The sequence below is a fragment of the Amphiura filiformis genome, chromosome 2 (genome assembly GCF_039555335.1).
Source record: "Amphiura filiformis chromosome 2, Afil_fr2py, whole genome shotgun sequence".
In the NCBI taxonomy this organism is placed as follows: Eukaryota; Metazoa; Echinodermata; class Ophiuroidea; order Amphilepidida; family Amphiuridae; genus Amphiura; species Amphiura filiformis.
The window spans coordinates 73,976,500-74,048,588 of record NC_092629.1 but is presented as its reverse complement, the minus strand read 5'-3'; the positions used below and the strand labels follow the sequence as shown (position 1 = coordinate 74,048,588).

At 35.8% G+C, this 72,089-nt stretch overlaps 4 protein-coding genes across 5 annotated transcripts in view; 3 read left to right on the top strand and 1 right to left on the bottom strand.

Moving 5' to 3' along the window:
• Nucleotides 1–8,917: 8,917 nt before the first annotated feature.
• On the top strand, nucleotides 8,918–9,850 carry LOC140142931 (piggyBac transposable element-derived protein 4-like). The gene has a single exon (XM_072164961.1). The coding sequence runs from the start codon at nucleotides 9,089–9,091 to the stop codon at nucleotides 9,848–9,850; it is 762 nt and encodes a 253-aa protein (XP_072021062.1). The 5' UTR covers nucleotides 8,918–9,088.
• A 9,755-nt stretch (nucleotides 9,851–19,605) lies between these two features.
• On the top strand, nucleotides 19,606–58,035 carry LOC140146600 (neuronal acetylcholine receptor subunit alpha-10-like). 2 transcript variants are annotated; one of them, XM_072168471.1, is made up of 8 exons: nucleotides 19,606–19,719; nucleotides 20,942–21,024; nucleotides 52,634–52,779; nucleotides 53,092–53,136; nucleotides 53,790–53,899; nucleotides 55,180–55,410; nucleotides 55,809–56,125; nucleotides 56,427–58,035. In XM_072168471.1, exons 2-8 carry the CDS (start codon nucleotides 20,949–20,951, stop codon nucleotides 57,035–57,037), a joined length of 1,536 nt encoding a protein of 511 aa, XP_072024572.1. In that variant the 5' UTR covers nucleotides 19,606–19,719; nucleotides 20,942–20,948; the 3' UTR covers nucleotides 57,038–58,035. The 2 variants fall into 2 exon arrangements, with proteins under 2 accessions (XP_072024572.1, XP_072024571.1); XM_072168470.1 differs by lacking the exons at nucleotides 19,606–19,719; nucleotides 20,942–21,024 and adding exons at nucleotides 49,866–50,391; nucleotides 51,125–51,207 and having other exon boundaries at nucleotides 56,427–58,034.
• LOC140146599 (lysozyme 2-like) lies at nucleotides 29,073–38,126 on the bottom strand. The gene is made up of 3 exons (XM_072168469.1): nucleotides 37,973–38,126; nucleotides 37,417–37,560; nucleotides 29,073–32,405 (listed from the first exon to the last, which is right to left on the bottom strand). The coding sequence occupies exons 1-3, from the start codon at nucleotides 38,070–38,072 to the stop codon at nucleotides 32,188–32,190; spliced, it is 462 nt and encodes a 153-aa protein (XP_072024570.1). The 5' UTR covers nucleotides 38,073–38,126; the 3' UTR covers nucleotides 29,073–32,187.
• Nucleotides 58,036–65,034: 6,999 nt separating the features above from the next.
• Nucleotides 65,035–72,089, top strand: part of LOC140136952 (neuronal acetylcholine receptor subunit alpha-9-like) — a 21,608-nt gene continuing 14,553 nt past the window's right edge. Inside the window, exons 1-2 of the mRNA XM_072158612.1 lie at nucleotides 65,035–65,236; nucleotides 71,832–71,989. Coding sequence (XP_072014713.1) covers nucleotides 65,173–65,236; nucleotides 71,832–71,989 — 222 coding nt within the window. The 5' untranslated portion in view covers nucleotides 65,035–65,172. The remainder of the gene's footprint in view (nucleotides 65,237–71,831; nucleotides 71,990–72,089) is intronic.

Here is a 72,089-nt window from a genome sequence, read left to right as displayed (position 1 = left end):
TCTGAATGTAAGATTTTGAACTCCATTATCACACCTGAAGCTCGTGAAAGTCAGCGTTTCATCATGATGCCCAATGACATGATGCGCTCATGTCTACAGTAGAATTCACCACGACCTTTGGAGGACTTAAACCCCATTAAAAGCTATTAAACCAAGATAACACTCATTGAAAACAGCTCAACTGATTAAATCAGATCTTCTCTGGTTGTACACATGTGTCTGTTTTTATCTGTGCGGTATCGCAATGAGCTGGTATTATAGTTTCAGTTGGGTAACCGATTATAAAGGAAACGCAAGGTAACAATGGTATGTGGACCTTTGTTCACGAAATGAGACAAAACTCTGCGTATTGTTAACCAGCATTCTTGAAAATGAGCAACATAATGATTGTTGGCTTAACACGGTTTGGAAATAATTTCTTCATATTTCTCCATATATGGTGTTATCTGACGTTTACATATCCTTCCTAAAACACAAAAGTACGAATACTTCCAAACACCTAAATTAGCTAAAAATTTAGGACATGTTACAAACTATATTTCCTAGAATTTCAGAGAATACTTTAAATGTAGCCTGTACCGTTTTTTGTAGCATCCTTCAGAAGTGAGCGGTCCGTTACCAATATTTTCGGTCAAATCTCCATTCAATTAACACGGGGAGTTAGATAGCCTTGCCCTCACTCATATTTGTGCGACTATTTCTGAACATCTAACCTAGCTGTAAGTTTAGGTCATGATAGAGAAATATATTTGCTAGAAGTTTGGAGAATACTTTAAATATTGGCCGGTTATTTTTCACACAGTGATGTTAACTAGGCAAATGCATATACTTTTAACATACGCTATTTGTAAAGGTCGCGCGTCAATGATGAGAGCACTGTGTATTGTGTATAGGAAAACGGACAGTAACTGCAGTATGAGCGATGCATCCGTGTGATGAAACAATCAGCTACATTGCTATTGCTTTATATATATATACACACATATGTGACAGGACACTACGAATCAGCCGTAAAGTACCTAGACAAAATACAATACTTTTAACCCACCACTTGAACAGGATTTAACCAAAGCAAACAAAGACTAGATTATTATCCTCTTCAACAATAGGATTATTGATTGGTTTAAACGCTATAAAATGAGAAACGTGTCGCACCAATTGAGGTATCTATGAATACGACCTACACGCACATTTTACACTGTAACTCAGAATACAATTTGCCGACTTTACGGCTCACTCGTAGCGTACGGCCACATATTTACAGTATTTTAGTGAAGAAGTAATAAAACGCTCCAGTCATGTTTAATATCATAAACTGACCTCTAAGAACAGGACAAAACTTTCTCGACAAACTTCTGACAAGGACAAATTGTGCAGACAAACTTTGGTGGCAAATAGAAAATTGTTAAGGGATTTGCGCCAGGGGGAGTGGGAGTTTTAAGGGGGATTCCACACTTTTTTTAGGAGTCTTGAGGTGGTAATTTGAATTTCTAACTTGAACCATGAGGGGGACACTTCTATTAATTGTATTATGTTGCAGTATGCTGATGATAGTGCTTTGATATATTCCGACAAAGATCCAGGAAGAATCAGTCATGTTTTTCGTGATAACTTGGAGAGCTGCAATAAATGGCTTATAGAAAATAATCTCTCTCTGCACACAGGCAAAACTGAACTGATTCTCTTTGGATCGAATAGCTCTGATCTAATACATAAGTTTGTTTGGCTTATAATTGGGAAAAATTGTTTGGTCTTTATGACTTTGCACATCAATGAAGTCCCAACTTGCACTCACATCAATTCACATAAGGGCACACCATGTGACCATTCATACATTACGCAACAATGTGCACACCATTTTTTGTATCAGTACACAATGTTATATTATGAGTCTCATTTTCTTCGTCAATTATAAGCCATAAACTATAAAATTAACAGGGCACAGTAATTGGTGCTGCTTTGTAGCAAACTGAACCAAAATGAGGACAGTGTGCACTCTCAAAGTTCTCGATATGTCCCATATATAATAATCTGGGTTATTTGATGTGTATGTAATAGTATTTTGCACAATTATACAGTTTCCAGAGGAGCGGAAAAACACTGAAAAGTGGACACAACATTTCACTATACTTCCATTATCTCATCTGAAAACATTCAAAAATATCAAATGTGCATACAGAGAATGAAGGTACTTTTTAAGCCTCATACTAAAAAGATTTTGACTCACACTTGATGTCCACTTCTTTACTAATGAGTTGCTGGTTTTTTTTATAGGTGTGGTCCACTTCTGCATGATGAGGAAGCGACTGAATGGGAAGTGTTCAGTGATTTACTACCAGCACAAGCAATTCAGTTGCTTGTTGTGGAGACCAATCGCTACGCAAATCAGTATTTCCAGAGCAAAGGAGGGATAGCCAGTCTGTCACCAGGAGCACGGGCAAGGAGATGGAAACCTATAGAAGATGCCGACATTCTCTTGGTCGGGCTGACGTCACAAAGGGGTAATAGCCTTGTAAAACCAGTGTGCGCATGTGCAGCGCATGTGCAGTTCCCCTTTCTCGACCTGGTTACTATGCGCGCGCTTGTGCAAAGGGGACAATATTCCCGGATGTCCGACCGAGTGAATGCGAGCATTCCTGGCCATTGTATTTTACATGGGAACAGTGAAGCTTCCAACTTATGACTTAACGCATGCGTGTTCGTCAATACAGCTCACTATTATATACTTGTGTGCATCATTTTGTGATCATTCGTGAGGAAAAACGTGGATTTATATGACTTTTATTGCACGATATTCATCTGGAATTTGAATCCTATAATAAATTACTTCCCGCTGCACATCATGGCCGACAACAACGCACCATCCACGAGTACACTTGAGCAGTCAATTGCATCGATCGATATGGTCAAGCTATACACAATGCTATCCAAAATGGACATTGACATGAAAACACGCTTTGATGGTTTATCGCGTCAGCTGTGTGATGTTCAGAAGGAAATTAAAACAATAAAACATGATGTGGAGGAACTTGATAGAGGTTTGAAATATGCAGATGAGGAAATAACGGAGCTGAAAGAAGAAATAGTGCCCAAGATTAAAACAGAACTGATGGAGAAGATTGATGCATTGAACAAATGTAGACTTGAAACGGAACTATACAGTAAAAAATCTAATTTACTGTTCTTCAATGTCCCACAGTCAACTGAATCAGAGGATAGTGAGGATGTCTTGAGAGACGTACTGTCCAAAACCAAAATCCCCAGTCAACAAGACATCATATTTTCCAATGTCCACCGACTGCCTACTAGAGCCCATACGAACAACAGCAAACCAATCATTGCCAAGTTCGTTCGGATGCGTGACCGTGAGATGGTTCTTAATGGAATAACTGAAGCCGAAATCAGCTTGCAAGGGAAAAGGGTAATTGCTGTCCCCCACCTTCCAGCACCTATGCAGGAGGAGAGAAAGCGTCTGATGACGATTCGCAAGAAACTTAGAGCAGAAGGTAAAGATGCCAAGATCCGAGTGACCGGGACAAAGGTACTCATATTTGTAAACAATGTTGTTTGGAATGAAACGGAGTAATAACTTTTAGTTCTACTCTACTAGCCATGTAAGTCTACCTGTTTATGAGTAGCATGAAATAAACTTTTTCTCGTGTATAATATACTTTGTGTTTACAAAAACAGTCTTCCCGCTGCTGCCGGATTTGTACCACTCGCTTTTTCAAACTGAACATTTTTGCGATTACGCTGTGAATTAACAATGAAATTTCGCCTTACTCCATGCCTGGATCGGTTGAACTATATATATACTTAGTTGGATAATATCGCGTTTTGAAGTGTTTGAACATTTGCGCTATGAAATTGAAATTGAAAATCTGTATGTATCATGATTTGGACTTTTACAATATCTCTTTCTGATATGTTGCATTCGTTTAGTTTTATTAATAATTTATTAATAATATTTTAAAGTAATAAATAATGTTCTAAATAATTTGTTTATAAATGTTGTTAGTTATATGGTTTGTACTATTGGGCACTGCACGAAGGGTCATTGGTTCGGGTCGTCCTCCGGACGCGCTCCGGTGGACATGCTGATATGCAGGGAGTGTATTCCCAATCACCTGTTTTCCCCGTTGTGATCAATTCCGGGGATCAACTTAATTCTTTTTGTACTACATGTGTCTTCTGGGGCGTGTGTGGGGGATGATTAGGGCTGGTGACCTTCCGTGCATGCACTCTGTATTTGTTTATTATTGTTTGTAGTGTGAACTGTCTGTATCAGATGACCCAATTTTCACGGATGGTTTGGTTTGAATGATGGCTGCATTTTTTTCTTGTTCCTGGTCTCTGTGCTCAGCCTGGTTCTCTTTGTATTCCTCATTATAGCCATTGATGTCATCCTTGAGTGCACCTGTTTTATCAGAGCTACTTGATTGAGGGTTCATCTTTTACTATGTTTTCCATAATGTTGTCTTTCCTTTTGATTTTTTTTCCTCGTTTTTTTTAAATATATTTATTCATATGCATTTTCTTTAATTGTTTAATTACTTATTTACTTGATTTATTTCTTGTCATTTACTTTATCTTGTTTTAAATTTAACTGTCCATGACATTTTCTGAATCATTGTGTTCATTGGCGGGTGATTGAACATGTTTATCTTTCCATTATCTTCGCCATTTGCTTACTTACCTGCTATTTTCACCTTGATTGCTGGAATGTCGTGATCAATTTTCCCCTTTTTGTTTGTGTATTTTCAAGTCATATTTAGTACTAAGTTTCCAATCGTTGTGATCTTTTTTTTTTCTTTTTAAATAAAAATCCCGTATATTATTATTTCTGTATCTATTATTGATTTGTATTTGTTTATGCATTAGCCTTTATTTATGGTATAGGCCTATTTATCAGTTACCTGGTGGTTTTCCGTGCTCGTATGATTCTGTCCTATATGCTTTTTGGCCCCTAATTTGTTTTCATCACCTACTTTAAACGTCAGTGTTTAGTGTAACCTTTTTTTTTTGTGTGTGTGTGTTTTTGTTGTTGTTGTTGTGTGTGTTTGACGTTGGATCTTCATGGCAAATTGTAAAACTTTTTGAAGAACATTGCACATGATCGTATAATGTTAACTTGTAAATACTGTAATAATTTATATCATAAAAAATGTGTTTATGGCAATATTGATGATGATAACTGGATGTGTTTTAGTTGTACTGGTACTTTATTTCCATTCAATCACATCCTTGATGATAATGAATTTAAATTTAATCTTTTTTTTATTTCAATAACTCCATTGAATATAATAAGCTGCTGAGTCTAAAATTGAATCCTTTCTTGTATGATGATATTGTTGATAATGCTATGCCAAAGAATCTGTTTAAACCCAATTGTGTTAACTCCTGTAACTACTACTTTGATAATTTACTTGATATTGATGTATCGTTCAGTGACAATTTTTCAATTTTACATTTAAATTCTCGTAGTTTTAACAAAAACCGTGACAACATTGAAATTTTCTTATCAAATTTGAAACACACTTTTCTGTAATTGCAATGTCAGAAACTTGGTTTAAGGAGGATCAATCTAATTTAATCGATATTACCAATTATAATTTAATTAGTGTACCACGGAAGAACAGGAAAAGTGGTGGTGCTGCTTTGTACATTCATAATTCGCTTTCTTTTAAATTAAGAAAGGATCTTGATCTAATTCAGCATGACTCTTCTGTTAATGTTATTGATCATTCTGAGTCTATCTTCGTTGAAATTATGAATTCAAAGTGTAAGAATATAATTATTGGTAATGTTTATCGTGCTCACAAAACTGACGTTGATTCATTTAATTCTGATTTAAACCGTTGTCTTGATGTTATTGCAAATGAAAACAAGCATTGCTATATTTCAGGTGATTTTAACTTAGACCTTTTACAGCACGAGAATGATTTAAAATTCAGAATTTCCTTACAAATTTCTTTGATCATAATATGTTTCCACTTATAGATCGCCCCACCAGGATAACGTCACATTCTGCCACACTTCTTGATAATATTTTCACTAATGTTTTTGATAAGAAAATTAAGTCTGGTATATGTGTGTCTGACATCACGGATCATTACCCTATTTTTCAATTTACTGATTCTATTTCATTGAAATATAATTTTGTTGGATCCACACATGGTCGTTCATTTACTCAACGGAACATTCATTCATTTACAAATCACCTTCAATTAACTAATTTGAATCATGTTCTTAATGAGGAATCTGTTAGCCAAGCGTATAAGTTATTTATTGATAAACTGTCTGTATTATATAATCGTTGTTTTCCCGTTAAGGCTAAACGTGTGAATTTAAGTTATAAGCGTATTCCTCATAAACCATGGATTACAACTGCTATTTTAACATCCATCAATCGTAAGGATAAGCTGTACCGCAAATTTAAATCTTCTCCAACAGATGCCAATAAGCGTTTACTAGTAAATTATAGAAATACTCTTACCAGTCTGATTCGTAATTCTAAAAAAATGAATTATTGTAATTTGCTCAGTGAACAAAAGCACAATCTCAAACAAACCTGGAAAATCCTTAATGATATTTTAGGAAGGAAGCGTAAGCAACCTCTTCCAGATTGTTTTGATATAAATGGCACACCAACAACTAATCCTGAAATGATTGCAAATGGCTTTAATGATTTCTTCACCAACATTGGTCCTAAATTAGCTAAAAATATTCCTCCTACACATGTTTCTTTTGATCACTTTTTGAATAATATTCCTTCTCCCCAGAATTCACTTTTTCTTACACCAACGGACACGAATGAAGTTATCAAAACATGTGCTTCTCTTAGATCTGGTGCAAGTCCTGGATATGATGAAATTAGACCTGATATTGTAAAACATGTTAAACATCTGATTGCTTCTCCGTTGGTTCACATATTTAATTTGTCTATTTCTAATGGAATTTTTCCAGATGAGCTTAAGCACGCTAAAGTTGTTCCTATTTTTAAAGCTGGCGACTCCCATTTATGTAACAATTATCGCCCAATTTCAATCCTTCCTGTGTTTTCAAAAATATTTGAGCGCATTATTCACAAGAGACTTTATAATTTTCTTACATTTTATTCATTACTTCATCAAAGTCAATTTGGTTTTAGGACAAATTATTCATCCTACATGGCTGTTTTAGAGGCCTACAATATGATAGTTTCTAACCTTGATAAAGGTCACCATACTTTGGGTATATTCCTGGACCTCTCCAAGGCTTTCGATACGATCAATCATGATATTCTCATTGAGAAACTTCACCATTATGGAGTACGTGGAAAGGCTTTGGAGTGGTTCAGGAGCTATCTTACCAACAGAAAACAATTTGTTGTGTTTAATAATTGTAAATCTTCTTTAAGTACAGTTCAATGTGGTGTTCCCCAAGGTTCTGTATTGGGTCCCCTTCTTTTTATTATTTTCCTTAATGATATTGTTTATTTTTCGAAAGATTTGTCCTTTTTTATTTATGCAGATGATAAAAATGCTATTATGTCCAATCCGAACCTTGATGAACTTATTTGTTCTGTTAATAATCAATTAACTAATATTTCTGTATGGTTCAAAGCCAATAAGTTGTCCCTTAATGTTCAAAAACGAATTATATTATGTTTAAAACCGTCATAGCAATCGCACATACCACAATACTCATATATTTATAGATGGCAATGAACTTATTAAAGTAACTCGTACTAAATTTTTGGGTGTTATTCTTGATGAATCTCTGACATGGTATGATCATACCTCTTATGTTACCAATATTGTTTCAAGATATAGTGGAATATTATTTCGTCTAAAGCACATTCTTTCGTGTGATACGTTATTTACCTTGTACAATACATTAGTTCTACCTCATCTACACTACTGTAATATAATTTGGGCAGATCCTAACAATTGTAATTTGAATTCTATCTATGTGAAACAAAAGAGAATGATCAGGTTATGTACCAATTCTAGCTGGCTGGCCCATACATCACCTTTATTTGGACAGTTAAATACTTTGAATATTTTTGATATTCATAAACTTATCAAAGCTTTATTTATGTATAATTTCAGTATTAACAACATGCCTTGTAATTTTGCCAATTATTTTGTTAAAAATATGGCCATCCACACTTATTCAACACGCTCATCCAATTTGTTTCGCCCTACAATATTCAATTATGATTTGGCCAGAAATACCATTAGAAGGCAGGGCCCATTGCTCTGGAATTCTATCCCCGATGATATCAAAATCGCCTTGTCTCCCAATTCATTCAAACGCAGCTATAAAGATTATCTGATTTCTTTATACTCATAAATTTATTGCTTCATAAATGCCCTGTATCATAACATTCTATTTTGTACTGTATAAAGTTAATGCATTTTTTTTTTTCAATTGACTTTTGTTTATATGCTATTGCCATTGCCAACGTCATTGTCTGTCTGCACTAGTCCTGTCAGTCTGCCGTTTTTCACCCCGTCCTTGTCTGTTGTCTGTAGGCGTCTTTTGTTTTTGCACCGAGGGCAATCATGTCTTACGAGCTTTGCTCTTGTGATTGTCCTACCATCCTTTTCTTGAATATTTTGTTATTGTATATAATATGATGGTGAAATAAACTTGAACTTGAACTTGAACTTGATATGTATTGGAATTCGGCTTGGATGATGAACTTAGGAACTACCGAGGTTATGGCCCGTGACAAATTCCTGATGATTTTGTCATTTTGCATTGTGCAGACAATGAGAACATGCCTGCTCGCGGTGCCGCAAATTACGACAGACTCTACAAGATACGTGAAATCATTGACCTTTTTATTGATGCATGGCAGTCTGCGTACCAGATGGAAAGAGAAGTGTCGATAGATGAGACTGTGCTTGGCTTTAAATGAACAATCGGTTTCAAACAATACAACCCTGCTAAACGACACAAATGGGGCTTGACAGTTTGGTCAATTGCAGAAGCAAGAACTGGGTATGTGTCTCAATGGCAGGTTTACACAGGGAAAACAGCAACACCAGATCCAAGAACTCTGCAGAATGATCATCGCGGTCAAATTCACTGGACTGTGATGGACTTATTAGAAGCCGGTGACATCGTAGATAAGGGACACCATGTGTTTATGGACAACCTGTTCTCAAGTCCTACATTGTTTCACGACTTGGCTGACCGCGATACGGGTGCATGTGGTACGCTTAGGAGGAATCGATTTGGAACGCCAGAGGTGATCAAGAGAGCGAATCCGAGAAAGGAAGATCCCCCTGTTTTCCACCGCGATGGAAAATTGTTATTTACCACGTGGAAGGACAGGAGCATGGTAACTGTTGTCAGCAGTGTGCACTCGGATGAAACTTTGGAAAAAAGAACGCGGTGCAGGGCTTCGGACACAGGATGGCAAGAGCGCGACAAACCCAAGATGATAGAGATGTACACCAAATTCATGAGAGGTGTAGACTGGGCAGATCAACAGATGTGGTACAGCCTGCTAAACCACAAAAGCGTCAAGTGGTGGAAGAAGATTCTTTTTGGATTATTGGAAGTCACTTTCACAAATACAATGATAATCTTGAAGAGCCTCAGACCCGGTGCAAGAATCGACAGAAACAAAGTGCGCATGTCAATTGTATCTAACCTTACGAGAGGCTATCGTCGTGGTCTACCTGCTCAGGTTGCACCACAACCTGATGAACGTCTAGTTCCTGGAGTTGGACGCCACATGTTGGATTTTGTTAGTAAGAAATCTGAGATTGGCAATTTGCTTAGGCCAGACTTGTTAACACACATTTTCAGACATGTTGGTATTCCTCGTGAGCAAGTGAGGTATCTCTGGTAGTTATCCCCCACCCGGGGATAATTTTTTATGAGCCCCCTCGATATACAGCTATTGTTAAAAGAATATAAAAGAAATAGGTAATTCATAATTGAAAATCTAGCAAAGTAATAAAAAATATCCCCATAAATATCCTAATATTTTAGTAGAATACATAAATTCGTAATTTAATAGAACACATAAGAAATTGAAAACATATTCTAGAGATTGTATAAACTATCACTTATACTTTATTTTACCATGATGACTGATCATTTTGCAGGTCTATTTTTTGGTAACGTGCGAGACACGTATTTACCCTGGATTTGTTTGCATATGCATTGCAAATGAATTGGTAGTGATAAGTTGCATTATAGTTATAGTTAAAGGAAATCTGTACCATAAACTAATCAATGGCTATATAGTTGCAGTAATAATAAAAACGACAAACAGTAAAAGTCCCAAGCTTATATACGTACAAATAAAGGAGAAATTCTTAATTCCTTACGACGGATGTATTTTTTATTACGCTGTAACGGTACCCCGATATTGAAACCAGCGAAATCCGTGCCACCAGCACTCGCGCTCGTGAACTTTGGTGACACGAAGCGAATACTACCAAAGTTCAGATTCAACATTCGTTCAAAAAAAAAAAAAAACGCGACAATTTTTACCCATAAAACTACAGAAGAACATAAAAATGTATTTTAAGTAATATTTATGATCAACAATGTTTTTTGAGAACGAAACGTAAACAAATCACTAAAAACCAAATTTCGCTGTGGGGTCGCGAATGCCATAGCAACATACGCTCGCCGTGGGTCTGTGTGAAAGGTTACGCTACTGCTTGTGGCAGAAGCAGCTATCATGGCGGCGTCCATGAATCGCAGTAACGAAGGATTAAAAGTGCCTTTTCTTTGTTAGGAATATTCCGAAATTCATATAGACCGTCTGGTATGTATTTAGGGGTATATAACTATATTAGCCATTGATTAGTTTATGGTACAGATTTCCTTTAATAACTACCTGCCTATTGTTAAAAAAATTGAGTTTTCATTATCAATTGGACCAATCAGCAACATTATTAGACTAATTTCACCACGCAAAAATGGGGGTGAATTATTTGCAAAACTCCATTCTGATTGGTGATTAAAACGAAGATATCATGTAATTGACCAATCAGAGGCAATGTTAGATCGGCAGGTAGTGCTCAGGCGGTTAAATCCCTCGTCTACCGTAGGAATTGTATGTAACATGTCCATCGGAGTAGGGGATGGTTTGTTGCACAGCAGATACAAACATCTTGTTGTTGGCAGTCTCCTCTATACCAAAATAAGTACCAGCAGTCTTCATTATGTCATTATGTGAGTACGCCCTCAAAAAATATAGAAATTCTATTTTGCAATCAATATGCAGACCCAAATCGATATTGGCTAAAAACAATCATAAGAATATGCAATTTTCACCAAATGTTCGCAGTCAAAACTCCTTAGAATATTTTGATAAGAGCAACACTAGTTATGCTGAGTTTGCACCCCTTCCATCTTACCATCTTTGGCCGAGGGCCGCCCTTACCCCAGACAAGGTGATAGGTCAATTTTTTTCTAGCTAAAATGAGTACAAAGGATGGTCCCATAACCCAGCTAACAATTTTTTGTTGTTACAACGTTGTCTAAAAGTTACATAAAGGCGTACACACGTAATATATGGACGTTGTAAGTACGTAAATCTGTGAACTCGTATTTGTGTTGTGACAACGTTATTCCCGAACGTTAAGGTGGTTTTGAATACATAATCCTCTATAATCCTCTAGACGTTAAAGTTAAAGTAACTTCATTTCGCAAGGTCTCTAATATGTCATTATGTGAGTACGCCCTCAAAAATATAGAAAATCCATTTTGCAATCAAAATCCAGACCCAAATCGATATTGGCTAAAAACAATCATAAGAATATGCAATTTTCACCAAATGTTCGCAGTCAAAACTCCTTAGAATATTTTGCTAAAATGAGTACAAAGCTAACAATTTTTCGTTGTTACAACGTTGTCTAAAAGTTACACTAAGTCGTACACACGTAATATATGGACGTTGTAAGTACCTAAATCTGTGAACTCGTATTTGTGTTGTGACAACGTTATTCCCCAACGTTAATGTAACGTCATTATGGCGTTGTTTCGACGTCGAGTTGTGAACGTCGAAACAACGTTACTATGACGTTATATCAACGTCCGAAAATCACAACACGAATACGAGTTCACAAATTAACGTTATTACGACGTCCGTAGATTACGTTGTATCGGGGTCAGACCATGACATTTATACGGCGTTGTAATAACGTACTTTATACGTCGAAACAACGTCATAAATTTGTGTACTAACGATGTCTGTAGATGACGTTGTATCTGGGTCAGTTTATGACTTTTAAACCACTTTTTAATCACGTGCTTTATACTTCGAGACAACGTGATCATAACAAAGTACACACATTTCAAAAAAGCTCAATTTCGCGAAAGAAACAATGTCTAGAGTACACAGCCACGTTAACATCCGGCAACAATGTTGCTCAATCCCAAAAAGGATAAATAAAAATTCAAAGTTTAGAACTATTGGAATAGAAGTAGTTACTTTGAGTATCATGCCTAAAGGCGATCGTCAGACGACACGATGGAGACATTTTTGCTGGACAACAATCTCCTTGGAATGGAAGAATTGACATTTCATGGTGTCAACATCTAAACTATTTTTCAGATACGTATTTGTGTAACGTTTTCTGAAAGAATTATTCAAACGTTGTCACCAGGTCTGGTCAAACATTGCATCAACGTCGAAACAACGTCATTACAACGTCATAATGATGTTATATCAACGTCGAAAATAACGTTGTCACTACACGAATACGAGTTCACAGATTTACGTGTTTACAACGTAAATGACAACCGAAGTCCAACGTCAGCGAATGTCGTGAAAACGTAGTGTGTAAGCTGGGAAATATTCCAAGTCGTTTGGTGGTTAATTGTGGCGTTAAAACTTGGAGAAAATTCTGTAAGGGAAGTGCGTTACAACCCCCACTCAAGTTGATCGACGAGGAGTGATCACGCAACGTTTGTTTCCTTACTTCGCCCAGAAATGCTCGACGCGCTCGAAGATCCACCCGGATCTGATATTTTCCCACAAAACGCTTTCATAAACGCTTTACGGTAAAACGAACTTGTTGCATAATATATAAACGGATTGCAGCATGAGTTGAATAAAACCAACAACCGACTTGTCAAAATAATGATACCGTAACTGTATGAACTTAAAATACCATGCCCTGTTACCAACAACGCGAAATAATGAATGCTAATTATTCGATACGGAGCTAGACACAAGAGAAACACTGACCCGTTTACGATAAGCATTCTCGCTACCTGATTTCGAGTACGCGTAGCGAGCTCTGTTTTCTGTTTGTCCGCAAATGTTTGTGTTCGTTTACTCAAAGTGTATATGATACTTCCATACATGGATATGTTCACTGGTGCAGCAATGAAGAAGAGAAGCGCCCCGATCGTTTCGCCAATGACAAATACCTTGAAATCTGGGGAGCCAGGGGAGTTCCCGGAGTTACATTTCCAGATCTGTGTCGGAAAATCACGATATGTTTCGGTATCTGGCCAAATTATACATCTCATGACTATACTAGACCAACTTGGTAACGTTATGATAAATAAAACAACTGCTGTACTCCATGCAAAAGAGATCATTTGAAGCGTGTGCTTTTTACCGGCTATCATGCGGTGTTGAAATGGTCTGCAAATCGCGAAATACCTCTCCGCGGTGACGATAGTAATCAGCATAATAGACGCAGCAGAACCGAGGTAGGAAAGTCCAAACGAGATCCCACAAACAATATAAGAAGTCCATGGAACAGTATTACGCACAGGACTGTGATAGTAAATCGGCAAGTACACGCAAAAGGTCCAAGTTAAGAACCAGAGATCGGCCGCAGTGACGTTTGCCAGGTACGCATTCGTTACAGTGCGCATTGCCGGGACGCGGAGTATAGCAAACAAAAAGCTGAGATTGCCTACAACGCCAACGCAGAAAATGACCGGAAGACCGATGGGAAAAAGAATATCTTCGGTTCGAGACCATAGCATTTCCTGTGCTTCTTCGCTGTATTGAGAAAGGTTCCATGTGTTGTTAATGTTGCAGTCACTGGGTAAATTGTCGTGGTTCATCTTTTTTTTGGATAATGTCGAAAAATGCGAATACAAATAAGATTAGAATGGTATCGAATCGTGTTCTTATAAGGTATTAAAGATAGATAGCTGTACAAATGTACATTAGATTACATAAAGGCAGTATATTGTAATCATCAGTTGTCTACACATAATTTAATTAACTGTTGAAGCTGATGAGCCCACAATTCACAAGTGGTCCCAAGTCTACCCAGCGTTAAATACTTCATGGGTAACACTAATCATTGATTCCGTACGAAATTAATCGGAGCAAACCGCTAAGAGTTAAAAGATGGCTAAGCCGAAACGTTTACGTTTTTGTCTTAATTAGTTGCCTCTTGTTTTTTTCTCTGTTATTCTTCGCTGGTAGGCATGGTAAGTTGACTTTATAATATGGTTTTGCTGGGTCCGAGTTGCACATAAATTTTCCTGCAGAATGCTGACATCCATTTACGTTTGTACAACATACATGATATTATAGTTTAAGACCGATGTTCTAGATGACTTCCCTTTACCTAGAATGTGCAATATAAGCATCAATTAGGAATATATTGACTCTTCTAACGAGTAAAGGAAAAATGCAAGACACACCTAAAATAAATGTGTTTATATAGGCGAAGCAGACTATCGAAAGTACAATAAGTATTCACACAATTTGAAACATGATTTCATTATCTCCTTTGATTATTCACAGCTACCTCAATTTGGTTACTTCATTCAGGCGATGTTGTATTCCATCTTCATAATACAGTAAATTTTTAATGTTGGCTTCCAATTTCTAAACGTAAATTGAATACTAGAACATTCACAGCTACCTCAATTATGTAACTTCACTTTAATGTTGGCTGTCAATTGCAAAACGTAAATTGAATACATTGTTTCATTCAAATGACATTGCAATATGGTGTAGTATCTTTAATACAATCATTAAAATTGGCTGCCAATTGTGAAAGAATGAATTGTGAATTTTATTCAATTATATTTTCTTTATCACAACATCTGAAAGAGAAGCCTTTTGGTCCATTCACATGAATTTAAATTACATTTCTATTGGCAATCAAGTTACCCACCTTTATATAGCAATAGGTTATACCTTATACTTCCCTTACTGCCTTTGACAACGTAGTTTATAATCTTGTATAAATGTTAAAAACAAGTATTAATTACTTAGTGAAGTATTACTTACAGTCTTACCCCATCACGGATTTGAGATTGTGAAAAATACTGGATTAAAAGCTCATCTTATTAGAAAGAGGGTGGGCTACAACCCTGTAATATGTGTCCTCGCCGTGCACTTAAACGTGCAAATAAGCCACCAAATAGCTTATAGTTTATTTTGCTCCAAAAACCCCACCAGGGGTATAATACAAATATGTTATAAGTTTACCAGTTCTTATATCCTTGCTTGCACATTTACGAGAATGATACACAATCAATGTAAATGTAAATGAAAACGTGTAATGAAATACTAAGATGAAGCTAGACTTCTCCGTAGGCCACTTGCCCACTGGGGACAAGATCTCCGCTAACGCTTTTGATGTTTGATACGCGATCGATCCAGTATAATCCACAATTGGTTATATCTTCATATCCGTCGGTACACTCTGGAGTTGAGAGTAGGAGTGTTGCTGGTACATCGCTTTACTGATGAAGTTTTCTGATCGGAAGATGAAACGTGTAAAACGTGAGTAAATAATTGGACTGATAAACTTATCCAAGGAGTAGAATTGCTTCTTAATTGTAGGTTATTGACCTACCTGAAAAAAAGAAGATACGGTCATGCGCATAATTATATAAATATATAATGCCTCTTCATCATGAAACACTTTATAAATAACCAATCTAATACTTTTTTGAAATAAAAAATGAATTGCCCGCAATTTTCAAAAGTGTTAGGAAAACGGTAAATGGTACAACAAAAGTACAAATTCTACTACTACATTTTAGGCCTAAATTCATGACACTACTTTATAGCTGTGTACGTTTGTCCAGTTAAATTTATTATTTTCTGTAAACACCACTTCGTTTGTAGATATAACAAGGATCGGGCTAGTTTAGGAGCTTTTAGGATAATTGATTTTTGAATACCAAATGGTATTAAAGCAATGGTGCGCTCTTTTAAGGGTAATTTCCCCAGGTGGGGGGTCTTCGACAACAAATTACGGGGATTTCCATGAGTTTACATTATAGTGCTCATAATGTACTGCATTTGCCTAAAATGGCGGATTTAAGGAGGTAGGATTTGAGTATGTGGGGACACAATTATTTCGCACGATTGTTTGATGGGATCATTTATGCTTTTTCAAACAAAGCATCATGTACAACCAAATTTTAGGCTTAAGCAGCTAAATGTGATATTATGCTAATGTATACAGATGCTTTTGAGTCATTCTCAACTTTAATTTCCTCTCTTTTACAAAATTATTCACTTTTATAGCATTTTTTATAGCTTTTTCGGATATAAAATGTATATATTAATGACAAAATTGGTGGCGCTATTTAGTTACTGGAAATTACACTTTCAAGCTTTTAATACAAATAACTTCTTTTATTGCATGATAAAATATGTTCATAAAATTTCCTTGTTGCTTGTTTCACCTATTCCAGTTGTTTTAATGTCAGTATTAATCACCTACCCCTTGCAAATAAAGAAATATGATTTAGAATAAATAGCACCATCTATAGTTTACATTTAGTTAGTAATGAAGCTAATTCTATATACATCAAACAACCGTGTTCGGACTTTGTTCTGTTATTATCAAGTTCATTAGGGTTTGAGGTGATATTTCCTAAACTTCGTCTGCAATTGGCATTCGTCAGAACTGAAATGCAATTGCAATGTACTAATCTGCATTTTGATGGGGGGAGGGGAGGATGCCAATCAAGTTACCCACCTTTATATAGCAATAGGTTATACCTTATACTTCCCTTACTGCCTTTGACAACGTAGTTTATAATCTTGTATAAATGTTAAAAACAAGTATTAATTACTTAGTGAAGTATTACTTACAGTCTTACCCCATCACGGATTTGAGATTGTGAAAAATACTGGATTAAAAGCTCATCTTATTAGAAAGAGGGTGTGCTACAACCCTGTAATATGTGTCCTCGCCGTGCACTTAAACGTGCAAATAAGCCACCAAATAGCTTATAGTTTATTTTGCTCCAAAAAACCCACCAGGGGTATAATACAAATATGTTATAAGTTTACCAGTTCTTATATCCTTGCTTGCACATTTACGAGAATGATACACAATCAATGTAAATGTAAATGAAAACGTGTAATGAAATACTAAGATGAAGCTAGACTTCTCCGTAGGCCACTTGCCCACTGGGGACAAGATCTCCGCTAACGCTTTTGATGTTTGATACGCGATCGATCCAGTATAATCCACAATTGGTTATATCTTCATATCCGTCGGTACACTCTGGAGTTGAGAGTAGGAGTGTTGCTGGTACATCGCTTTACTGATGAAGTTTTCTGATCGGAAGATGAAACGTGTAAAACGTGAGTAAATAATTGGACTGATAAACTTATCCAAGGAGTAGAATTGCTTCTTAATTGTAGGTTATTGACCTACCTGAAAAAAAGAAGATACGGTCATGCGCATAATTATATAAATATATAATGCCTCTTCATCATGAAACACTTTATAAATAACTAATCTAATACTTTTTTAAAATAAAAAATGAATTGCCCGCAATTTTCAAAAGTGTTAGGAAAACGGTAAATGGTACAACAAAAGTACACATTCTACTACTACATTTTAGGCCTAAATTCATGACACTACTTTATAGCTGTGTACGTTTGTCCAGTTAAATTTATTATTTTCTGTAAACACCACTTCGTTTGTAGATATAACAAGGATCGGGCTAGTTTAGGAGCTTTTAGGATATAATTGATTTTTGAATACCAAATGGTATTAAAGCAATGGTGCGCTCTTTTAAGGGTAATTTCCCCAGGTGGGGGGGGGTCTTCGACAAAAAAATTACGGGGATTTCCATGAGTTTACATTATAGTGCTCATAATGTACTGCATTTGCCTAAAATGGCGGATTTAAGGAGGTAGGATTTGAGTATGTGGGGACACAATTATTTCGCACGGTTGTTTGATGGGATCATTTATGCTTTTTCAAACAAAGCATCATGTACAACCAAATTTTAGGCTTAAGCAGCTAAATGTGATATTATGCTAATGTATACAGATGCTTTTGAGTCATTCTCAACTTTAATTTCCTCTCTTTTACAAAATTATTCACTTTTATAGCATTTTTTATAGCTTTTTCGGATATAAAATGTATATATTAATGACAAAATTGGTGGCGCTATTTAGTTACTGGAAATTACACTTTCAAGCTTTTAATACAAATAACTCCTTTTATTGCATGATAAAATATGTTCATAAAATTTCCTTGTTGCTTGTTTCACCTATTCCAGTTGTTTTAATGTCAGTATTAATCACCTACCCCTTGCAAATAAAGAAATATGATTTAGAATAAATAGCACCATCTATAGTTTACATTTAGTTAGTAATGAAGCTAATTCTATATACATCAAACAACCGTGTTCGGACTTTGTTCTGTTATTATCAAGTTCATTAGGGTTTGAGGTGATATTTCCTAAACTTCGTCTGCAATTGGCATTCGTCAGAACTGAAATGCAATTGCAATGTACTAATTTTTTTAAAATAGGATGAACATAAGATATCGCTCTTGAGAGTGGTACCTACTCAGAAAGTTTGAATGTCCCCCACTGGCGTCAAATGTTATAAACCTACGCTACAAAATCAACTAGACTGCGCGGAATCTTGGGTGTCTAATGAACTCACGCTATTTATTTGTGTGCAGTAAGCTTATAACATTTCCCCCAGGGGGCCATTCAAACTTTCTGATTACAACCACTTTTAAGAGCCATTTTTTCGAAAGTTACTCCCACATTCAAAAGTGGTACGTTACAAGTGCATTTCAGTTCAGATCAACACTTATTGGTATTTAGGTTCAGTAAATAAAATCTCAAACTCCATTAAATTCGATAATATCAGAACAATGGCGGTGAAAGGCGAGGGAACAACCGCTGCGCCAACTCGCTCTCCCATTAAAAATATACTTGGTAATTGACCAATGAGCACAGCAATTGTAAAACTTACGATCAGTATTTTATTTAGTAAATTTGCCAGGATTTACACAAATTTTATGACTAGATTGCCTTGTGTGCGAATGTAATAATTTGGTAATCATTGTTCTGTTTGCTTCCTCTCTTCCCAGTGTTCGTGTCATTGTCAAAATAGTACTGCGCCACTGGTAGTTACAGGTAAGTCCACAAGGTGTCAGTTATAGAGGTCGTTGTTTAACTACATAACTATTAATGTACTACAGATTTACCACCAGCTGGTTGCATCAGGTAACCCATTGAGGCAACGGTTAATGCAAGTCGACACGGGACTGATCCATGAATCACTCCTGTGCGTAATATCAATTGTGTTAACTACATAGACATCATCAGCCTCACAATGCTTTGGCTAAACCATTATAATTTAGGATGGCCAATTTATTGGCTTCCAAATTGCTGGTTCAATTCTTTTTGGATATTAGCAAGGTATCTATACGATATGTAGCGAGAGCTTTATTCCACAAGTCAAAAAATCTACCCTGCTCTGTTGCAGTCCGATGTTCGGTAAGTAATTTAATGTAATAACCCTCATTTTACTGAGGTAAATTTTGTTGCACAAACTAAGATTGGGGTTGTTGCAACCCTACTCTATTTTTCGATATTACACATTATCTATTTTGTGGTATAAATGTATAACTAATCTTCTATTCAGTGATACCAAAATAAGTACAAACATTTCCCACGTGTCATAATGTGTCCACGGCGTGGCAAAAATTTGGAAATTCTAGCTATGTACAAAACACAGATTAAAAACAAACAAACAAACGAAAAAATCCACGGACATGTGCTTTTCAACGTATTTTTCGTTAAATATGAAAGGATTATGACCATTTTAATACTACTAGGTTTTAATTTCCAAATTCTTTAGATTAATTTCGCCAGAGCACAAATTATAATGATTATCATAAAATTTACTTAAAAAGCCGGTGTTTGACCAATCCACCCTCACCACGATGTCTGTTGGTCAGTCTTACCCACGGAAGGTGGATCTACGATTAGATGAAGTCATTTGAGTGTAAAAGCGAGCGTTTTAGTATCAGGGTGGTACAACTTCTACTAGGTTGCATGAGGGTTGATTTAAACAATATGCTTTAGATAAACCATTATATTAAGAAAATCACAGACGGTTATATGTTCAAATCACTGCAAATAATTCAAATTTTGTCCTGTTTCTACTCGTCCTCCTCATTATATAGAAAATAAGAAGTATTTTCTTTTTCCCTCCTTATTTCTTCTACTCTGTTTGCGACTGAATAAAAACCTCATTAAATATTATGATATCGCACTGTTGACTAGCCACATTCAGGATTACCTACTAAAATACTCAAGACTATGATAATGTTAACAAATAACGCGTCATTTCAAGCTGCTATCTATTTTGGCTACATATTATAAGTGGGGCATACACAATTATGGAGTGAGTGATTTTAAACACAGGCAGTTTTTATGGCCAAATTATTATTAAAGACATAATGTACGAATTCTGTCAAATATTAATAATAACTGCCAGGAAGGATAAATCCATTGTAAGCCGAAAAAATGAGGTCAATTTAAAGAAAACCACTTATTATCTTGGCAATATGATCACGGTACTCTATGGAATTAATAAATTTGTCAAATTTATTAATTCAAAATTACCACGTAAAAATTGTGCATACATTGCAAATACAATCAGGTTTGAAAAAGCAACAGCAAAATCAACATGATATATTTTCTAATTTTCCAGATTAAGCATGGCCACTACTATTACGTTTCTTAACCTTCTTGGATGGGCTGTATTCCTGTACTTCGGCTGTTACAATATTGAAGGTAAGGTCTAGTGCAGTGTCAACTTTATACATAATACTAAACCTAGGAGATAGGTATAGCAGAGTTTATCCTTGATGGTATTATTTTGACCCATTTCAGCATTAGAATCGCACATTTTTGCGCGCACACGTTCCTGGTAAAGTCGTTTGTTTTGGGTAGCGGATTAGCTGTACGATTTGGCAAATTTGCCCACCTTGGAAAATATTGCCTACTGAAAACTAGGCACTCAGAGAGCGTTCGAGTATCGATACATCAAACCACAGTTATACATAAAATATATAGACAGGTTACCTCCAGGCCTGAAAGGTTACTTTTAGGAGCATCCTGTCCTGCAGACTAGTTGGTGTTTGGCAGACATTTACACATTGGTTATCGGTGATTTTCAAAAGCAGATTCCCTAAACATTAATAGGTAAAAATTCAGTTTTTCTGCATTTGTGGCTAAAAATATAATTTAATGTGCTAATGATGCTATCAATTGAATACATTAAAACAAAACCCACACAATTCCATGGGAAGTGATTTTTATAGAAAAACCTGTGTATCATTTTAATTCCTTAAGATAGATTTACCTGGTCAATATGGTAAGTTTTGAGTGCAGATGAGTGGATAAAACTGTATAAAGTATGACGATTAGCATTTCAGGGACTTTGTAGGATTCATTTTAAATTTTGGACTTGGGTGGTTTTTTTAATCATATAATAAGACAACAACGTTGGAATGAGATTACCACTAGTAAGATAATACAAAATAAAGCATACAGGTATGTATAATGTTGATAAGCATTCTGCCATGTAATATAAACCACACACGTTCCTTTATTAAACCCATTTTTTTTTCAAAAGTCACTCTCTAGCAATGAATGTGTTACAAGTGGACTTTTATACATACTGGATTTCAATCAATGTTTTACAAGACTCAAATCACGGAATTGGGTGGTTCTTTCATACATGCTAGTTCTCACATGCTCAATAGACACAGATGATGAATTTGAGTTGTTCTTCCATACATATGACAGGCCTATGTATAGTAACAATTTCCCATGCTTAACTCAATTTGGACAACGTATGGACTTGGGTGGTTTTTGTATTCATATATTCAATTGGCAAATATGAAAGCAATCACAACATCACAACATCTAGCATCATACTATAATTGAATACCGAATTAAAAATACTAGGTTGCGACTGACTTCAGAGCAAAGGCGCGACGTGATAATTTGCTGACCTTCGCAGTAAGGCATTTTGGTCTGGTTGACAGGACGTCATACGCAAACTAGTCTTTTTAATTCAGTCTTCAATAATACGCTTGTACCTTATTATTGCTACAGTGAAGCTGACGAATTCGGAAACTGTGGTTAACGATACGGCACGCTAACTGTGCAATGGTTAATGAATATTAATGATCAAATTATTACTTCACGTTTTTATAATCGTTTGAAGCTGCAGTTATGCAAGTACCATTTCTGGCATCAATTAAAATATTTTTTTTTTATCTATAGCCAATTTTTATGACAAAAAGACAGATTATTTAGTGTGGAAAATGTGATGGAGTTGTAGAATTGAACTATAACAGATATTGGACAGGAATTATGTTTTGACATTAAAAAAGCAAACAAACAAATAACTAAAGGAATTCAAGTTTACTCCTTTTAGAATTATCTACACAACAAAAAGAGTTGTCTTTTATGAACCTGGTAGCGGATTTAAGCTGATAAACCCAAACCAGGTCAACCACTAACCTCATCAAACTGTTGATATGCTGTTTAATTGTATTAATATCTGCATAAATGGACCGACCCCTAAGGTGCTAATTGTGCTAACGACATGGATATAACATATTTTCGATCTGATACTTAAAAATTGAAGCTACTAACTGGTTTCTTTGAATTTTCTAATTCAAATGAGGAAGCTGGCCTCCTCCATCACAAAAAAGGGTCTGAGTATCATTTGTACACAGCCCTACCCATCCTTATTTGAATCTTGGTTTCGCCTAGATTTGCAAGGTTTTTGATGGCATGTAAAACAAAAGTCATTTTAAAGTAAATGTTAACGCTGATGGCGCTATTTATCGTAAATCGTAAAAATAAGCCACTTAAAATTATTTCAAAGGATATAATTAGATCATGAGCTGGAAAGTTGGCCCAGGTGAATGAAAAATGCACAGAGACCTTGGGCACAACACATGTTGAGGTATCAATTATTAAATCAGTCATTTATTCCCTCAGGAATGGCCCTCTACTGTTGGTACGGAAGGACCTGGCCACCCACCGTACTATTTGGCCTCGAATGTAAGCATGAGAGTAACATTGACCTCAAGGTACGCCTACTTCGTGCAACTGTGTTTTCCATTGCCACTTATGGATGCGAGTCTTGGGCTATGACCAAGAATGATAGGAAAAGAGTAGATGCTTTTGAGATGTGGTGTTACAGGAGGCTTCTACGAGTGACATGGAAAGACAGGAGAAAAAATTCCTGGATCCTCGACAAGATTGGTACAAGTCTAACCATCAGAAGCGGCATAATGGAGAGAAAGCTAAAGTACTTTGGCCATATTGTCAGGAAACATGGAGGTGTAGAAAAACAGATTTTGCAAGGGGCTATGGAAGGCAAACGAGGAAGAGGACGTCCACCAACATCTTGGACTAATGATGTGAAGCTGGTTTCTAACCAAGGAATGCAAGGTGCAACGCACTTGGCATCAGATCGAGTGAGATGGCGTACTCTTGTGAAGACCACAGCAGCGCTACACAGCGCCACCTGACACAGAGAGAGAGATTCCCTGTACAGGCTGCCAAGTCTTAAATGCGACATAGACCTTTGCCTCTATATCAAGGCTTATACAATGTTTTTTAATAACAGCTTTGATTTTTCATAACCAACAGGCTCTTGGAGAATATATACTGGGAATCATGACAGCTCTCCATCTTTAAAGAATCTGTCCCTCGAATTGGTTTTGAATATCAACAGTTCTCCACCCTTACGTATCGTATTTTGTTTAGTCGGCGGTACACCTTTCAACTCCTTTACCTGATCGTTCCTGGTGTACTCCTCTCTTTGGTATCACCCATGGTCTTTTACCTTCCACCTACTGTATATCGAAACAGAAGTTGACATTCGCAGTGACCAATATTCTGGCATTTGTAGTGTTTCAACAGCTCGTGACTGGATCGATACCGTATAGGTCCGATTATAATCCGATTTAAGGTTATTGTCCATCTATATATAAACTCAACAAGTTTATAACGGTTAATAGAACAGTAACATCAAATGCAACAGCAATAACAGCAACAACAACAACAAAAACGACGACGACAACAACAACATTAACAACAACAGAACTACAATGAACACTGTGTACTTTCATTCTGGACAAAATTAAGTCCACTTTTTTGACAAATATGACTTTGCATGTCCAAACTATTATCCATTCAAAAGGAGCACACCCCTTAGGGTTATGCTATATGATTAGGGTTGGACTTAGGATAGGGTAGGATAGGAATTGACGGACAAATTACTTTTAATTGACTCGCGGCATTACGTGTCAGGTAAAGCCTATTTAGAAGATAAACTCATTATGAAGAAATAATTTTGTCCATGTTATCAATTATATGGCTAATATGCACCTGTCCATTTCAGCCCCCCCCTCGGCCAGGGTACCGGGCCGGGGGGGGGGGGGGTGAAGGGGCTAGGACTTATGCCAGGGCTAAATTTCTAAAATGTTAAATCTCCCCGGCTAACTCTCGGCCAATTCCATTGAATAGGGCCGGCCGGCACATGTCCGGCCTATCTGTCCCGATATTCTCGGGGTCTAAGGTCTGGAGTGGCCCAGGGTTTAATTGACAAATGCATTATCACCAGCCTGAAATCTAAACATCTCAAAAAAGTAACTAACCCCCCCTTAAATAATGACCATTATTCAAAAACGGGCTATTGTATTACAAATCTGTAAAATGCGTTGGAAGCAGAATTTATTTCTGCGCATTTTGACACCTAATTTGATACGATAGCTTAGAAAACAATAAAACACCGGTCAATTTAATGTAGTGAGGTCCAGATTTGAAAATTGCACTTACCACGTTGCTTACAACAATACAAAGTCACTCAGATATCATTACACGGATTTCCTTCCATTTTACTGAATACAGAGCGATAGAATTTAATGCAACTTTCAAATCTTGGGTTACATTTAAATGTACGCTGTGACGTCAATATTTAGTCAATTGCTACAGATGAGGTGTCAAAATGTGCAGAAATCAATTCTGCTTCCAACGCATTTTACAGATTTGGAATACAATTGCCCGATTTTAAATAATGGCCATTATGGGAGGTTAGTTACTTTTTTGAGATGTTTATATGCTTACCAGTAAACACAAAAACGTTTTAAAAACGTTTTAAATAAGTTATATTTTGGGTTTTGGTTTAGGTAAAAACGTTTTAATAACATTAAAATGTCGGGTTATATAAAGGTCATGAATTCGTTTTAAAACGTTTTGTATGAAAACACACTACAACAATATTTTTAAAATGTTTTCGAAATGTCATTGTAAACTATTTTTGCAAACATTTTTGGCCAAATATTTTGTCAACACTTAAATAACATTATGTTAAAATATTTGCACCAGGCAAACACAGATATGTTCTTAAAATGTTATTTACAAAACGTTTTAATAACATTTAAATGTCGGGTTATATAAAGGTCACGAAAACATTTTAAAAACGTTATTGTAAATATTTTGGGCAAACATTTGTTGAAAAATATTTTTTCAACCCCAAAATAACATTCTGTTTAGAATGATTTGCACCAAGTTTTCAAAAACGTTTTTGGAATGTTATTAAAACGTTTTTATACCATTTATATAACCCGACATTTAAATGTTTTCTGTAAAACATTTGTGTTTGCTGTGCAGTAAATTACGAACAAATGTTTTTAATGTTATAAAACGTTTTATACCATTAATGTACCCTTTATATAACCCGACATTTAAAGGTTTTCTGACAACCTTTTATAACCTTTTGCGAATGATGTCGAAAACGTTTTGTGTTTGCTGGGTAACTACGGTACTGAACATATAGGTCTATACAACCCCCATCACTTATACATTCAAACAGTACATGTACCCTGATACATGTAATTTCCAAGTTCAAGCTAATCCCCGGTTCTGAATTCGGCAGTCATGCATGTATTGGCATATGGCGCAGATCACCATTGAAAAGGATGCCAGTCTTTTTCTATAGAAAATGCTGCTTAAAATCATTAAATAATTCTCTATATCTCCCACCTGTGGTACACTTGCAGGATTCAATATTACTAATCATGACCAATCCAAATTTAGCCAAAATTATGCAAATTTCTGCTCATTTTAATGATCACTTTACGTGTAAATGAGTTTTTCTGAGAATGGAAATTAAGGGCGCATAACCATATAATACTATTTGGTGGTGTGAAATAAAAAATCGTTGTTTTTTTAAATTTTTGGTCCATTTAAGTGATTAACGTGTTGCATTCTTTGGTTTTAATTTGAACATGCCAACCTCATAGAAAACTAAGTCTCATAGGACACCAAATTGCCTCAAATTGTCGTATAGTTTTTTTACCGGAACTCATCACCATTGCACTTTTGGCGCATTGATATTGTGTAATACGCCCGTATGCTAAAAGATTTCTTCCAAGTCTACTATGTTATAATAACGATAAATAATAATAATAATAAAACGTTTTAGACTGAGAGAGAGAGAGAGAGAGGGGGGGGGGGAGGGAGAGAGAGAGAGAGAGGGAGGGAGGGAGAGAGAGAGAGAGAGAGAGAGTGAGAGAGAGAGAGAGTGGGAGAGAAAGAGTGAGAGAGAGATTCACGTAGGCCTAAACAACAGTAAATAACGAATTCATTAAATCGCATTAACTAATTCATTGATGTCAGCACTGATGGATGCCATTATTCCGGAGGGGGGAGGGTTCTTCTAAAAATATTGTGTACGGGGATGTGCCACGCTGACTTTCTTTATACCTACTTTTTGCTGTTTTTGTAACCCATCAGTATACCAATTTTTCACCAGAAGGCACCCAAATGTGCACTGATTGGGCGCTTCTAAGGGCACTTTATTACTCAAATGCACCCAATTGGGCGCATTAGTATCCACAGAAAACACACTTGACTCGCTGAAAAGGTACCCCCACACACGGTATACCTTCAACAACGAAGCCCCCCCCCCCTCGAGCTATTACTGCTCGGGAAGGCTCAATAGGGACGTTCACGTTGTGTGTGGTCTTAATGTACTTTAGAATAAGAAAGCGTTAAGCGCGACCATTTTCACACCAACATTTGTGCCTTTTTGATTAAGCTTCAAAACGCATTGAAAGCGCCAAATTGCAGTCACAAAATATATAATATTAGTAAATCACCATGTGGAATGGTATGTGGAAATGAACTGCATTAACAATAACAAAGTATGTCCCCAGTAAGATTTGTCTTTGGCATTTCGCTTTTTTGAAATATCACCAAAAATATCAAATTTTGGAAAAACGCCCAAAAATTTAAAACAAACACGAACCTTAGAGAATGAATACATATTCGCACTCGGCGGCCCAGTCACTACCTTCCCTTGTGATTTTGGGTAACTCGTTGCTTCCAATGCTCCAGATACCTGTACTTCAAGTTCGCCCATACCCACGCCCAAATCAATTCGATTTTACATCATACTACTAATAATGCCAACTCTGTAACATCTGCGTGCTGCGTGCTGTGTGCTGTGTGGTGTGTGTGTAAGTGTGTAATCAAGTTACTGCATAGTGGCAGCCATTGGCAGCAGACCAAAGCTTGCAAGCAATCTCAGACATGTCCAGTTTGGTCTATACTGTGGTTAAGATATAAATAGCTCTGATAACATTGAATACAGGGCTTGGAGTATTGCACCAACAAGTGCAACAAGTGGCTCAAGTAAAAAGTGGCTAGAGTTAATTATTTGAAAGAAACATTGGTATACCCCAAGCACCAGAGGAATATCTATCTTTCTACTAATTCATTTAAAGTTTTCAGTGTTTAATGAATTGGTGCATCATTGTATGATATTGGGCCTACACATGTACATGCAAATCCAGAGCAAGTTTGCGTTTGCTAGGTCATCTAAGGTCAAATAGGTCATCTAAGGTCAAATAGGTCATCCAAGGTCAAAGGTCAGGTCAAATTGGAAGTAGCCCTGATCGGGCTGTAACTCGGGTACAACGATCCCTAGCACTTGGGGAGTATGAAACCGCAAAGGTCATCTGAGGTCAAAGGTCAGGTCAAATTTAAAGTTGCTCTGATTGGGTTGTAACTTGGGAGAAATGATCCCTGACACTTGGGGTGTATGAAACCACAAAGGTCATCCGAAGTCACTTGGGGAGTATGAAACCGCAAAGGTTATCTGGGGTCAAAGGTCAGGTCAAATTCAAAGTTGCTCCGATTGGGCTGTAACTCAGGAAAAATGATCCCCGACACGTGGGGAGTATGACACCGCAAAGGTCATCTGAGGTCAAAGGTCAGGTCAAATTTAAAGTTGCTCCGATCGGGCTGTAACTCGGGGAAAATGATCCCTGACACTTGGGGAGTATAAAACCGCAAAGGTCATCAAAGGTCAGGTCAAATTTAAAGTTGCTCTAATGGGGCTGTAACTTGCAGAAAATGATCCCTGACACGTGGGGAGAATGAAACCGTAAAGGTCATCTGAGGTCAACGGTCAGGTCAAATGTAAAGTTGCTCCAATTGAGCTGTAACTTGACTGCTAACACTTTGGGAATATGAAACCACAAGGGTCATCTAAGGTCAAAGGTCAGGTCAAATTTCAAGTTGTAACTAGGGGGAATGTAGTATATTAAATCAGACACACTTTCTCAGTCGAACTGAATCCTATTATACTCATACATTGCGCAAAGAGTGCCAACTGCATTGAATTTAAAGCTGTATAAATAGCTCTTACTTAATAGTTGAAGTTGCAGCAGCAACAACAAATGCTGTCGTTCTCTAGTTACTTATAACACTCAGCATACATAAATTAAGATAAAGCAAAGACAAAATGCAGTTTTCAGTAAACACTGGTAAATTTAATGGTCAGAAAAGCGTTCTAAAATTCTGATTCGAATTTAATATTACATTACTCACAGTAAACACTCGTAAACATGTCTTTGAGTTTGAACCCGCGAGCTTTAAACACCGCCAATACGAAATTGTTCGTATACTATAAAACTTGACTATGCTGGCGGAGTACATAGACAAAAAGGGGTGGTGCAATAATTATATATATGTGTGTGTGTGTGTGTGTGTGTGGGAGGGGGGCAATGATTTTTCGCAGGCCATTAAAAAAGGAATAAAAGTGGGGGCAAACATTATCTGGCAGGTCGAAAGGGGGTGGGTCAATCACATACATTTTAGATACTGTTTTCGATTGATATGACGAAGGTATAGAAAAACATTCTATATTCAAATATTTTCCTACTTTGCTGCGCTCGTATAAAATAATTTAAGATCCTAAAATCTGGCATGTGAAGGGGGGGGTGACGGATATTTCGGTATTATTATTATTATTTTCAGTTTTATTCTGATTCTATTTATGAAAGGAAAATAACTAATGTTAAGAATGAATCGTTGCTATAATCCGGAAGATTTTAATAGGGGGGGGGGGCAATGGTGCATCGCCCAAGTTATTGTGGGTCCAGTGGTACTGGCCCACAGCCTCCGAAATTATTGGTACCGGAGCCACTGCATTAAAGGTACTGATATCCTTTTAGAGCCGAGAAAGGCTGATGCAGTTCAAATCCTTAGCTGCAGGATATAGAGTGAATTATGATAATTATTGTTAGATTTGCTTAAGGGGGTACTACACCCCTGGCCAATTTTGTGCCTATTTTTGCATTTTTCTTAAAAATTATAGCGCATTGATGACAAGTAAGATATGTATATTATAGGGGCAAGGAGCTGCAACTACTGCACTGAAAATTCAGCAACTCAAGGCAAGTAGTTATTGATTTATTCATCAAATATTGGTTTTCCCTCATTTTTGACTGTAACTCCACAACTTTTGTCTGTGCTGAAATAAAATTTCCAGTGCAGTAGTTGTAGTCCTTGCCCCTATAATATGCATATCTTACTTGTCACCAGTGCGCTATAATTTTTGAGAAAAATGCAAAAATAAGCACAACATTCGGCAGGGGTGTAGTACCCCCTTAAGATTTAAGATTACACTGTTCTATTGTTTAAAATACACGGTGTCCCAAAAGTCTCGATACCTTTTTAAACCGCTGTATCTTTAAAAATAAATAGTATACAGAAAATTTGAAAACATATTTGGAAAGAAGACACTTGGGCAATTTTTTTGGTACCAAATTTGCTAATATTTGCATGTTTTAATACGAAGATACGAGCGAATGTTTATCATATTGAAAAACTGTTCTTTCAAGCGGATAAACAAAAACACTTAATTAAATGCAAACAAATTGTCAAAAAAGCACCCTCTTCTGTAATTGCTCACAATCTAACAAAGTAACTTGGTAAAGTAATATTCCTCATCTCAAGGATTTTATAATGTTTTGATTGAGTTGATACCCCGATCATTACTGAATTGTCACATTGAAACTCCCTTTTTCATACTCAGTCAGAAGACATTATGCACGAACCAGCGTCGCGCATATGCAAAATGGTTAATGGCAAAGCAATAAATCACCAGGAACACTGTCAAATTGAAACAATATTCCCCCGATATTCCCAACAACTTCACATTGTTTTACTTTGTTCTTCCGTAGTATGGGTTTTTATGTTTTGCCTCAAGTAGTTTAGCCTTTCAGAATATACTAAAGATGTCCACCATTTAAATTTGCACACTCGCATACTCTGACGGTGAAGTTCTGCAATGGCGCTTCTGCAAGTGTTTCTGTCAATTTTTCTTATCTCACTCTTTATGTTTCCTTCAAGTCATGTATGCTGCGAGGTTCTGTGCTATACACTCGGTCTATGAGATAACCCCACAGAAAAAAAATCAGGTGGACTTAAATCTAGAGAATCTAGAGGTGGCCAAGGTTGATCAGTTTTGAGGGATATGATCTTCTCATGGAAAAGTTTTTCAAGCCACTCGAGAGTCACTTTCGCTGTATGTGGAGTCGCACCGTCCTGTTGAAATCATTGTTCTCCCCCCGGCATTCCATTCAAGCGCATTTAAGCGGTTTGTTTTTGCAGTGATGACATTTTGTATGCATGAATAAGTAATAAATGGCGTTGTTTCAACATGACTTACAATATACAACAATGAATTCATATTCTTTGGTTTTATGCCAAAACGAAATCGTTTAAACTTACTCAAAAGAAGTTCAAAGAATATTATCAACTCACTGGACATGCTCAAGGACCATCCAAATGCTGCATAAAAAACATTGTCAACAAATTCTAGAAGATAGGATCAGTGCATGATTCAGTGGGCTATGGACGTAGGAAGACAGGACGATCTACATGAAACACTGATAAAGTAAGACGTGCTTAGCAAGCCCAAGAAGATCTGTGAATGTTCAGAAAAAAAGAATAACTGCTGTATGGTACTACGCGTTATGTACCTGTACATTCATCTAACATTATTTTTAACTAGGAGGCACAAAAGGGGACAAGTTTGGTACCAAAAAAATTGCCCAAGTGTTTTCTTTCCAAATATGTTTTCAAATTTTCTGTATACCATTTCTTTCTAAAGATACAAAGGTTTAAAAAGGTATCGAGACTTTTGGGACACCCTGTATGTACCTTCGAAAAAAATCTCGGAGGATCCCGGAATTGATCATCAACTTATCAAATAATAATATAATTCCGCCGGTTTGTCTCTTCGTATGTTAGACAAATTCCATTGTTTGGGGGTACGCTCTATGATTTGGTAACCATGGTAATTTGGAATCAATACAACGGATCAATCAAGTTTTGTTTCACTATAAAGGTAGTCTCTCATGGTACATGAACAGGGTTTCTATGAATTCTATTAAAAATTGTACAAATGCAATTAAATATCTAGCACTTTCACTGACTCAAGAAATCTGGAATATGAAACTGTCTTTTTTTACATAGCTATATCTTATAAAACTACATGCTACATATAATTATTATTAAAATCGCCGTTGATTATGGTGATCATATTGGTACCACGTTTTAATCCCGTCATTCTTAAGAGCACCCGGCTGCTTGCACACTGCGCCAGTAGGCATCCGCACTCGCACTGTTCATTCCGTCTAGTCCACCGGCGTGGTGAACACGCACCCAATCTTCGCAAGTCAGTAAACGTCCGTGATGCACTATAAGGGCGCCGACGTGTTGACCCAGATAACATTTGATTGTGTCTTCAGCGCATGTCTTATCCGGTACACCAGTACAGGTTTCCCAGTCTAGAGAATACAACAAGGGAAAGAGAGAGAAATATTCCAATTCAACATGCCCTTCTTGCTTGATTGTTTCTATTTTCCAAGTTATGTGGTTATTTCAGCATCAAGCGGCAAATCCGCGTAAAAGCTGACAACCAAATTATTTTGGTTATTCGGGTATGCTGAATTCAAAAATTGTATCTACCAAGCTATATTAAGGGGGTACTACACCCCTGCCCAATTTTGTGCCTATTTTTGCATTTTATAGCGCATTGGTGACAAGTAAGATATGTATATTATAGGGGCAAGGACTACAACTATTGCACTGGAAATTTTATTTCAGCACAGAGTTACAGTCAAAAATGAGGGAAAACCAGTATTTGATCAATAAATCAATAAATACTTGCCTTGAGTTGTTGAATTTTTCAAAACAGTAGTTGTAGTCCTTGCCCCTACAACATACATATCTTACTTGTCCCCAATGCGCTATAATTTTTGAGAAAAATGCAAAAATAGGCACAAAATTGGCCAGGGGTGTAGTACCCCGGTAACTATCAATGGTATCGATTGCGCCATGGATACTCATGCCAAGGATTATTAAATCAGGATGTGACACTTCGTAATTTGCATGTGTCCAATTCATATGTTAATAGCATATTGTTATTAAAATTATGGTCTGACCTGGCCAGAGGGCGTTAATATAATAGACGTTTGATCAAGGGACAGAGTAGTTGCCGTTTGTATCGGCTACCGAACGAAACATATTTATTATGCACATTCCGACCAGACTAGCTTTGCCAGGCAGGTATAGGCCATGACGCGTAGGCCTATGTGCCGAACGTACATTTTAAAGTATTTGCATAACTCTTTTGCATGAAACTGTAATTGTCATCTAAAACAAACAAACAAAAAAATATTATTTGAAGTTTTAATTTAAAAAAAAATTACCCTATTTTACTACGGTAAATTAAGATGGCGGTAAATTACCATGTAAATTAACCGGTAATTTACCGACTCACAACACTGACATGAATACAAGTTTTAGTATTATTTAATAATATTATTTCCTCTATCGTTTGATGTACAATGGTACAGGTTGGGGGGGGGGAAAAATAGTTTTGTACTTAATATGAGGGTGGGGTCATAACAGTTTTAGGTCCATTAACTTGTGAGACCGGGGGTCAACAAAGTTTTGGGTTCACGAAGAGGGGATAGGGGGGTTAAAAATTTGTAACACGAACAAATATATTGTCCCCCACCAAAGTATTTCTGAACACTCCCTAAACTTAGTTGATTTTCAGCAAATGTTATTTTTCAGTGAGTTTTGCTTTTATTCTGTGTTAAATTATGGCAAACGGAAACAATCAAAATATGATGTAGCAAGGAAACAAATACTATAATCGCTCCTGGGTGTCACCCATGCATACTTTTTGCATACCGGTAGGGGCCTATTGCCAATCACAAAGTTTGAAATTGTAATTGTTTAATGTAGGCTACTCCCTAACAGAATACGTTTATAGGCACGCAGGCGAAGTGACGTATTTAAATCGGATTAACTACCATAACAATAGATGAATACAATTTTGACTATATCGCCCGCACTCACGTTCATGCAGTAGGACCTACCGCTGCATTGAACCATAGATGTCAAAGATATGCTAATCACTCATGCACCTGTAAGATTAGTCTCTTTGAAAAGAACGGTATTGTATTCAATCTATTATATGATTGAAGACAGGTACAGACGGCTTGACGTGAGCCTATGATTTTTTTTCTGGGGTCTTGTGGTGTACGCTGGTTATCATCGATGTTGAAGTGCCTATAATAGTTCAATGTAAGAAAATGAGCCAATAGACGTGATGAATAAAGATCGGATTTTTGGATTATTAGTGGCGGTATACAATTAAATGTCAAAATTACGGTGCTTTTCTACTTTTCAACAATAATTCATACTGGCAGGCTACACCAATAAGTGTATTAGTGCAGATTGATATTTTTCGGGATACTTTTCCACAGGGAGGAAGCACATGGCAAAAACTATTGCCGCGGGTGCCATTTTGGAAGGTCACGTGATTTTTTTACTTCAAATACTCACTGTATTTCATATCTTATGCTTGTCGTATATTTCCTTTGTATTATCGATAGTAAGTCTCAATTTCGACATTACTATATCAACAAGACATTCCATTATCAAATTAAAAGACTTTCTTGCAGAAACAAATCACTGTGGCCTGATGGGATCATAGTAGTTGACCCACTTCCGCCTGGTCTAACCTTGCTTGGGGCGCTTTTTACTATCTTCAACAGGTTCGATTCGCTAAACTTACGACACCTTTATGTGGTGACCTCAATCACATGAGCTGAGTAAGAGTTGATGTGAATTATTCATAACCGATCGATACCTTGCCTCACTTTGTTGAGAGCAAGCCAACAAAATGTCCATAGGTTTGCGTGGCTAAATAAAAGCCGTGAATTTAGTGTCACCCCCCTGCTCATGCCCTAGTAATTTGTTCACGCCACGCTTGGCTTGCGTACCTGTTAGCAACTAATTGACTTTGTGTTGTGATAATTTTTTATCGTAGTTCCGGACACAATGAACATGAACTGGTTGACATGACAACGATTGATTTTGACGCCACGGTACGAAAATCTACTTATATTAAAACACACAACAGTGGAATTTTACAATTTGTACAGTATTATCATGAAGCATGATCATGGTATTAGGCCAAGTAAAAAATAAAACATGTTTCACGTCCGGGTTTTCGAAAAAAAGGAGGAAGAGGGGGCTTTTTATTTTCTATTTTTTATCGCAAAATTGGTGTAAATACCCATACTTGGAGCTGTTTTAGCGTGTACAATAATGTCTGGAAAAAGGAGGAGGCACTTTTTTATTTGTTGTTCTGAGAGTTACACCCCCTCTAATGATCACAAAACCTTCCTAAAATGTTTGTTGTATCTTATCAAGGCTATAGAAAGCATTCCAACTTCCTAGACATGTTTTTTGAAAATTTATAACTGAATTTCAAAAAATAAAAAAATATTTGAGGAAACCTCAAAAAAGGAAGCGGGAGGGGACGTGAAACATGTTTATTTTTTATTTGGCCTTATGCGCTAGGGTGTGTTTATGTTTATGTTAGAGATAGGTCTACATGTATTTCATTTGTATTTTAAAAAAATCTTAATATTTTGCAATATTATCATCTTATGGTCACCTAGCACTTTTTAATTAACAGAAGCTCGATTACTCTCATTTAGTGTTTGATTTATTCGGGGATTCATTTGGGTTCGTTAATCATAATTTATGGCAATAATAGTTCAAAATAGAACACAATTTGTTATCTATGATTTACATTATGCGCATGGAAAAATACCATAACCTATAACCTATGTAAATATGTACTCTCAACTTTAATGGCTAAAGCGCATTGATGCCTTGCTTTATGCGCTATATAAATTCTTGTTTATTGTTATTATTATAGGCCTATAACTCGTCCTGGCAATTTAGGGGCCGTCCATAATTTTCGCCATTTTCACTTACGTACAAAGCGTACGTAACTTTTTACCCCCCTCCCTACCTCGAGTTACGTACAAATAAAATGGCGAAAGATTTCCACGAGTACGCCTACTACTAATAGTAACATTGGGATGTTGGGCTGGGGTTAGAGTTTAGATTAAGTTTGATTAGGTTTAGAGTTAGGGTTATATTAGTATTCCAGGACGACAGTTGGTTCTGGATTAATGTTTTTACAGATAAGTTGAGAAATGCTGAAAAAAAAAATCCTTTTTAAACCATATTTTCATGAAAACGAAAGCCATCAATAAATTAAAATATAGCTTAAAATGCAGCCCAAATCTACATTAGATGACTAATGCACTACAAAATCTGCTGAACATCTTACACTCCCTTTTCCACTAAGAACCCCCGGGATCATATCCCCGGATCACGTCATATAAAGGGGGAACCAGGGGGAACATCCCTTTGGCATGTTTGGTGTATGTTCTTGCAATTAAACTGTGGGTTTCATGTCTTTTATCGCAACAGTGACAATCCACACTAGAGCCTTAGCTGCCATTGATCCTAGCGTAGATAGAAAATACCTTTTTTAGTATTTTGGTATGAAATAAATTAAGCATAATGTAAAATAGGACCACTGTGCACGGTTGTTTGATAGGATCATTTATTAGTTTTTCAGACAAAACATCATGTACAACCAAATTTTAGGCTTAAACAGCTAAAAGTGATATCATGCTAATGTATACAGATGTTTTTGAGTCATTCTCAACTTTAATTTCCCATTTTTTACCAAATTATTCACTTTTATAGCATTTTTAAAGCTTTTTCGGATATAAAATGTATCTATTATTGACAAAATTGGTGGCGCTATTTAGTTACTGGAAATTACTCTTTCAAGCTTTTAATACAAATAATTCCTTTTATTGTTTGATAAAATATGTTTATAAAATTTCCTTGTTGCTTGTTTCACCTATTCCAGGTGTTTTGATGGCAGTATTAATCACCTACCCCTTGCAAATAAAGAAATGTGATTTAGGATAAATAGCGCCATCTATAGTTTGCATTTAGTTAATAATGAAGCCAATTCTATATACACCAAACAACTGTGTGTGCATATTAGACTCAAAATTCAAGAGAACATCATTGTTTGCACGGCATGTTATAGAAATTGTTAAAACGAATTGAACAATTTTAGGTCAGTTGGTTATAACTTATGAATAAAATATTGGAAAATATCACAATTTTTCACTTTAATTTTTTTTATTGCTCAAACAAATCGGCATTTGTCTTACGTACACATGCCCAGGATTTTTACCACCTCCCTCCCTCTTACGTACGCTTTGTACGTAAATGAAAATGGCGAAAATTATGGACGGCCCCTTACATATCCCCTTAAATTTGCATTCCTCCCTTTCATACCAAATAACTCTTTATAACAATTCGATGGGAACGGTTGTTTTACTTAGAAAGACTGTAATAGCTAATATATATACGAGCATATCTCAGCTTATCTCTTACCAGCTCCGATGCTTCCACCTGCTGCCCAGTAGGCTGATGTGATTTGATACGGCCCACATTTGTTTGCAGTACACCCCCTTGAAGTGTCGCAGCCGGATTCCACCTGGCATATGCAAGCCAAACACTGGTTAGTTATTGCAGCAGCTGTCGAAAAAATTGATGGACTAGATAAACTAAATTTGCAAACATCTGTAGTTCAAAGTTTGAACCAATATTAAATGACTTAATATTTCGCAAATTTTCAAATCACATGAATTCTTAAAGCTTCAAAAAGAAACCAGAAAAAGTTCGAAAAGTTTAACGCGCTATGATACTGCTAACATGGTCAAAATAGCAAGACGTTATAATAAATGTAGATTATAATACAAGACCACGTCAAGACCACATAGACAGTCAAAAGTATGAACAGATTTCTCAACCATTTTCATGTACCTATTCGACCATTATGGTACAAATATGCTGCGGGTTTTACATAGATATATTAAGGAATGATATTTTTTTTTAAAGAGTGAATATGTGAAATAACTAACATCTGCCCTTTCTCCGTCAAACCTACCTTCAAAACACGATTGGGTTGAATCAGGTGCCCAACAAGATTCTCCTAGATGAGCAGACCACAGCATTATCCCCAAAACAAGTCCTAGAAGTAAATACATTTTTGAAGATTTTTCAGATGCGTTTTTCTTAAGATAGTTTTGCACACAGGAAGCCCGCATGAGAGAATGAGTGACGAATGGCAGCACAGACCTTTATATATGAAGGCTAATGACAAAGTCGACGTCATGTCTTTTATTAAAAATCCCCTCATGGAACAACTAAACACCCACAGATCCAAGGAACAAAACAAAACACCCACGGCGTTTAAACATATTTGTTCTGTTTTGCGAAATGCGAAATTGATCAAACAAACTTAATGTGTAGGGAAGTTTGTTCAGTATGGCGACGGGAAAAAACCGATCCAGATATGGTATTTTGGGGATTAAAAAAAATTTATAATTGAAATATTGTTATATACATACAACAGTTTGTTTGACAGATTTTGATTATTATTACATGTATAGTCTAGTTTGGTTACCGGTCCTTTTTGCCTTGTTTCGGCGTCATAAGTTTTATTTTGTATAGACATTGCTTTTCAAGACAATCAATTACAAAATCAAGTTTACTAGCCCTCTGTCAGCATTGCGCAATATGAGACATGGGCTGTCAAAGTTCATACAGAGGTCAAATTCAAAATTGTGAATTTTATTGTCAGACATCCCTGGCAGAATAAAGTAATTCAACAACTCTTCATAATTATATAGCTTCGTATTCATCGGGGATGAATGCACACTTTTCCAGTAGCGTAAACGCGAACACAAGTTAAACATTTGCAAGTAAAATTTGTAGGTTTACCATGTTTACATGTGTCTATCTGTCTGATACAGCTTAAAAGGTGGACAATTGTCTACCTGTTTGATACAGCTCAAAAGGTGGGCAATTGTCTACCTCTCTGATCACGGTTGTTTGATATATATAGAATTGGCTTCATTATTAAGCAAATGTAAACTATAGATGGCGCTATTTATCCTAAATCATATTTCTTTATATGCAAGAGTTAGGTGATTAATACTGCCTTTAAAACAGCTGGAACAGGTGAAACAAGCAAGAACAAAATTTTATAAACGTATTTTATTAAACAATAAAAGGAATTATTTGTATTAAAAGCTTGAAAGAGTAATTTCCAGTAACTAAATAGCGCCACCAATTTTGTCATTAATAGATACATTTTATATCCGAAAAAGCTTTAAAAGATACTATAAAAGTGAATAATTTTGTAAAAGAGGGGAAATTAAAGTTGAGAATGACTTAAAAGCATCTGTATACATTAGCATGATATCACTTTTAGCTAATTAAGCCTAAAATTTGGTTGTACATGATGTTTTGTTTGAAAAATTAATAAATGATCCCATCAAACAACCGTGTGATACAGCTGAAAAGGTGGACAATTGTCTACCTCTCTGATACAGCTTAAAAGGTGGACAATTGTCTACCTGTCTGATACAGCTGACAAGGTGGACAAATGTCTACCTGTCTGATACAGCTCAAAAGGTGGACAATTGTCTACCTCTCTGATACAGCTGAAAAGGGGGACAATTGTCTACCTCTCTGATACAGCTTAAAAGGTGAACAATTGTCTACCTGTTTGATACAGCTGACAAGGTGGACAAATGTCTACCTGTCTGATACAGCTCAAAAGGTGGACAATTGTCTACCTGTTTGATACCGCTGAAAAGGTGGACAATTGTCTACCTCTCTGATACAGCTTAAAAGGTGGACAATTGTCTACCTGTCTGATACAGCTGACAAGGTGGACAAATGTCTACCTGTCTGATACAGCTCAAAGGTGGACAATTGTCTACCTGTCTGATACAGCTCAAAGGTGGACAATTGTCTACCTGTCTGATACAGCTTAAAAGGTGGACAATTGCCTACCTGTCTGATACAGCTCAAGAGGTGGACAATTGTCTACTTGTCTGATACAGCTTAAAAGGTGGACAATTGTCTACCTGTGTTATACAGCTCCAAAGGTGGACAATTGTCTACCTGTCTGATACAGCTCAAGAGGTGGACAATTGTCTACTTGTCTGATACAGCTTAAAAGGTGGACAATTGTCTACCTTTCTGATACAGCTCAAAATGGTGAACAATTGCCTACCTGTCTCATAAAAAAAGGTGGACAATTGTCTACCTCTCTGATACAGCTTAAAAGGTGAACAATTGTCTACCTGTTTGATACAGCTGACAAGGTGGACAAATGTCTACCTGTCTGATACAGCTCAAAAGGTGGACAATTGAATATATGAGTATCATTTTAATATATGTGTATCATTTTAATTCCTTCAGTTATATTTACCTGGTCAATATGGTAAGTTTCACGTGCAAATGAGTGGGTTTAACTGTATTAAGTATGCCGATTAGCATTTCAGGGACTTCGTGGGGTTCATTTTAAATTTTGGACTTGGGTGGTTTTTGAATCATATACAATGACAACAATGTTTGAATGAGATTACCACTAGTAAGATAATACAAAATAAAGCACACAGGTATGTATAATGTTGATAAGCATTCTGCCATGTAATATAAACCACCCACTTTCCTTTATTAAACCCATTTTTTTTTCTTCAAAAGTCACTCTGAAGCAATGAAATGTGTTACAAGTGGACTTTTATACATACTGGATTTCAATCAATGTGTTACAAGACTCAAATCATGGACTTGGGTGGTTCTTTCATACATGCTATTTTTCACATGCTCAATAGACACAGTGGATGAATTTGAGTTGTTTTTTCATACATATGACAGGCCTATGCATAGCAACAAATTCCCATGCTTAAATCAATTTGGCCACAGTATGGACTTGGGTGGCTTTTGTATTCATATATTCAATTGTCTACCTGTTTGATACCGCTGAAAAGGTGGACAATTGCCTACCTGTCTGATACAGCTCAAGAGGTGGACAATTGTCTACTTGTCTGATACAGCTCAAAAGGTGGACAATTGTCTACCTGTGTTATACAGCTCCAAAGGTGGACAATTGTCTACCTGTCTGATACAGCTCAAGAGGTGGACAATTGTCTACTTGTCTGATACAGCTTAAAAGGTGGATAATTGTCTACCTTTCTGATACAGCTCAAAATGGTGAACAATTGCCTACCTGTCTCATACAGCTCAAAAGGTGGACAATTGTCTTCCTGTCTGATACAGCTCAAAAAGTGGACAATTGTCTACCTGTCTGATACAGCTCAAAAGGTGGACAATTGTCTATCTGTCTGATACAGCTAAAAAACGTGGACAATTGTCTACCTGTCTGATACAGCTAAAAACGTGGACAATTGTCTACCTGTCCTGTCTGATACAGCTAAAAACGTGGACAATTGCCTACCTGTCTGATACAGCTCAAACGGTGGACAATTGTCTACCTGTTTGATACAGCTAAAAACGTGGACAATTGTCTACCTGTCTGATACAGCTAAAAACGTGGACAATTGCCTACCTGTCTGATACAGCTCAAATGGTGGACAATTGTCTACCTGTCTGATACAGCTTAAAAAGGTGGACAATTGTCTACCTGTCTGATACAGCTCAAAAGGTGGACAATTGAATACATGAATACAAAACCCACCCAAGTCCATGGGAAGCGATTTTGAGAGAAAAACCTGTGTATCATTTTAATTCCTTCAGCTAGATTTACCTGGTCAATATGGTAAGTTTTACGTGCAAATGAGTGGATTAACCTGTATTAGGTATGACGATTAGCATTTCAGGGACTTCGTGGGGTTCATTTTAAATTTTGGACTTGGGTGGTTTTTTGAATCATATACAAAGACAACAATGTTAGAATGAGATTACCACTAGTAAGATAATACAAAATAAAGCACACAGGTATGTATAATGTTGATACGCATTCTGCCATGTAATATAAACCACACACTTTCCTTTATTAAACCCATTTTTTTTAAAAGTCACTCTCTAGCAATGAATGTGTTACAAGTGGACTTTTATACATTCTGGATTTCAATCAATGTGTTACAAGACTCAAATCATGGAATTGGGTGGTTCTTTCATACATGCTATTTTTCACGTGCTCAATAGCAACAATTTCCCATGCTTAACTCAATTTAGCCAACGTATAGACTTGGGTGGGTTTTGTATTCATATATTCAATTGTCTACCTGTCTGATACAGTTTAAAACGTGGACAATTGTCTACCTGTCTGATACAGCTGACAAGGTGGACAATTGTCTACCTCTCTGATACAGCTAAAAATGTTGTCTACCTTACTGATACAGATCAAAAGGTGGACAATTGTCTACCTTACTGAAATGGCTAAAAGGGTGGACAATTGTCTACCTTACGGATACAGCTCAAAAGGTGGAAAATTGTGTACCTGGTCAATTCCAGCGAAAGCGGGACAAAATTCTCTCTATGTTAACTTTCCACTTTAAAATGTCATTAATAAAGGAAATCACGTTATTGATGGAGCATATCATGTCACCTCCAATGTACTCTCTTTGAGCATATATGCCTTTACTAGCAAGTCATACCAGGGGACAAGTTATGATGGCTTAAATGAATTGGCGTTACCCACGAATTCAAAGATAAAGCACCATATATGTCATTGAATGTCCTTCAATCAAAATGAAATTATTACCGTTAGAAAGACGTTTGCATGATCTCTCATCATATGTAAAACGATTGAATTCCACCAAAGTTTGTGGACTCTAGAGGCCATTAAGTCAATTTGGCTAATAATTTTGTTACCCGCGTATCAAAAATAAAATGATCGTTCTGAAAAATGTTAAGTGAATATGCCATAAATGACTATATCATGAAACGAAGTTTCGTTCTATAATTCTGAGGTCCAAGTGATTATTTTATTCAAATACATTTTACCCATAAAATTTCATAAAATCAAATTTGACGTTACCCACGTATCAACTGTTACCCACGAGTCCAGCAAATATAATTGCCATAACTTGAATTAACATTTAATGACTTTGGACACTGAATTTAGTTTGACAAGCGCTTAAAATTGTAAATCGTAAAAATACGTTCACCGCTTTAAAAAAGAATCTACGACGGTTTAAACTTTTGATACCCACGAATCCCGAATAGATGCTAACCTTGAAAAACAAGGAGATTGTTTATTTTAAGTTTAAATCAGCACATATTCAAGCCATGGGTATGCTATAATTTTTACAGTACTTACAGTTTATGCACCTAAGAAACGCAAACCCCAAACGGTACTATATAGTACTTATAGCTTTACCCACGAATTCGGCGTTACCCACGAATCCAAGGATTTACTCGTAAATTATATGTTTCTTATGCATCTTAACATTTTGAAACATGCGAAATAGGTTCCAAAACAGTCCTGTTTAATAGCGTCCTCTTGAAGGTATACTGAAGCTGTATCATGAAGTTTTGACTGATTATCCTAAATTACCATTTTTTGGGTAAATGCAATTGGTTAGAGAAACGGGAATCATTGAAACACAATGGAGGAATTACCGCATGATGTTTTCCAACCTTCTGTAATATTTTCTATTTTGCCGCTTACCAATACATACCTTCAAATATGTGTTACCCACGAACATTTTGGTTACCCACGAATCCCTACTTAATTATAGTTAACAATGTATTGACAGTGTTTTAGGTCATAGGAACTGTCAAACACGAGTTAATAGAATATTGCTGCATGAAAATATGGAATGATTTTAATAAAATAATAATATAAAACTGGTTGCTCTGTCTATTTGAATTTGGCAACTTCATTATTCTCCAAATTTTTATACCCAAAATGTCATAATGATCAATTCTAAATATTCCATGTAGTTTGTATTTTGATTAAAATTCATTTTAGTGCCATTGCAGCCCGAATTATTGACATACGGAAAAGTATTTTTTATTTTATTTAAAAAAATTAATAGGAATTGCTATTTTTAGACGCTGTTACCCACGAAGCCATCCGAGATCCTCATCCTGCGACGAGATACAAAATCTAACTTTATATTTCTATGAAGCATTTATTCTAATCTTTCGAAATAATACAGTAATGTTAAACGACAGCCACTTTGGAAAGAGTTCGAAGAATTGACACAATCTTAACTGTACACCTGGTTCTTTCTTAAAATTTGTAATAACCAAATATTTCTTTGTAGATATATGTAATAAAATTCTATTTTACGTTCAAAGTCTTCACCGATTTCTAGTGTATATGAGTCACACATAAAATATTGAAAGATATTAAAGAAAGTGAAATGTTATGGCGTACAACAGGTGAAAAAGGCTTGAATTCGTGGGTAACATGCATATGCGCATTTAACACTTTATTTGGTCTAGCAAGAAAAGTTATTTTTCAATACGATGGCACTTCCACCTGATGATTCACTAGATATGATCGTCTCATTTGAGTCTAGAATTGAAAAGGAAAACATTTTTAAAATGGCCCCCAGAGAGAATTTTGTCCCGCTTTGGCTGGAATTGACCACCTATACTGATACAGCTCAAAAGGGGGACAATTGTCTACCTTACTGATACAGCTTAAAAGTTGGACAATTGTCTACCTTTCTGATACATCTCAAAAGGGGGACAATTGTCTACATGTCTGATACAGCTCAAAAGGTTGAGAATTTTTTACTTTTTGTGATACAGCACAAAAGGTGGACAATTGTGTACCTTACTGATACAGCTTAAAAGGTGACAATTGTCTACCTTACTGATACAGATCAAAAGCTGGACAATATTGTCTGGCTTACTGAAATGGCTAAAAAGGTGGACAATTGTCTACCTTACTGATACAGCTCAAAATGTGGACAATTGTCTACCTGTCTGATACAGCTCAAAAGGTGGCCAATTGTCTACCTTTCATGATACGGCTCAAAAGATGGACAATTGTCTACCTTTCAGATACAGCTCAAAAGCTGGACAATTGTCTACCTTTCTGATACAGCTCAAAATGTACCTAAAATTAGGATTTTTGAAAATAGATATATGAAAATCAAATTGAAGCAGACTGCTCCACAAAATCTTGAACTCGCCCTTTGCACGGATCCGCCATCTTGCTACCAAAACGAAGTTCTCCCTGCAAACGCATGCAAAAAGTGCATTATTATTTCTTTCACTTTTTAAACAACGCGTCTTGTTCAAACTTGTACTTTTCGGATGATTTTCTATGGTACAATTAGTAAATGTGATCCTGATATGATTCAAAATATGATAAAGTAACCAGAGGTCAACCAGAGGTCAAAATGGGTAAAATTCTAAAGTTTGTCCAATTTGAATGAAAATTAGTAAATTTGATGTTGATATGATTCAAAACATGATGAAGGTCATTTCAAGGTCATCAAAGGTCAAATATTTGTATCATATAGATTGTTATTAAATTTTGAGGCTATATTTTTAGACAAAAAGAAAATAATTTTCAAGGTCATTGCAAGGTCATTTCAAGTTCACGGCTAGACTTAGTAGTCTTATGAGGCTGCAGCATATCTAGTTATTTCTTTCTTTCTTTCTTTCTTGTTTTCGTTCTTCTTGTTTCCGTTATTTCTTTCTTTCTTTCTTTCTTCGATCACGGTACCGGTATGTAGATTGTAGAAAATTGAAACCCCGGATTGAAAACTTGATGGGAAACTAAAATGAAAGTGTACTCAGGGAGCTGGATGTATTATGTTAACCAGATTTTCCAGTGAAACAACAAAACTAGGATTTTCTGCTCTTTCCTTGGTTCGATTTTTATGGGTCATGCGGACCCGTACCGTAGGAAATTTGCGGGTCCGCGCCTACTTTAACGGGTATTTGACGTAAGGACCCGCCTTATTTCAGCCGCTGGACTGGGGGAGAGGGTGGGTACTCGAATTACATTTGGACAGTCGTGTGCCGCTTGAACTTTGGAACCTCTACCCATGTTTAGGGATTTTTTTAATCAAATCGTGACCAATGTTTAGGGGTTTTCTTGCCAAAAAGCGACCCTCTAGATTGTCGTCACATCCCCGTCTAGCTTATACACGTGAGTACCCCGCCCTTCTTCCTCAAAATATTGGAACATAATGGAACACTCCTATACAAGAGCTGAAGGCATCTATGTTGTATTTATCAAAAATTAATGACAACATCTTTTTCTCGTACATTTACTTTTACAAGCAATATAAAATCAATTAATCTTATGAAAATCATTATATAATTTTGCTCAAACTTGCAAACATCATATCTATCTTACTCTGCACTGACATTAAATATTTGTGATTTGGGGAATATTACCATAAATCCTGACTCTAAAATATTTTTCAAAATTTAAAACATATTTTCAAAAATGTATTTGAATGTTATGAAAACATTTTATATCCTTTATATAACCCGAAATTTAAACGTTTTCTGGCAACCTTTTCTAACCTTTTGCGAATAATGTCGAAAACATTTTGTGCCTTCAACTCGAGCGTACTGACTAATTCTTGACGGGACATTGATGTATGAATTTGAGAAAACGTAATGCAAATAAGCCCGGCGATCTTTCACTTGGCTCGACCTGATTACGATAAAAACGTGCGTTATACAATACAGTTTTGTTTGTGTGAAATAGCTTAAAATCTCAGCTATTTTACACAACAAAAATATATTGTACGCACTCACGTTTTAACAATATCGGAATCAGGTGGCTTCCAGTGAAATATCAAATAAAATAAACTAATATTTGTATACGAAATTACCATCGTGAATGTACACAAAAACAGGTGCAATAAGTTGAAAGAACTAGAAGTTTAGTCGGAAATGGAAAAAACAAAATTCAATTGCAAGACATGCAAAAGCTAGATATGCAAAATAAAGAAAAAGCAATAAAGATTAGATGTGGAGAAATAAACACTAGAAATTAAAGAAATATCGCGCAACAATTTTTTTTTTGAATTAAAATGTCTTTTCTGTAAAATGGATCGCCGTGCTGAAAAATGTTGCATGTACCGGGTACTTGCTTTTTTGTGCAGTCATTCATTGTAAGGTACCGTCAATGATGGTCACAGAATTGGGAAAACTACATTTGCCTATAACTTTGGTATTTTTTCCCTACATACATGGATGACCTCTCATTCTTTAAAGTTAAATAATAACCTTTCTAAACAAAACAATTTCAATGTGAAATACGACAGGCCTACTGCGCAAAAACCCTTTTTTCTAATAATTTCTCCGCAAGCGTCATTTATGTCGACAAATTGGTCGCAAATCCATCGCAGGGTTGCAAATATATACCATACCTCACTCGGAGTGCGGCAATTTGTACAGATAAATTTATCACAGAACACTGCCTGATGCAGTCATGTCTACAGTAGAATTCAACACGACCTTTGCAGGACTTTAAAAAAGTTAAAAGCTATTAAACCAAGATAACACTCATTGAAAACAGCTCAACTATGTTACATCAGATCTCTGGTTAAATCCACACTAGACATGTTTCTGTTTTACCTGTGCAATGAGCAATGAGCTGGTATTATAGTTGGGTGAACGATTATAAAGCAAACACAAGTTAACAATACTGGTGGGCCTTTGTTCACGAAATGAGACAATAGTGTGCATATTGTTAACAAGCATTCTTGAAAATGATAAACATAATGGCTGTGAACCGTAACATATTTCATTTTTTTCACACCTAAATTAGCTAAAAATTTAGGACATGTTACAAAACTATATTTTCTAGAATTTCAGAAGAGTACTTTAAATATTGGCCGGTTAGTTTTCACACAGTGACTTTAACAAGGCAATGTCCTATTACCTATAACGTACACTAAAACAGCAAAGTGCGAATATTTCCAAACATCTAAATTAGCTAAAAATTTAGGACATGTTACAAAACTATATTTTCTAGAATTTCAGAAGAGATATTGGCCAGTTATATATTGGCCAGTTATTTTTCACACAGTGACGTTAACTAGGCAATTGTCTATACTTCTAACATACACTATTTGTAGAGGTCACGCGTCAATGGTGAGAGCACTGTGTATTGTGTGTAGGAAAACGGACAGTAACTGCAGTTCGGTATGCTTTCATTCTGGACAAAATTAAGCCCTTTTTTTTTGAAAACTTCAAAGAAAATTCACATTATATGGCAAATATGATTTTGAATTTCTAAATCATTATTTTTCTCCACCCCATGCTTGCCTTTTGGCGTGCTAGTTAAAAATATAGTAAACCGGGTACTTGTCGCCATGTGTGCACTGGAGCAAAATGGAAGCCGACTAGTCAGCTCCCAAGCAATTTTCTAGGTATTGTAACAAGATGCAGCAATAGGCATTAGTCCTCACATAAACACTCATTATTTGCGCTTGCCTGAAGGTCTTAAGATAATCCTATAACAACTCTGGTAATTTATGAGATTTATGACATTTTGGCACAATAGCATAGTACAATAGAGAGTAAAACCAAAACCTTGATGGGCCAGCCCCGATCCTTACTCCATCTTTACAGAAATGGGTTAAATATAGCATATAATTCTAATAGTAAAAAGACGGATTGAAGCATCGGCTACTGACACATACTCCATCTTTTGCATGGAATTGGGATGGGATCATCCCATGCAAAGATGAGAGGGATTTCCTTCACATGCCTAACCCTAAGGGGATGCTCCTTTTGAATAGATAATGGTTTGGACATTCAAAATTATATTTTCGAACCAATGTGAATTTTCTTTGAAGTTTTCCAAAAAAAAAGTGGACTTAATTTGGTCCAGAATGGAAGTGCACAGTGTTGATGACAAAAAGCAAGCCTCAACACAAAAACTACGATAAGGAATAACTCGAAAGCGTCATTTATAACTCGAAATTTTTTTGGCCGATTTTGACCATTTAACCACTCATCATTCTGCTGATGAGTTCTATCCGGAAAAAAATCTTGCAACAACAGGGGCAATATGAAATTATATATTTTTGATGGTCATCCCTACTATAATAATTTGGCTCATTTGCACGCACTTCCTGCAGAAGTCTTTGGCTAGAGAATATGTCCTTTCTTCGCAGCCAATTCTCGGTTCATGTTCTTCGGTTTCTCTTCTTTTTAGGCCTTTCAAACCCCGCAGAAAGTACAAGTGCTAAACGTGTATCGCTGTCAATATCTATGACTAGACCTACTCCATCAACGTCTTGAGTGCAATATAATTGCATCGTATATCGATATGGCGGAAGATATTTTTGACAATATTCATGTCAATAATATTGATTCAATAAACTTGATCGTGTATGGGCCGCATTAGTCGTCACAACAGTTGCCATATTGTACTTGATAATAGCGTATGGGATTTTGGCAATTTGAAAGAATTATTCTTATCAAACACTGTTGTAATTATTGTGAAAGTGAAATTATTAAAACTACCGTTATCATCCGATTATATTTCCATGCCTTATCCAATTGTAATCCCATGGTAATTTGTGTCATTAATTGAATAGTTGGATGTCGTGAATATAGAGTTTGTCGCTAGAGGGACCAACAGGGGGAATTCCCCTTGATCATGGTGATATTAAAATGAAATGGCTTTAACCAAGTGGTAGGCACCGATGTGGAATAAATGAGACCGGTTCCTGGGAACCTACATGCATTGTGGGAAGTGAAATCACATGTCGACTCAATAACGTGACGCTTTGGGTACCCAACGTCTTCACAACATGTGTCCATGTTGCAGGAGGATTGGAGATGATAGGGACAATGTCGAAATGTTTCGATTATGATAAAGTAATATCGTAGAACTCCATCTACAAGCCTCCAACTCTTCTGTGAACATTTTGAGGCCTTAATGTACGATTATACGACGAAATAGGTATTTTTTTTAAACCGGATTTGTCACAACCTAAATGACATGAACCAAATTCGCTATGTGTTGCGTGTGGAAGGTCACCAACAATTTGGACATAAATTCGTAATGCGACATTACGGTCTTTGGGTAAAGAATAACAACATTAAAAAAGAAAGAAAAAGAAATCGTAGAATATAGCTTTAGGTCCAAAGGAATGTGCAGACCTCCACCCCATACCAACAAGAACTATGCGCCACTGATATTTTCAAAAGTAGATAGGGTGTTAGAGATAGATGGCAGCATTTTAAGGTAAAATGCAACACAGATTACCCTCATCTGGTAGCATTAACCCAATGAGGCAACGGTTAATGCAAATCGACAGGGGACTGGTCCATTAATCACACCGGTGCGTAATATTAGCTAATATTGTTAATTGCTGACAACATCAGCCTTATAATGCTTTGGGTACATCATCATGGTTTAGGTTGAAAAGTTGATCGACTTGGTAGAATTTCTTTTATTCATTGAATTCATCCATTTTCTGTTTGGATATACTGGGTTCACATTTTCATCATGGCTGCGGATCATATACATTTGGCAACGTACCTTTACGATATACAACGAGAGTTTTAGTCCACTATGCTCTGTTTGCTATCCAATGTCCGGTAAGTAATTTAATATAAATGGTTTAAGGGAAGGGGTATGAACGTTTGGACAGTATTTATTGTGGGACATTAGAGTACATCAGACATATCGAATTGCATACGAAGAATGTCCTTCTGATATCAAATAATTTTGATTTTTTGAAATTCGTAATGTAATACACATTTTATGGCAAATCATTAACAAATCGATATTTTTGATATTTAACAGTACTCGAATTAAACTTTATAAATTTGATGATTTTATTTGATATCAGAAAGACATTCTTCGTATTCAGAATGCAATTTGATACGTCTGATATGCTCTCACGTCCCACAAAAAATACTGTCGAAACGCTCAAAACGCTCATTCCAGATCCCTTAAAAAATTTGTAACACACACTAAGAAGGCGGTTGTTGCAACCCAAATGTATTGTTCTATATTTGACGTTGTATACTCTCATAATAATGGTACAATATTATAACTAATCCTCTATTCGGGGGTACCAAAATAAGTACAAACACTCCCCGCGTAATGTCGCTATAAAGCATAATGTTAGCACTTCCTTGCAGAAATGGGAAAGACTAGTTATGTAAAAATGTATGTACTGAATGTTTTTCTTTTTGTTGGGGGGGGGGGGTATATGTCCAACAATCAAGTTTGTTAAAGCAAAACAAAAAAAACCAACATGATATATTTTTTGATATGGTATGGTTTTCTCAAATATATCAAATGATATATTTTTTCATTTTTCAGATAAAGCATGCGCACTACTATTACGCTTCTTAACCTTTTTGGATGGGCTGTATTCCTGTACTTCGGATGTTACAATATTGAAGGTAAGTTTTGGTGAACTGTCAATTTTATACATATTACTAAACCTATATAGGCATGGCAGAATTTATCCTTGATGGTATAATTTTGGCCCATTTCAGCATTAAAATCGCACATTTTTTGCGCGCACACATCCCAGTAAAGTCTTTTGTGTTTTGTAACGGATTAGCCGTATAATTAGGCAGTTTTGCCCACCTTGGAAAATATTGTCTACTGAAAACTAGGCATGCAGAGAGCGTTCGAGTACCGATACATCAAACCACAGTTACACACAAAATATATGGACAGGTTACTTTCAGGTCTGAAAGGTTACTTTCAGGAGCAGCCTGTCCTGCAGAATAGTTGATGTTTGGCTGAAATTTACACATTGGTTATCAGTGATTTTCAAAAACAGAAATCCTAAACATTAATAGGTAAAAATTTAGTTTTTTCTGCATTTGTGGCTAAAACATAAATGTGCTAATGATGCTATTAAATGACAAATGCGAATATGGCGAAAGCAATCACAACAACTAACATCATACTACTATTGTACCTTTAGGCTCTTCACATTAAATTCTTAGTTTACTGTTAACCGCTCGCGTCCAATATTTAAAATTGCAAAATATTTAATTATTTTATTTTTATTTTGGATTTTCTCTTTTAAAATAACTTTTAATGACTTTTACTTGCTACTTTCTAACATGAATCATATCAACAATAATGATGAATAAACAAACAGCATAACTGCACCTTATATACTTATGTGTAAAAGTAAGCATATTAATAAAATAATTAAATGCCGACTCCTGTCAAAACGGGTTGATAATTGCTTGTGATAACTAATACTAAATAAAGAAAATAATAGATAATTAATAATTAATAATTAAAAGTCACCTCGTCCTATTTTTAAAATCATGAACAGTAAACTCAGAATCAATTGTGAAGGGTCTATATTGTTTCAACAGTGAGGCTGACGAATGTACCCCGCATGTGTTGCGGGGAGTGAGTTTGTAATGACTTTTTCAGCATCCCAGTATTATATTTATGTTGCTTCACTGCTCGAGGAGGAAATATTTTTATTTTATTCTGAGTTGAGCTCAAAAATCTGTTTTTTTAACATAAAATGCCCCATTTGATTATCTATGTAGTTTTGATGTTTTATGATGTATGTGCAATATTCCATTTTGATTATAAATGTTTCTTAATGTTTTACAAATGTAAACCACATTTGGCCACGATTTTGTGAGTGAAATAAAATAAAATACAATACAATGCAAATTCGGAAACCATGGTTATAACGATACGGTACGCTAGATGTGCAATTGTTAATGAAATATTAATGATCAAATTATTACTTCACGTATATATAATCGTTTGAAGCCGCAGTTAGGCAAAGTATAATTAACACTTCTGGAATTAATGTAAAATAATTGTGTTTTTATACCACAGCTTGCCATGTAGGCCCTAATAGCTTACTCCTACTGACAGAACACCTAATGGACCATTATGGCCGCGGCTTTAGCCGACCAGTCTTCCACCAATCAGATTTATCAAGCGTGTCAATTAAAATGACCTTTGATGAACTTCAAGAGCTTGTGAGTAGTTCACATTCTCTCCATTTCATTTAAGTGACACGAGACCGAACTGGTTTAAATGTTAAAAAGGCTATAACCGCATATCTGAAAATAGAATTTGTAATAAATGTAAATTTCAAACGACCAGAAAACAACACTATCCAACATGAAGCTGGATGTGTCTACAGTTTTGATAATAATATTTAAATATGGTTTGGAAGTGGTAATGGTGTATGTTGTAATGGTTGGTAGATATGGGTAGAGAGTACTGGGAAAGTTTGTTATTAAACGATACACTATTATTATACATGTCATTATTTTATATATTTTCAGAGCACAAGAAAAGAATCGATTACGGTTAGTACACTTGCTCAAATGGTAAGTAACAACGACACAGATTATTAACATAAGGCCCGCTGTGTACTTTCTATTATAGAATATTAGAATGCATCATCATCATTATCATCATTCGGCTACGGAGCAGGCGACTACACGCTTTCTCCAACTGTTGCGATCTGGGGCTAACAGAACAAATAGCGCGAGCGTACACACAGGAAACTTCCCTCGTAAGATAAGCGATGTCGCCAGCTCTGAAAGCTGTAACGGTGTTAACTGAATAGAATTCAAGTACGCTTCACAGGCATGGAACATTCCAAGCTATGTGTTTATTAATCTATGAATATGTCACTATGTTTGTCAAAGCAGGTCATAGGTGTTGACCTTAAGATATTGTATTTTTGTTCATTATGTAGTAAGGCTCTCCTCCATCGATTTTAGGGCGTAGTTCATTTAACTCCCTGAACTCATATTGTAAGCACTTGAATTATTATTACAAAATGGATTAAGACGATTGCATTGAACAACATAATTCATAACAGCTACGTAATTAGTCGGTACCGGTATGCCGTGAACATTTCGTCACTCGCAAGCCATCAAAATTTGTAGGTTGCGTGCCATCTCAACTTATATGCTCTATGGTTCAACACACGATTCTTTAATTTGTTTTTATTGATCAATTAATCTTTTTTCAGTCATGGACAGATGAATATCTAAAGTGGAATGTGACACAATACGACGGAGTTTCTTCTATAACACTGCCTGTATCAGCCATATGGCACCCTGATATCACCTTACTGGAGAGGTACAATAATTGCCCTCGAACGTAAAAATTCTGTGTTTGCAAAATGTAATTTACATTGAGAGCAGACATATTCAAACTCAAATATATGCCATATGTCATATTTGTAGATACAGCATTTTTTCATGACGTGCACTCTGATTAAAACTCACCTGCACCTAATTGAAAAGGCAGTATCTAATATGTAATATTTTGCAGATACAGCGTTTTTACTTGGTAGGGCATGCGGATATATTAAGAAATAGTCTAATTTAGTTGAATATTTATTACATTCCAATGAGCGTGCACCAAACATATAAAAGTTATGAAATCAGAAAAAAAAACATGTTCTCATTTTACTACAATGTGGAATAAATATATAAATACATATCATTTTTTAAACATAATTCTTGTTGAATATAATCCATCATATCAGAGCAGTTGGTGGAAATAACAATATCTATTGCCTATTATTTATAACTTTGATCCTAATTGATTTATGTGAATATAAAATGAGTGATGAAGAGATCATGTTTAACTGTAATATGTAATAGAAAAATATATATCATTTTAAGTTTTAAACACAATCAGATATGTCAAGTTGGTGGTATTGACATTTACTATCTATAGCCAATTTTTATGACAAAAAGACAGATTATTTTATAGTGTGGAAAATGTGATGGAGTTGTAGAATTGAATTATAACAGATATATTGGACAGGAAATATGTTTTGACATTAAAAAAGCAAACAAACAAATAACTAAAGAAATAAAAGTTTACTCCTTTTAGAACAATCTACACATCACAAATAGTTGTCTTTTATGAACCTAGTAGCGGATTTAAGACTCAAACCAGGTCAACCACTAACCTCACCAACTGTTGATATGCTGTTTAGTTATATTAATATCTGCATAAATGGACATTTGGACCCCTAGGGTGCTAATTGTGCTAACGACATGGATATAACATATGATCGATCTGATACCTGAAAATTGACGCTACTAACTGGCTTCTTTGCATTTTCTGATTCAAATGAGGAAACTTGCCTCCCTCACAAAAAATGTCTGAGTATCATTTATACACAGCCATACCCATCCTTATTTGAATCTTGGTTTCGCCTAGATTTTCAAGGTTTTTGATGGCATGTAAAACAAAAGTCATTTTAAAGTAAATGTTAACGCTGATGGCGCTATTTATCGTAAATTGTGTTTGCAGTTTAGAGGGGTAGACTGGGTGCAACTCGTTGACAATTAGCATGAATTCGCTCATTGCGTTAATACGATAAATTGCATTTTAATTTTCAGTGTTGATGAAGACTTTGTTAGCTTCAAGCCAAATACTATGGTTACTGTGGAGTCTAATGGGCGCGTAACCTGGCAGGCACCAGCAATATTTAGCAACTCATGTAAGCAGCGAGTGCGATATTTCCCATTTGATACTCAACTTTGCGAGTTTCGATTTGCTTCATTTTCATTCAATAAGAGTGAAATTGAACTCTTTTCTGATCAGCGAGATGATGATTTTGCAGTAATAAGGTAATATATGATGACGATTGCAATGGCTTGAAACCCACCGTGCATAGGTCTAAGTGCATTTGGCCATTTTGTTTAATACTGTGTGTAGGACAATTTTCTATGAGAAAAAATAAGCCACTTCAAATTATTTCAAAAGATATAATTAGACTATGAGCTGGAAAGTTGGCCCAGGTGAACAAAAAATACACAGAGACCTTGGGCACACAACACATGTTGAGGTATTATTAAATCAGTCATTTATTTCCAGTACAGGCTGCCAGGTTCTAAATGCGACATAAGCCTTTGCTTCTATATCAAGGCTTACACACTGTTTTTTAATAACAGAACAACAAATAACCTGGTTGTATTAATGCTCATTAACAACCCTGATCATTGCTTTAATTTTTCATAACCAACAGGCTTTTGGAGAATATATATTGGGAATCACGACAGCTCTCCATCTTCAAAGAATCTGTCCCTCGAATTGGTTTTGAAGATCAACAGTTCTCCACTCTTACGTATCGTATTCTGTTTAGTCGGCGGTACACCTTTCATCTCCTTTACTTGATCGTTCCTGGAGTACTTCTTTCTTTGGTATCACCCATGGTCTTTTACCTTCCACCTATATCGAAACAGAAGTTGACATTCGCAGTGACCAATATGCTGGCATTTGTAGTGTTTCAACAGCTCGTGACTGGATCGATACCGTATAGGTCCGATTATAAGCCAATTCTCGGTAAGATTATTGTTTATCTATAAAATGAACATAACGGTAACAATAACAACAAGTGCAACAAGAGCAACTACTACAACAACAACAACAACAACAAAACAATAACAACAACTGAACTACAACGGCAAAAATAGCACCAACCAAAAAAACAAAAACAAATACTTAAGCTTATAGGATAATAACTAGCTTCAACTAGCCAAATTGTACCTTAGAACAATCTCCTTTTTAAATTTTAAAATGTAAAATTCTTCTTTATCATTTCAATACTTGTTAAAAATAATTCTTTACTTTTTTATTTTTTAAGGCACATACTTGGAATGTATGATCACGTTAGCTTGCATAGCAGTAGCAGCAACAGCTATAGAAATCCACGTTGCATTCGGTGATGGACCAGTAAGCCCGTGGGTGGAAAAGCTTTTCCTTCACACCTTTGCCAAGTTTGCAGGTCAAAAATGGCTGCATTCAAAATATCGGCACAGGCTTAAAAGTAACACTGATCTTAAGACAATTCAATCTACTTCAGAGGAAGCCGTCGGACTGGTAAAGTTTGAAACAGAACACGCCTCGCCGAAAGTGATAAATAAGCCCGTACACATTCGCAACATACCTGGTGCGATTCATGACGATCAAAAGCCTGTTCTAAACCAAACTGACAACAATAATGAAGGAGATAAGTACCGTTTCCAAATGATACTGAGAGAAGTAGCAGCATTATTTGATCAGTCCATACCCAGACAAGCTACCACCGGGATTGAAGATGAAGATCATAAAATACGCTTAAATATTTGTCATGTAATCGATCGGTTTTTATTTTGTATTTTTCTTGGCATCGTCTTAGTCGTCACAACTGTTGCCATATTGTATTTGATAATTGGAAGCATATGGGACTTTGGAAACTTAAAAGAATTATTCTAATCAAACATTGTTTTAATTAACGTGATCGTAGAATCATTAAAATTACCGTTATTATCCGATTATATTCCCATGTGTTACATGTATAATAACGCCACTCCCTAAATTTGACAACTATCTAATTATATATAATTCCAGTTGGTAGTTTATGTCTTTAATTGAATGACTTTATGTCGTGAATATGACGTAAGGTATGCAATGCGATGTCACCCATGAAATGGCCATTCTCATATAAATTAAATGTTGTCCTCCAGGTGGATGAGTTTCACGCCATATTAAAATGAAATAGTGAACACGTGGTAGTTACCGATGAGGAATAGATGAGACCGTTCCCTGGGAACCTAAATGCATTATGGGAAGTGAATGTGAAATCACATGTCGATTCAATAACGCGACGTTGCTGGTACCCAACACAATAGGTTCCCATGTTGCAAGAGGATTGGAATTCATTAGAACAATGTCTAAATGTTTACATTATCATGATTATGATAATGTAATATTCACGGTTTGATAGGTACACACGTTTTAATTTGAAAAAAGTTAAAGATTAACGGTTAAAAATATATAAAAAAAATTTAAAGCTGAAGAAAATACCATCATGAACAGGAAATACGCTAGTGGGCATGATGAAGATTATGAATAGTTATTCTGTTGCCCACTGTTCCGATGTTTTAGTTTGACTATGAATGAATACATGGTGTCCCTGAAAGAACTGTATCGTCGGAAACTTAATTGTTTGGGTATTTAAATGCCACAAATACATGGCGTGGTTTAGGAATATATCAGCTATCATATATTTTTTGAATTTTGACAATTGACCATACCGTTCTTGAAATATTAGAATTTTACGAAACGCCCTCATTTTCAAGCCTTTTCTCAGATTCAAATATCAATTGATGATCTATATTCAGACTGCTAAGGTCATCTTGATTTAATAATTCGTCTCAAAGCCCCGGCGCGTATTAGTAAAATAGCCAGTTTTTTTGTTTTTTTTGTTTTTTTTTTGGCGTTATTCCCGCTGGGTTGAGTAAATTTCAGTGTTTTTTCCGCTGTTTATTTCAAAAAACGGAGCGGTCAATTGTCAAAATTCGAAAAAAAAACAACATGTGATAGCTGATATGGTCGTCAATATCATCAGTTATCATTAGTTCTGTTTGTCTTATGCGTTAAAGTACCAACAAAAAAAAACAGTTCCCGACGATACAGTTCTTTCAGGGACACCCTGTATATCCTACATCGTAAAATATTGAGAGTTTAATTGATCATCATTCTTGTAGTAATAATATAAATAAATGTTGACATTTATACAGCGCCTTTCACGTGTATCAAAGCGCTTTACATTTATTCCACTGTCGTTAAAATATGTCATCTGACATACAATACCAAAGACATGCTCATACCTTCGGGCGGCGCTTAAATGGACTATATCCCTAACTGAGCTCCCCATTTCACCCCGGGTAGAGGCAAGTGAGGTAAAGCGCTTTGGCAAGTGCACAACACGATAGCACTGATGGGACTCGAACACGCAACCCTCCGATTGCGAGGTAGAACACGTACCGCTGCGCCACCGTGACCTTTATAAATACAAAAATAATATATACTAAAGCAGTGGGTAATATAAGTAAGCATGTGTGTCATTTTCTGTCAGTAAATACGTGGTGATGAAATAGGCCGAATATTTCTCCTTTCTTCTAAAAGTCCATGTCCCACCACAATTGAAAGAGTGGTATATTAGAGTTTTGTTGCCCCTGTCTTGTGCTGAAATTTGATAGAGATGTGTTGCTGTAAACGTAGTTTCTCATAGTTTGAGACACTGCAACCCAGCTAACACACTACGTTTTCATGACGTTCGCTGACGTTGGACTTAAGTTGTCATTTACGTTGTAAACACATACATCTGTGAACTCGTATTCGTGTTGTGACAACGTTATTTTAGACGTTGGTTTTCGGACGTTGATATAACGTCATTATGACGTTGTAATGACGTTGTTTCGACGTTGGTGCAATGTTTGACCAGACCGGGTGACAACGTTTGAATATTACGTTCAGAAAAAGATACAAAAATGAAACGACATGGAATAGTTTGGATGTTGACACCATGGAATGTAAATTCTTCCATTCCAAGGAGATGGTTGTCCAGCCAAAATTTCTCCATCGTGTCGTCTGCCTTTAGGCGTGAATCTCAGAGTAACGACTTCTATTCCTGAAGTTCTAAACTGTGAATTTTTATACGCTCTCCCTTTTTGATCAAGCATCATTGTTGCTGGATGTTAATATAATGACATAATCACGTTATGTCGACGTACAAAGCAAGTGGTTAAAACGTGGTTTAAAAGTCATGAACTCACCCAGATTCAACGTCATCTACGGACGTCGTTAGTACGCAAATTTATGACGTTGTTTCGACGTATAAAGCACGTTATTACAACGCCGTATAAATATCATGTTAGTTTCGGACGTTGATATAACGTCATAGTGACGTAAACGTTGTTTCGACGTTCACAACTTGACGTCGAAACAACGTCATAATGACGTTACATTAATGTTCGGGAATAACGTTGTCGCAACACGTATACGAGTTCACAGATTTACCTACTTACAACGTCCATATATTACGTTTACACGACTTTATATAACTTTTAGACGACGTTGTAACAACGAAAAATTGTTAGCTGGGAAGTGCCAGTCATTATATTAATTCTCTCTATTACGCATCAGGACGGGCTAGATGCTATGCTGCACTGATAGTGTGGCTTATATATAGTTTTGCCACTATGCATATGGATTTTTGGGTTTGAGTCCCAGGTCCGTCTATGTATTTTTAGATTTATGTTTCGTTTTCCATAATTATGCAATGGGCGTCGACTCCAATATTTGTGACATGATCTGGTCCATGGGGGCCAAAGGCGGCAAATTTGAAACTGAGATAAAGGCAAAAATACGGAGTTAAAAACAATAAAATACATAAGAAAGTACACATCACAAAACCTCATAACTTTAGAACTAAGTATGCTAGACTTCTGGTGTTTTCAGTATAGCGTAATGATACTACAAGGAAATAATTATAGTAACTCAATTGTCAAAAATACCTCCTTTGGCCCCCATGGAGCAGATCGTGTCACATTTAGCTTTTCTTCTCCAAACAAAGTGCCTCCAATCATGGAGCTAATAAACCTGGAGGAGCAATAGATTATGTAAAGGCATTGTTGCTTTGTGTCGATTTCATTTCCCGCCAAGCTATTCATTGAAAGGTACCTTTTGTTCGAGACAAAGGTAACTAACTGACCTGACAGCGTTTTAACGCTTTAATAAACAGGCTACTGTCAATAAGTGATCAAACGAAAGTCGCGTGAAAGCGCCTACTGGAACGAAAAGTACCTTTTCTTATCATACACCCCAAGGAAAAGAAAGGAATGGCAAATAAATGCAGGCCTTATAATAATTATTATAGAAACTAAACACAGTCCCCCACATAGGCCTAACACTAACATCACTATAGGCAGCCATTCGATGATATCAATGCCTTTATGCGTTACGTAATTTAAAAACGCCCAGTCAGATGTATTTCACACCTGCCTAGCACAAGTCACCCAATTTCGAAAATTGGACGTTGAATGTACACTCTCATGAATATTGATTGGCAACATTTCCCAATATGTCAGCGCTCAAATTGGACACAATAGAACAATAGACTAAGAGTAGACCATTCAGTGCGTTGCCTCCAATGATGTTATATTTTCATGTGGGAGGGCCTATGTTGTAATAGTAAGAGTGGAATGTTTTCCCCCAAGATATATGGTGGGATGTGCTAATTTTCAGACACCGGAAATAAAATTGTTCGTTAGAAAAACGGAAATTTCTTCGAACCTACGAATCTCATTAAAATTGTGCACCTAAAGGTAGGCAAAATCTTTTGAAAAATAAATATCACGTTGGAAAGGTTTGATATTCCTGTTAAAGCAGTTTGCCATGGTTTGAAATTAGTCGTGATTGTAAGAAAAATTACAATGATATACATGTATATATTATAATTATATCGATGTTTTAATATTAAGATTTAAATTGAGACAGGAAAGAGTGTTCGTTTTATTCTTTAATTATCCAATCGGTAGCATGTCTCAGGTGGAAAAACACGAGCGTTTCTTGGAAGAGTTGATAATACGTTTTCTGTGAGTGCTTTACTAAGTGAACGATTTTATGGGCTTATTAATTGAAACGTCAATGAATGATGAGGTCACAATTGGCTCATTTCTGCCTGTACCGCGTACTCCAAGCGTTAATAAAATCCTTTTATGGTAGTCACGTGACCGTTCACTGTAGTTGATTTTCAGTCTCGAAATATTTAAAAGATACTTATTCCTTCTTTCCCTGTTGTTTCCTTCTAATTGCCGCAGTGACCGAGCGGAACACAGGTTCCGACTCACAATCTGATGTTTGGGGCCCGTCGGGAGCATTGGTAACACAACGCCGACCGGAACATGTAACGGGATCCGACTCATAATCGGAAGGTTGCGGATTCGAGCCCCGGGGATGCCATCGTGTTGTGCAGTGATTAAGCCACTTTATCCCAATTACGCCTCTCAACATAGTGCACTTATGTCCACGGTAAATTCACCGTGACCTTTCCAGCCACAAACCCGCTTAGTTAAGATTAAACCGAGATATGCAGTACTAAACCATTATAGTAATCGAATGTCCAACGCAAATTTATTACCACGTGATAATATTAACAGTGGCGTACCGTGGCCGCCCCAACCCCGGGGGGCTGTAGAAGCAACAATTTTGCCGCCCCTTCCTTAACAGCCCGAAAAGGTTGACCCAATTTTTTTCACGGTCGTTTGAAAAAGTGAAGAGCAAAAAAAAAAAAAAAAAAAAAAAAAAGGATTTTAGGCGCTAGCGTCTCAAAAGTAACCTTTTTTCAATTTTTTTGCGCCCTTTTTTCTTTCCTAATTCGTTTTGCCGCCCCTTCGTTTTTACCGCCCCTGTTTTTGCCGCCCCTTCTTCTTCAGCCGCCCCTTCGTTTTTGCCACCCCCTGCTTTTCCCCGGGGGGCTGGCGGCCCCAAAGACCCCCCAAATACGCGCATGATTAATCCAATGAGCGATCGAATTGTCCGCTACGGTCGACTAATCCAATTGATAATGACGCTATTGACATGTACGGTCGGAACTCCACTGACTGAATTGTGGGGTATTTTTCACTGGTTTGCTGTCATTTACTCATCAAGGCGCCCCATCGTTATTATAAGGACTATGCTAATGATTTGAAGATTGTCATGTAGAAAATAAACCATACTTAATTGATTGAGAGAAAGTACTGAATTTGTACCTATTACGGTTTCGTGACACGCCTCTTGCAAATGTGACCAAGCCAGGGCGGCCCGGTGAAGCAAAATGTGCATTGGAATAACAAGGGAGTTTGGATATAGATGGTATATTTCTTTCTCATAAAAATGCATGCTCCTCGTTATTGAAGCTTGTACCGGGTTAAAAATTCAGATAATTTGAAAAGAATAAGTTTTATTCTTTTTATATGCAATATTATTTCTAATTTATAATATAATATTATTGTTGTATTCCTTTATAAACTGCATTTATATGTTGTATTGTCCTGTTGTTTAATATGCCTGCGGATATTTGAGCCTGGTCGTGTGCCTTCTCAACCCTCCTGTCTGGCCTTAAATGTATTCTTTTCAATATATCTGTTTTTATGTGTATTATGAATAAAATTGAAATGATGAAACTAACTATGAAACATAGAGAAAGTATTAAAATCATAGCTTTTATACTTTTTCATATATGACGCTAACTAGTTCATCTCGTATAGCTACAACACAGCGCTACCAGTAGGGTTCCACTGCCTATTGTTAGTGCCCCTGTGTTGTGTGCATAGTTAATGGGATAGGTGTGTAGGGCACACCACAAATATCATAGTACTTTCACATTTTATCCAAGAGCGATGTACTAAAAGGTTCTTCATCTTTGCAGAAAGCTGCCATAAATACCAATTAATGTTGCATTTCTCGTTCCTAATGGATATCATCATGGCATTCAAAACGCTAGTCACTCGCCGGTTATTGCCATACATACAAGGCTCACTCACTCATAAAATCATTAAATTAGACACTGGAACCGATCAGATTCGATGTTGAAATGAGAAAAATTGTGAGCCACCCCTTTTCATTTGAAAAAATAATTTCCTCGGCCAAACGAAAAGCAACAATTTCCCTTTCTTCAGTACATATCTGAAAAAAATATCGCTTGATACTATATCATTTTGATATCAATCCTGATGTTAAACTTAAGATTTTCGATTTTGACAGGCCTAAATTTGGCCTGTGAGCATTTGTGGAGTCAACTTTTTGCTTTTCAAAGTAATATATAATAAACGATTTTCCCAACATTCTGTATATTGTTAGAATTTGCGTTTTGATGGCATCAAGTTTCACTTCCGACTGTCATTCAAAATCAACGCGTGAAATATACCCATGGAGATCATAAAGCTAAAAGAAAAGACCCCAAAATTGCTCACGGGCCAAGGCCTTTAAAATTGGAAATCTTAACTTAATTTTAAAACCGGTTTTTTAAACAGGTTTATTGGAACACAATGGTTTTATCTGGCATTATTGAAAAAAAAATACAATTGCTTTTTTTTTTTATTTGACAGAGAAAAGTTTTAAAGCAAAAACGTGTTACTCAGAATTGTGTAGATTTCAGCATGCATCGATCGACTTCCAGCACGACTATGCATAACAATGGAAGGTGGTCAAAAACGTTCTTAGTGAGATCCTCGGCGTGACAAATATTCTTCAAAACCAATTGACCATAATCCTTTGCGACTAGACCTAAGATGTCATTTGACGTCACGCCGATGCGCACATCGTTAGTGCGCATTTCTCGGCTTAGAAATGCGCATTGGCGTGACGTCAAATGACGATAACTCAGGTCTACTCGCAAAGGCTTATGGTATTTACCGAAAAAGTCAATTGTATTTGGAGAATATTCGTCACGTCGAGGAGATCTACTCGCAATTCAACCGTATTGACCTCCGTTTGATCAAAATTCCATTGGGATATTCTATTTAAAATCCATATTATCCCTGCAGAAGATTTTTGGAATATCTTTCACAGAGGGAGTATGAATTTCAAATGGAATTAACACATTAAATAACTCTATTTAAAATTCAACCTCCCTCTGTATAATATACAGGTTGAATCTTGCTCAGAGGATGTATGAAATTTAAATGAAACTGCACAATGTGCAAATTCCATTTGAAATTCATATTTCCTCTGTGGAAGATATTTCTAAAATCTTCCGCAGGGGTAATTTGGATATTAAATGGAATAGCCTATTTGTTCGACACGTTAAACCCTGACCCTAATACGCTATGACCCCAACCTGACCCCATATTGAATGTACGTAATCCGGTCTTTGAGGCTGATTGATATAATGTAAAACTGTGTCATTTTAAAGAAAAGTTGAACAAAGATGGCGCTATTTATCTTAAATCTTGTTTGTATCTTTGCAGGAGTTAGACATGTGTATAATGGCATAAGAAAATTAGAAAAAAATACTAACAAAAGGCAATTACAAGTTCAAAAACTTTTTATCATGAAATGTAAGGAATAAGTCATATTATTGGTTAATTTAAATTTGAAATATATGCAAATAGCGCCCTCAATTTGCACACAAATGTACAGTTTATAGAAAAAACTACCACAAAAAAGGCAGACAAAATTAATAATTTGATGTAGAAACGAAAATGTATCTTTGAAATAGCTTTAAAATATACGTGTATTAGTGTGATAGCTGTTGGTATTGTCCAGGTTTAGAATTGAAAATTAAATAATGTTTTTTGTTAGAAAAATTAATAAATGATCACATCAAACAACCGTGATCTTTGAGGCTGATCGTGTGTCGAGCAAGTGGAATTTCGAGCAAGCGGTGGAATGCGGTATAATACTAGCCAACATTGACTCGCTCGCACCGTGTTGGTAACCATAGCCGGTATTAACGTCTTGTAGCGACAATGCTCTGTCATTTTGTTAATGCAGTTGTAAAAATTCATAATTTCTGACTTAGATTTGACAAAAAACTGATATGTGTCCATAAGACACATTTAATATCGTCTTTGGCAGCAATGGAGGAACGTAGTACCACCAGAATTGCTGTTGTTATTTTCAGCTTAGCATTATCAACGATGGGTAAGTAACGTTATTTACTTAAGACTTGAATCTATGATTAGCATAAGTCATTTGGGTGTAAAGACAAGCGTTATAGTATGGCGGATGAAATACAATATACTGATACAAACTTTATATGCTCTGGAGAAAATGGTGATGAACGATAAATATAAAGAGCGTTCGTTTTAATTTTTGTGCAACCATGTAACGCACATTCTATTTCGAGTATGCGTTAAAGAAAAATGAACTCATTTAATTTAATTTATTAAGGGATGGGGTATGAACGTTTGGACAGTATTTATTGTGGGACATTAGACCTAATCAGACATATCGAATTGCATTCTGAATACGAATAAAGTCCTTCTGTTATCAAATAATTTTGATTTTTTTTTTTCGCAATGTAATACACATTTATGGCAAATGATTAAAAATTGATATTTTTGATATTTAACAGCACTCGAAGTACACTTTATAAATCTGATGATATGTACTTAAAGTGCATGTAGGTGGGATGAAAAGCCGACGATGAATATATCATTAGATTTATAAAATTTACTTCGAGGACTGTTATATGTGACCGTACACCACGAATGAGCCGTAAATGTCCTCAATTGTATTCTGAGTTACAGTGTAAAATGGGCATGAAGGTCATATTCATAGGTGTTTCAATTTGGTGCTACGTGTATCTCATTAAATGAGGTACACGTAGCACCAAATTGAGGTACCTATGAATACGACCTTCATGCCCATTTTACACTGTAACTCAGAATACAATTGAGGACATTTACGGCTCATTCGTGGTGTACGGTCACATATAATCAAAAATGTGAAAAATATCAAATTTTAATAATTTGTCATAAAATTATATCGTGAATTTCAACAAATGAAAATTATTTGATATCAGAAAGACGTTCTTCGTATTCAGAATGCAATTCGATATGTCTGCTGTGCTCTAATGTCCCACAAAAATACTGTCCAAACGTTCAAAACGCTCATTCTAGATCCCTTAATTAATTTCAGAAAATTAATTAATTAATTTCTGGGGTGTAAAAAACAGCGAAACTGAATATTTATCTTATTCAACATTTTATGTGTTTGACTATAATTGTATATCTACAATTCCTAATCTGTTTGAAGGTTTTTGGTAATATTTTTGTTTTGTTTTCTATCTTACATTAGATAGAATTTGGTGTTCCATTGCAATTTTGATATGGTAGCAATCACGTGTATGCCACATGGGTAGTACAAACTTCCGGTGATGGTTACCCCTTTTACCAAATCGAAACAAAACATATTTTGATGAGTTCAAATTTTGAGGGGGGGGGGGTGGTAGCCGGTTATTGGTCTTGTCACCACCATTAACCTATTACTCCTGATTTAAATGTCTATACAAACTAGTATGATATTAAAAAATAATTAATTAATTAATTAATTAATTAATTAATTAATTAATTAATTGCCTTTTTTAGAATTATACGCTTTTAATTGTAACATCAATTGATACGCATCGCTTACAGCCTTTTCAAATAAATAAATAAATAAATAAATAAATAAATAAATAAATAAATAAATAAATACATAAATAAATAAATAAATAAATAAATAAATAAATAAATAAATAATTAAATAAATAAATAAATAAATATACTAAGAAGTAAATAATTAAAAAAATTAAATTAAAACACAACAAAAGTAAATAATGAGATACATATATGGTCGAATCCAACGAAAAGTGTACACGGCATGTTCAGGGCCATAACTTAAAAGTATTAATCAATTGACATTCGTTTTTATATTGTGTTTATTCGCCTTGATCATACGCTTCGCGCCATATATAATAAGACCACCTTCTGTGAAAAATTTAGACACAGAGACCCCAAAACATGCTATTTTTACCCATTTTTTCAAAATATTTCTTAAGGTATTTTTAAAAACATCTAAATCCGTTATGAAAAGAAGTCATTGGATTGAATCTAAATTGATTTCCTGAAAGGTGTGTATTCAAAGATTGCCTGTTCAATTTTTCACATATTTGTACATAATTATGAATTTTTTGTGATCATTTTTTGAGTGGTATTTTTTACATTACCTACGAATACAATTTTTCATAGCACTAGATATATCTTTAAAAATGGAAATCACTAATAAATGCGCAATTGATACAAGCTTTGATATGTCCAATACTGAAATGCATTGTATTCGGACATCTTTATTATTGTGTTTAGCTGCCAGAAATTCTAAATGGCACAAAGGTAGGTTTGGTAAAAAATATGCATTACCTCCGAATACATGTTAAAAGCTGTGTCATTTCCACAAAGTGAGAGAATAGTAAACAATAGTTAAGGAATAGGTGCAGGGTAATCCACTCTTTATTTCTACCAAGTTTCAATAGCCTGCGTTTAAATGTTTCTGAGATGTCAACAATAAAAGCAAGTATTCGTAGGTAAATTTCGGTAACCGAATATTACCTACGAATACAATTTGACATCATGACAGTATTGTGAAACACCGCCATTCATGCCAATGCCCATATTGGTACATAATGAAGGCCTGTATGTTTGCTATCAAATCATATGTGAATGAAAGTTGCGAATTCACATACATGCCCACCATGCAAAACCGAACTGGCTTAATTGTTGAAAAATATGTACTGAAATAGACGACGGTCTGCTCATTTGAAAGAAAAAACAGATTCAAAGAAGATTAGAAGGGGATAAATACTTGGATTTGTCAACTGTCATGTGTGCTTCATTTTAAATGTTTACCGACCTTCTGGTTTCTGAGTAATTTGTGTCCAAATTCATTTATTTGAAGGTAACTTTTGACGTTTTCGCTAAGGTTACCTACGAATACCATGGAAAAACGACTGTTCTCATTGTCTCACGATCTAGACAACACAGTGATGGACCCTGTATAAACCTAATTGTAGTTGCCCTCAAAAGAAAGGCCACAAGACGTAACTGACTCCAAGATGGACTTCACAAGTCTGCAATAACGGTTTTAAGCGATTTGTGTGCAATTAATCAAATTAAAGTCACTTTAGTGCCTTTGTTTCTTACTTAAATCCTCTTTCAACCGCTGTGAACCGACATTATTAATACATGATAGGGTCCTAAGTATCAATAAACGCACATAAAGAAAATATTACATTCAAAGTGCTTTATAAAATGAAGTTTTGATTGCGATATCCACCAAAAGTCTAATTCTTACCTACAAATACTGAAATGTTACTTACGAATACACCATAATACATGACATGTGTAATGAAGTGTCCCTGCCAATGGAAATTAATTGTCAAAAACTTTAAGCGGTACCCCAGGACACTATTATTACCCATATACGGATTCATTCAACAATTATTTATTATGTAAAATTGCTGATTAACTACTTGTATATCAAAATGAAGTGGTCAAAATCTTGCTAAAAGCATCAAAAATTTTTGATCTAAGGTAATAGCATTTATTCATTTGGACGTACCATCTGAAAGAGATCTAAAACTACCATTTTATTAATTCATTACCATAATAGCCAAATTTAAACCTCTAAACTCAATATAGATATTGTTAAATCGCTCATGTTACCTACGAATACCCGGGGTTCTTCACCTTTTCATTGTATAAAGCGTTAGGTGTATGCGTATAATTCCTAATATTCTCGAAAACATATATCCTACTTGTTATTATACAATGTGTAAATTGATTCATACTCATTTGATAAATAAAATACAGAAACTGACCTAAACTTCTTTTTCAAAAATAAACTAGCATAAACTGACAAAGATCATATTGATCGCGTTATAAAAATAAAAACAAATATTTTCTGGTTGAGCTAGAATTTTCCTGACACCCTGTGGTCTACATTACACGAAAAAAGCGTTAATGGGAATATTCCATTTGTTTTAGGTTGATTAGTATTGTGATAGTGAAAGCATCCTAGTGGTATTCGTAGGTAACATTGGGTTTTGATATCACATTTACTATCACACGTCCTGGATTTATTTTTCAAGATTAGTAATGGCACTTTTGGTTCCTATAAGGCCAATATGTCATCAATCAATGGGCAAAAGGAAAAAATTGTGGAGACATTTTTATTTCGGACTTTTAATTTTGGCCCGTGGACACTTTTGGTTGGATTCGACCATATAAATGAATAATAGATACATTTATATGTAGTATGCGTTGATAATGTACGGCAACGTCATTTTCATATTGTTTTACCAGAAATTAATCAAATTAATGGCCTATATTGTGTACGTACACAGAGAAAAAAAAATACAGTAATTTGCTTAATTAACCGGTGAAGTGAACCTTTTCTGCCATAGCGTATGTTTTTATGCAAAGCTCCATGTGAATTATACTTTTTTTTGATGTTATGGGGAAAAAAATCCATATCTTCAATACGAAAGGTCAAAATTTGCATTTGATCGTCGGCTTTTCATCCCAGCTACTTACACTTTAAGATTATACATATCAACAGATTTGTAAAGTCTACTTCGAGGACTGTTAAATATCAAAACAATTTTGATCATCGCGAATTACAAACAAACAAAGTATTTGATATCAGTATGCAATTCGACATGTCTGGTGCGCTCTCTTATCCCACAAAAAATACTGCCCACACGCTAATAACAGAGCCCTTAAATATGCTTAGCAATGAATTAAAAAGTAAATAAAATAGAACACCCTAATATTTGAGACAAATGTAGATCACCCGAAAATTCAGTATTCACATTACACCATAATAATGTGATATTTTGGCCAACGTGTATTTATTTGTTTGTTTTTAAAATATATTTTAAATATAATAAAAACTGTATAAGTTTTTTAACAAAAAACGTCCATGATGATTATTGCTGATTATTGTAGTCTGGTCTATTACCTTTGAACTTTTAAAAATGCCGGTTTAGTAGGGCACAGTTTATTTCACTCTCTGTGCATTAAAATCTACCTAATGCTTTACTCCTGTCCCGGGCTCTTTTTATTTACTAATTTTTGTGCAAATTTTGATCGAGAATTTGCTGAATAACTGAGAGAGTATGCCAGAGAGGTAGTCGTGGTCTGAAATGGGTAATTTAACGCCAAAGTTCCATATAGTCCTCATTTGGCGCCTTTGTTTATGTCAATCGCCATGTAAATCGTAACAGCTAGAACAGTAGGAATATGTTATAGAGCTATTCTTTTCTCATAAAATATCATTGGTGACTAACAGCAAAAAAAGTTCTTGGTTTACATGAGTTTCATACCCAGCAAATTCAAAACGTTTTTAAAAACAGTTTAAACAGGTTGAATTTTGGGCTTTGATTTTGGTAAAAACAAACATAAATTAAGGTCATGAAAAAGTTTTAAAACGCTTTTTATGAAAACTCACTGAAACAATATTATTAAAATGTTATCGTAAAATATGTTTTGCAAACATTTTTTTACCAAATATTTTGTCAACACATAAATAACATTGTTGAAATATTTGCATTGTTTTTTTTTAACTGTTCTATACTCTTTATAATTTATATCCTTTAAAATACCCGACATTCAAACATTTCCGGCAACATTTTCTAACCTTTTGCGAATGATATCGAAGACTTTTTGTGTTTGCTGGTAATTGAAATGGAATCAAACAAACAATATATCAAATCACGGCTTATTAAGGGGGTACTATACCCCTCGATAAATTTGTGACTATTTTTGCATTTTTCTCAAAAAATAATAACACACTGGTAACAAAAGTTATGTATATCATAGGGGCAATGAATCCACACTGGAATTTCAGTGACCCAAGACAAGCGGTTCGTTATTTATGATAAGAAATAAGGTACCGCTACGATGTACCTCATTTCCTATCATATATACTGAACCGCTTGTCTTGAGTCACTGAAATTTCGGTGTAGCAATTAAATTCCTTGCCCCAATAATATACATAACTTTTGTTACCAGTGTGTTATTATTTTTTGAGAAAAATGCAAAAATAGTCACAAATTTATCGAGGGGTGTAGTACCCCCTTAATAAGCCGTAATTCGATATATTGTTTGTTTGGTTCCATTTCAATTACCAGCAAACACAAAAAGTCTTCGACATCATTCGCAAAAGGTTAGAAAATGTTGCCGGAAATGTTTGAATACCGGGTATTATAAAGGATATGAGTATGATATTTTCATTTGCCTATTACCATTGAGCTTTGCAAATAAATGTAAATAAATATCGACAATTTTTATGGCGTTTAATTGTTCAATTTGTTCAAAGTACTTTTCATATATATCACACCACGTGTCTGCCAACAACAACGGTACCAGTATTACTACCCCTAACAGTTCTCCATTGGACACCTGGGTGGAGTGTAGCAAACCGAATTAGTTGACAAACAATATGTATCCAACTCACAAAATTGTGATCTTGAATCTGATCACAGATCTAAATCTGCACCCCCCCACTAAGTCGCGAGCTTTTTCCCAGTTTCACATGCAAAATAGAGAAATTTTCACAGTGCTCGACAAGAAAGAAATTTGGTAGCGGTTTTACTTCATACCATAACATCTCATTATCAGTGAATCACCTATGGTGGTAACGGTGTATGCTCTTATGTTTTACCCTTGTCATTTATTATCCATCACAAACCCTATAGTGCTAATGGCATCAGCAACAGACCCATCTAATTATCAGCTACACTTGATGGAGCATCTGATGGATAACTATGGCCGTGGGTATGCCAGACCAGTTTATGATAGCCAAACACCTACTAAAATCATCTTCAGGTGTCTCTTGGGTGAACTAATTGAGATGGTAAGTGCACAACGTGATAATGGTGATGGAAATTACTTATATTACACATTTGCAAAATGCGAAATGACCCAAAGGCAATATTTCACGCCCATTTTGGAGT

What these genes read in the sequence shown, in the direction of transcription:
- LOC140146599 (XM_072168469.1), bottom strand. Translation starts at nt 38,072, where the DNA reads ATGTATTTACTTCTAGGACTTGTTTTGGGGATAATGCTGTGGTCTGCT. An exon ending in AACCCAATCGTGTTTTGAAG is followed by an intron (nt 37,561 to 37,972) that starts GTAGGTTTGACG and finishes TTTTTTCGACAG; the next exon opens with CTGCTGCAATAACTAACCAG. An exon ending in AGGTGGAAGCATCGGAGCTG is followed by an intron (nt 32,406 to 37,416) that starts GTAAGAGATAAG and finishes TGTATTCTCTAG; the next exon opens with ACTGGGAAACCTGTACTGGT.
- LOC140146600 (XM_072168471.1), top strand. Translation starts at nt 20,949, where the DNA reads ATGGCCACTACTATTACGTTTCTTAACCTTCTTGGATGGGCTGTATTC. An exon ending in TTGATGAACTTCAAGAGCTT is followed by an intron (nt 52,780 to 53,091) that starts GTGAGTAGTTCA and finishes ATATATTTTCAG; the next exon opens with AGCACAAGAAAAGAATCGAT. An exon ending in CGATTATAAGCCAATTCTCG is followed by an intron (nt 56,126 to 56,426) that starts GTAAGATTATTG and finishes TTATTTTTTAAG; the next exon opens with GCACATACTTGGAATGTATG.
- LOC140142931 (XM_072164961.1), top strand. Translation starts at nt 9,089, where the DNA reads ATGGACTTATTAGAAGCCGGTGACATCGTAGATAAGGGACACCATGTG.